At 47.0% G+C, this 72,089-nt stretch overlaps 1 protein-coding gene across 1 annotated transcript; it reads left to right on the forward strand.

The window, feature by feature from the left end:
* The first annotated feature begins 2,094 nt into the window (after positions 1-2,094).
* LOC146035610 (START domain-containing protein 10-like) lies at positions 2,095-30,072 on the forward strand. Its single transcript, XM_083159149.1, has 7 exons — positions 2,095-2,293; positions 2,583-2,838; positions 15,149-15,296; positions 15,456-15,559; positions 15,775-15,892; positions 26,947-26,999; positions 27,204-30,072. Exons 2-7 carry the CDS (start codon positions 2,677-2,679, stop codon positions 27,441-27,443), a joined length of 825 nt encoding a protein of 274 aa, XP_083015275.1. The 5' UTR covers positions 2,095-2,293; positions 2,583-2,676; the 3' UTR covers positions 27,444-30,072.
* The last annotated feature ends 42,017 nt before the right edge of the window (positions 30,073-72,089 follow it).

Raw genomic sequence — 72,089 nt, forward strand, 5'->3', positions numbered from 1 at the left:
TGTACAAACACCCTATTGGGGGATTACTATGTTAAATGCACCCCCATTGTTAACGCCACCCCCACTATCAATGCCATCCCGAAGTGTGGCGAGCGGCGGCGATACGCGTCCTGTGACCTTTTCATACCCCCACTATCCACGTCGGCGTGGAGTTGATTTTAGATAGTGTGGCGAGCCCGAAGCGTGGCGAGCCCCGCGAGGGGACGTGGATTACATGTGAAGTAATCCACATCCCCTCGCGGGGCTTGCTGCGCTTCGGGCTCGTATTTCGCGTCCCCTTGCGGTTGCGGGGCTCGCCACGCTTTGGGCACTGTCTAAATTCAACTCCACGCCGACGTGGATAGTGGGGGTATGAAAAGGTCGGAGGACGCGTACCACCGCCCCTTGCGGGCTCGCTGCACTCGCCATGCTTCGGGTTGCCGTTGATAGAGGGGGTGGCGTTAACAATGGGGGAATTTAACATAGTAATCACCCATCAGGGTGCCTGTACAATTAAAAATCGGGTCACATCGCATAGCATGCCATTGCATAGCATGCGACCAAAACGATGTGGTGCGATATAATACACACCGTGATAATACACAAGTACCAAAGAAAAAAAGGGGGCAGGGGAAAAGAGAAGGAGTGAGATGAAGAGGGAGAAGGGAGGCTGGGGAGAGAAAGAAAAAGAGATGAGAAAGAGAGTTGGGGGGAGACAGAAAGGGAGAGAGGAAAGTACAAAATAATTAGAGAGAGAGAGAGAGAGAGAGTGTCATGGAGAGAAAGGGTGTCAGCGAGTGCGAGAGACAGTGCCAGAGGAGGTATGTTTTTACTAAATGAAAAACGTGCTTTTTGTTGTTAGTATGTGACCCATACTTACCTACTTTAGAAAACTAGTTTCAGGGAGATTATAGTTGCGCACTATTGAAGGGGTGTGTCCTGCTCCTCCCAAAGGGAGTGTCTAGTTCCATATATGGAGAGATAGTGAAAAGAGATTGTGAATGTGGCACCTAGAAGTGTGGTTGTGTAATTTAAAATTACTTATATCCAAATGTAGATGAGCCCCAAAGCAGTTGGTAAGAGTTACTATACTTTCCAAAGTGCTGGGAAATTGTGCTGATGATTCAATGTAAATGTATCTATCTCTCATTCCTTTTTTCCCCAAAAATGTAACAGTGTAATGTGGGCTAGGTGAAATCAGGGAGATTGATAGACTAAGTTTGTCACGACCCTAGTCGGCGATTCCCCAGATACGACAATCTGAGAATCGCGGCCACGTGACACTTCTACTGAGTATCCCAAGCGTGTGCGTATTTCACCACGATTCCGCTTGCCACCAATCAAAATAAGCTCTTTGGACTTAGTCCGCGACAGCTTTGATTCTGCCGACACACCAAATTATGAGTTACAGGGTTTCTTCAAAGGAAAACAAGTAATAAAACACGAGGACATGCACTGAAACTGGAGGGAGGTAGGTTCAGGGGAAATGTTAGAAAGAATTACTTCACAGAAAGGCTAGTGGATAAGTGGAATAGCCTCCCATCAGAGGTGGTAGAGGCTAAGACAGTAGAACAATTTAAACATGCTTGGGATAGGCATATGAATATCCTTACAAAGAAATAAGGATTAAAAAGGGTTGAGTTTACCTGAAGGGTAAAAAAGGGGCAGACTAGATGGGCCAAATGGTTCTCATCTGCCGTCAAATTCTATGTTTCTATGTAATGAGGGAGAGAGTGAGATTGCTGCTATTTCAGGGAGTCTCCTGCAGAATGCAGGAGGGTAGGCAACTCTGATGTGACTGCTATATGACATCCCCGATTCCCCATAGGTAGGGGTGTATCACTCTCCTTACAGATCAAAGTTATCTCATGCCAAGCTTTGTTTCTAGGCTCACATAAACAATGCACCTATCTGCCTACACTGTATACTGTCTGAGTGTAACCACAGACATGAACGGAAAAAAGGTTCGGTAATTTCCTCCCGACACAGCCAGGTAAAGACACGCCCCATACATGATGACACGTATGCGACATACCCCTGACACCTGCTGGTGGTACTCATGGTTATACACCATCTGCAACTTTACAAGCCAGCTGTAGCCGCCAGCAGGGGGCGCCATGTCATCATCATACATTGATCTGATACTGCAGCCAGACATGTTCTAATTTTCTGTATGTAATGTTTGTACATTATGGGGGTGGAAACCTCCATACTGCCCATATGAAAGATGGCTATTTCTGCTGCTGTGCTTTAAGTTCAAGGTCTTCCTTCTCTCCTGACTCACACGGAAGCCAGCACGCAACGAGCAAATCAGGTGAGAGATGACACATTTGCTGGGTGTGGGTTAGGTGTTGTGGGGCTGGATCACTGCCAGCTGCCTGTTACCTGCACCTGCTGCACCTGTGATATGGGACAGACGTGCAGTGTGTACAGTACTGTACTCTACCGTCATAGGAGATTGCTTGTCCATCGGCAACAGCAAACACTCATTATTGACGCAGAATAATGCAGGGACTGTAGAGACCACGGAATAGTAGTGTGTCTCGTGTGTGTCTGGGGCGGCTGCATTTGCTGATCGCTTAATCATCTCTTCTTTTTAAAAGGACGCATTGGGCGCGCTGGCCGCGGTAGTGCCCATAAACTTTCCCTGTGAATAGAACCGCCGGCTGTCATTGTGCCAGGGATCATCATCATTCCATGGCCCGGGAATTGCTGGATGTTCCTGATGATTCTGTCTTCCTGGCTTTCCAAAGGCAGTGCGAGTCTAATGAGGGCTGGACGTGTTCTTACAGCAAGCCGGGCATTGGGGTATGGATGAAGCCCCCAACTGGAAAGACTTGTCTTGTGCACACGGTCAAGGTCAGCTGAATACATTGGGGAATGTGGATCATGATTGGTTTAGTACAGGAAAACAAGGGGAAAGTGAATGATAAGGGCTCAGTATGGAAACCCATTTTGTTTGTACCTGACACTTCCATTGTAATTCAAGCAAATACTACATGAAGGCGGCCTGGTTACCTACTGCCCCTAATGTTATACTAGTTATGGGTAAAAACCGGAACCGGGGAGACGCCGGACAGGACAGGCTACATTAATCAATTTCTGTAATTCCGGAGTTTGTAGTGTTCTGTCCGGGGGGCTACTAGAGTCTGATGTCCGGTCCGGGGTTTGATCCGTTTCCGGTTTTTGCTTAGCCCCTGCTCTACCTCACACTGACCTTTCTCCTTTTTTAAATCTGCCTGCACAATGTCTTTTTGAAACTAATAGATCTAGCTTATTTGGATATAGAGATCTATCTCGGACTAAGTAAAAAAAAAAACTAACCGGATTAAGGGGCGCATTTATCATTGTATAGCGAAGCCGGCGTGATGACACCGCCGGGCATCGCATTGCGGTATCATCTGATACCGCCTGGATGTATCAATTTGAGGGCGCAGGGACAGGGCTCCGAAAGCCCGTCCCTGCGAAGCCCTGACCCGGAAGCCGGGGGGGGTCTGCGCATGCGCGGTTATGCGCTGACCCCTGCCGACCCCTGTGACCGCACTGCCCCGCTCGGCAGTGCGATCCCGCAGCCATAGGCTACAATGGGCTATCCCCATATCAGAATGGCGATAGTCCAGGGGTGCGATGCCGGGCTGCCCGATGTTGATACATCGGGCAGCTTCGCATCCCCAATAGAAACCTATGGGGGATGTGTCCGGCGGCGCTGCAGGGTGGGATCGCAGCAGGGATCGGAGATTCCTGCTGCGGTCCCCTTTAATACATTTCAGTGATACATAATATTTGCGGGGATTTAGCCGCAAATGTTACTTGATAAATGGGCCCCTAAGCCTCAGAATGCCGGAATCCACTTATTGCAATTTCGGAGCCTGTAGTGTCCAGTCAAGGCAGTGCAATTCCAGTATGGTCTGGAGTAGGGGTTCCCAATCTTTTTCTAATCACGGCACCCTAGAGTATCATAATTTTTACACGGCACCCCTAGGCCCCAAAAAATATATATCAAATTAAGTAGATTGTGTTTATATGTGCTTAGGTTCAGGTATGTGTTAAAGGGCAGGATTTGGTTCTGACTGTACACATTTTATGATTGGCAGCCACCAGCACTGGTTTTGTCCAGAAATAATTGATCACAAGTAACTTGAATTGGTCCTGGACGACCAACCCGAGGCACCCCAGGGAGCCCAGGCGCACAGTTTGGGAACCACTGGTCTAGAGCATTTTTACTACATCCCTGGATGATACAGGGATATTGGGGCAGATGTATGAAGCCTGGTGAAGAGATAAACTGGAGATAAAGTGGAAGGAGATAACGCACCAGCCAATCAGATCCCAACTGTCATATTTCAAACACAGCTGATTGGCTGGGGTGTTAACTCTTCGAAGTTATCTCCACTTTATCTCCAGTTTATCTCTTCTCCAGGCTTAATACATCTGCCCCATTGTAACTTCTCCCCCATCTCCCTGGTAACTGGTGTCGCAGGATGGGACAGTACAAGCTTCGGAATGGCATAGTTTGACGACTGGAGCATTGCAGTCAGGTGTTCCGGTTTTTACCCATTCCCACGTTTCCTTTTTACCATAATGCGACACTCCCTCAGGGCCAGATGTATCAAGCTTCAAAAAGTATGAAAGTGGAGATTGATAAACAACCAGCCAATCCTGTAACATGGCAGTTAGTAGCTGATTGGTTGGCTGTTTATCACTCTCAGTTTTATTACTTTTTGAAGCTCGATACATCTGTCCCTCAGACTTCAAATAAACAATTCCACGCCAAAAGATTTCTTAATGCTTCAGTTCAATCTCAACATATCGGTACGTGACCCCCCCCCCCAGGATGCCGCTGAAAGCATATTGAGCACTAGTTTATTGGCTAAATCACCGATTGTTACTGTCTTTAGAGGGGTATTTATCAACAATTAGAGAGAGATAATATTGTGAGAGATAATGTACCAACCAATCAGCTTGTCATTTCAAACACAACCTGTAAAATGAAAGGAAGAAGCTAATTAGTACTTTAACGATTACTTTTTCTCTCTCCCTGGGCCGGATGTACTAAGTCTTAAAAAATGATAACATGGGAGAGAGTGATCCACAGGCTGGGTTTGAAAAATGACATTTGTGAGCTGATTGGTGGTTTATCACTCTCCAGATTATCACTTTTCAAGGCTTAGTACATCTGTCCCCTTGAGCTGTGATACATACCCCCTTATACATGGCATTTTTAACTTTTTAGCTTCTATGAATGTAATTTTATAAATATCCTTTTGGTTAAAATGTTATTGTTGCATGAAGGATTCTGCAGGGTTAACCTGAATTTGTGGTTGCTCTGTCCTGAGCAGTTATCTTTCTTTACAGGGGAAGTAAGTAAACATTAAAGGCAGTTACATGTGTATATAATTCACACTTCTACAACCAGTCACTGTTATCTGTTACACACAGGAAACTTTGCACACGAATAGAGGAACTAAACGTTGATTTTACAGACGTAAAACAAGAAAGGCACTGACCAATTTTATTTGGTGTCAGTATTTATATGAAAGGAAAGCTTTAGTGGTTGTTGCTAAAGGACCTTTCATTCCCAGGGGAGGAGCAAGGCCGAGGGGGGGGCTTGCTCCTTGACTATCCATGCCACCACTGGTTGCCTTTAGTAACCAGATGGCAAGCGGAGCGAAGCGAGCCCTCAAGGGTCTGTTCAGACCTTGCTCCTTCTCTCTTCTCCCGCTCTCCTCCCCTGTCACGTGACAAGGTCCCTTAGCCCACTTGAATTTAGACCTAACCATCTGGAGGTTTCACTTTACAGAATGCTGGACAAATCACCTTGTTATGTCCTTAAGTTTCCTTCCTATGCAACTATATAAAATTTAAATATGTTCATAATTTTTGCTGTGTCACACCCCCTGTTGGGATGTGCACACAGCCTCTGCTGCTGTCTGCTGTAATGTGCAGACAGCAGCGGAGCCGAGGGAGGAGGTGATTGGATGCCTGTGTGCGCCATCCATTCACCTCGGGGGCTAGGGGGGTGCTTACCTTGGTGCTGGGCTTGCTTCCATTGCGGCATCCCCGGGATGGCGTTTAAAGGTCCCGGCACTTAAAGATGACGTAATCTCCAAGCACCGCCCCCGTTTACACTGTGTGACGGCACTACAGTGTAAACAGAGCAAATCCCGTATCCGACCTGGCTTGGAACCGTGTTACAAATACTGTGTCGGATCTGGGATTTTGGTGCAAAAGAGGTATAAGTGTAACCCAGCTGGCAGCAGTTTGGAGAACTTGTGGTAAATGTCAGGTAGTGGTTCAAAATGTTCTTTTGGGGTTTTTTTTTGTTTGTTTCTATTTAGGGTTAAACAGGCATATCTTCTAGTGTTCATTCTAGCACCCTGCATCTTTCAAAACCCATGCAGTTCCTTTTGGGTCTGGTCTGTGCGCCATACAGTTACAGTCCAATAAGCACACTTGCACAGTGACCGAATGTAGGCCAGCAGCCAGTTTGATTATTTATATATATATATATATATATATATATATATATATATATATATATAATGCATAGTATAATTACTTAATTATGCACTATGTATTTAATCTAGGTAATGTTGGTTACATATGTAGTATGTGCAAGGCCGGCTCCAGGCACATTCCGAAGGAGCAGCCGTGCTGGGTGCCACCCTTAAGGGGCACAGCGAATTTTGCTCCACAAAATACCTGGAACCAGCGCCAGTCTGCAACGGGCGCACTGCAAAACCCTTAGTATGGAAGCGTTGTTACAGCCGATAGAGGAGGGCTGCCCATCTGTCTTCAGAGCGGGTTTGCATCTATATGACATTTCGCATCGGGTCGCCAGAACAAATGTCACTGATGCATCTGCGCTCTGCATGCTGGGAAGTGTAGTGTTTCAGCGGCCTTGCTCTGGTTACTTTCTGCAGGCAGGACCGGACTCTGGACCACAACTTCCACAATGCACCTCTTAATCCTACCTGTAGCCTTCTGCTTTTAAATGTCCTGAGACCGTCACAGCAAGTGGAGTTGCCCAGGAAAGGTGTCTGCGAGCACAGGTTGAGGCTGCTGTGGGGACTGTGTACCAGGGGCCCAGCATAGATAGCCCTGTCTGTTTATTGTGTATATTATCTGTATTATTATACTCATATTGTAATTTATTTTACTAGCCGATGTAGGCAACCTGTGATTTGACAAGTGCTATGGAATTACAAGTCCCAGCATGTCTTTGCAGCATATAACAAGTGTGCTGGGAACTTTGAAGTTAGTCCAATTTTATTAGATGTGAGATGCAGAACGCGAGAAATGGGGATTACGGTCTATGGCGGCATGTGTAATGGGCAATATGGTGTGTAGCGTCATGTGCATCGAGCATTACGGTGAGTGGCGTCATGTGCACCGAGCATTACGGTGTGGGCATTGGACATTACGGTATGTGGCATAAAGTGGCCATGCCCCTATTGTCATGAAGCCACTCCTCTAGTTTTGTGTGACCACGCCCCTCGTGGCATGTGGCCACGCCCATTTTTGACGTACATGCTATCAGTACCTCCAATAAAAAAAATCTACTTGCATCACGGTGTGTGGCATATGTATAATGGGCGTCGCAGTGTGTGGCATAATGTGTAACGGGCATCACAGCATATGTATAATGGAGCACTGTGAGCGCATTTTTTGGGGGGGGGCTTCAAAAAATCTTGCTCAGGCTGCTAGAAGGCCTCGAACCGGCCCTGAGTATGTGTTTAAATAAACTTATAAATAATCACTAGAAGCTGATTCCTTGCAATGGGCGGCATCTCCACTGTATCACTCATAAAAGTTTGATACATCCTATATCTGTATCACTGTGTTTGATGTGTATGGGGGGCCCCATACACATCTTCTCAAAGGAAATACTCCCCAAGCCTGTGTCCAATGGAGAGGTTTCTGTTTGGTGTATGTAAGCTGACTGGTGAACAGAAACGGGGTGCTAAGGTGCGTACACACGGGGCAATATGATCGCTGGCAATATATTGCTCAGCAATCATATTGCTCAGTGTCCTGTATTCATCTGCAACCAGAGCTGGTCGCAGATGAAAATGTCACACTGCCGGGGGAAGAGGCAGGGGAAGTCGCTGGTTGGAGGAGCATGCTCCTCCGACCAGCGACCATTCAGTGGCTGAAAACGGGAGTGCGCACCCGGCGATTTATCGCTGGTGCACACTCCAATCACTGGCAATATGGTCGCTCAGCAACCATATTTCCAGCGATTATTTGCTATAATCGCCCCCGTGTGTACGCACAATTAGAGATCGGAAAGTAGATTTTCTTTTCAAAGAACATAGCCATGCACCTATACACATACCTCCCACCATCTGTGTTTCGGTAATCGGGGCGCAAAGAGGTGTGGCCTCGCAGGATGACATGTCCACATATATATATATATATAATCTCCCAACTTGTGAGTTGAAGAAATAGGGACACTCGCGCGGCAAGGGGGCGGGGCGTATGCAAATGAGGGCGCAGCTTATGCTAATTAGCCGCAACCTCGTTTTCATACGAGAATAGACGCTGTGCGCATGCGCACAGCGTCTATTAGATTGCATCAAGCATCGTGTTTTGATTCCAATGCACCCCACCACTCTCAGCAAGCATTGCCATATGCTTGAAGAAAATCTCAAAGGACCGCTCTTGTGAGAAGAGCCTGTTCTTTGTCCCCACATCCAAGCCCTGGAATCTATCACATTTCTGGGCTGGGTGCATATTCAGTGAACAGCCAAACCTCTGAAAAATGGCTTTTTCAGAGATTTGTTTTGGTGCATCCCTCCTCAAAAATGTAGGTTGCAGATAGAGAATTCCTTACAAAAAGTCTGTGGAGAGAGTCTGTATCTTGGAGATAGTAAGGCATGTTATAATGCTAGAAGCCAAAAGCTGTGTGTTAGTGTACAACTGACCGTCTCTTCGGTAACCAGTGTGTATAGTTATGAATTCACACCCATGGACAGGATCAGAGACACCTGAAGGTGAATGACTGCAAACTGATGCCTGCAGCGTGGCAAGCTCAGCAAGCCCGCAAGGGGCTTTTTTGCGCTCGCCATGCTGTCTGACTCCGGGCAGTCGGGATAATGACTGTCGGGATCCCGTACCACACCCAAGGGGTGAACCGCCAAGGGGAACAGGTCATGAGCTGGGCAGGAGGATCAGGGACCTGCAAGGAAGAAAAACCCCAATACAAAGGAATGGGCAGCCAGTGATTGGCTGAGAGAGCTCTCAGCCAATCACTGGCTGCCTATTCCTTTGTATTGGGGTTTTTCATCCTTGCGGCTGCCTGATTCTCCTGCCCAGCTCGTGACCCATTCCCCTCGCCGGTTCACTGGCGTCCCCCCGCCCACTGCCTATGTGTCCGCTGCCCCTGCCAGCCTCTCCCCATGCCCGGCTCACCGGCGTCCCCCGCCTGCTAAATATTTGTCAGCTCACCCCGGCTCTTTTTTGCAGTTCCCCGGCGTCCCTCGCTAGCTGACCCTGCCCGGAGACTGCACATAAGATTTGGGAAATCTTATGTGGAGCCGGTGCGACTGCCCGACTCCGAAACGATGCACACGGACTACGCATCGGGTCGGACAGGGTGTCAAAACATGCAATTTGCTCCGATTTCACGGCTCGATTCATCCGAATCGGGTGAAATCGGGCCCAAATCGCATAATGTATGGGGGCCTTAAGTCTGATCTGACAGCCTTCAATGCTGTCAGTAACGGCAGAATTGAATAGGTGAGTGCCGATATTTTCCCTGTCTGAAAATATTGGCACCGATTTAATGCTCCCAAATGTGTTTGAAATATGTGAGCTTCATAGAGGACCATTTCTTGCCCATGTAGTAAGCCTGTAACAGCTGAGCCCAGAGTGATAGCAAAGGCCTGTATTCTGCCGGTGAACTGAGAAGCCGATTAAACTAGGAGAACCGATTGGCGATATGTTGGCCCCTGTCATTCACCTGGCAGTGAATTTGAATTTGCCTGCACAGCTGTGATGTCATCCCCTGCAGCATGGCATGATGCATCGATATATGAGCCATCGGCTGTGATACAGATGTATCTCTGGTACAAGCCCACCATTATGTATAACCAGTATGTCGGCCAAGGTGTACTCATCAATAAGATTATATTTTATTCTGTATTCTAGCTTTATTCTAGCTTTAAGCCTGTTTTCAGTATTATCGTTGCAACAAGGATAGGGCTGGACAAATGTGCACTGAGAATAAGGAGGACAATGAACCCTGTTGCACAGATAGGAGATATACAGCCACAGAAATGTAAAGGGGCCTATTCAGACCCATTCAGATCCAAATTCAGCCCAATGTCCTACAGTATGTTGGCAAACCCCGGGAGCGAACGGCTGCAGTGTTTTCTCCAGGAGGAGCAGGCCGGGGTGGTAGCAGGGGAACACCAATGTTTTATGGGAGTTCCCATAAAAACGCTGGGCATCATCCTGCACACGCAGGCTTGACGATGCCTGCGCGGGACGGTTGGCTGACCTCACATGACGTCAGCACCCACCTCCTTTTCGGCGATTTACGGCCGGAATAAAAGTCAGTTTAGACTGACTCCCTGCTGGGTGTCTATACCAGGAATGGGCATCTATCAGTGCAATTCAGTCATTTCTCTGATTAGACGCTCATTAGTACAGTAGGTAACATGCCTGACTGCTCTGGTTTAGTCCCAGATTAATTGAATTTTGTACGCAGCCTGATGGGACTGCAAAAAAATCTAGTGTTACTCCTAAGTGCGGCCATGAGTAACCCCATTGACCCCAAAAGTGTTAGTGTCATCTGGTTAAAATTAAGATGCAACAATAGGGTATATTGACTTCATTGACACTGGATTTGCAAAAATAGTACAATGCTCTTTGCAGTCAGACATTTTTACTGGATCCACGAAACCTCTTTTTAAAACCTTATCTATATCCTGGCCTCATGATCCCAGTATCAAACATTCCTATTCTAGAAAAGGTCAGTTGTTGAGAATGTTGTTGCAACTCATCTGTCAACCCATGATATTTAGGATCCATTGCAGTCAGGATTCAGAAGGCACAGCCCCGATATGCGGGGTCAAAAATCTTCTCATGGCATGAGCCTCGTGACCATTCAGTCTTAATTCTTTGGGATATTTAGGAGTAAACTGACCTTCTTCAAAATAGCATTCTATGGGGACTACAGTTCTGTCAGTCCACAGCAGATATCCGAGTTGAATATGAGGATTGCGGTAAATCTTCAAAATGCAACATGTTTGAGGTGTCTCCCGCCCTTTTAGTCCCATTAAGAGAAATGTGCTCAACTAAACCTGTTGTGATGATGTTGCCAGAATGTAAGGAGTCAGAAACAAGCTAAAGCCAGGATGAAGTGGATCATAGTTAACAAGCCAAACTAGATACCTGAGTAACAGTGATAGCGGTAGGAAAGTGAACAAACTGGCAAGGAAAACTGTTGGATTGAAGAGCTATGTGTTTTATCTGATAGGCAACTGATTAAAAACAGAACAGGTAAACATGTGTCTCTTACACATTATGCCACATGGAATGAGCCAAAATTCACACTGACTGAGCCAAAATTCACACTATGGCACATGGATTGAGTCAAAATTCACATTATGCCACATGGATTGAACCAAAATACACACTATACCATGCATGTCCAAACAGTGGCCCTCCAGCTGTTGTGAAACTACACGTCCCAGCATGCCTTGACATAGTTTTAGCATTCCCTAATAGCAAAACTGTGGCAATGCATGATGGGACTTGTAGTTTCACAACAGCTGGAGGGACATAGTTTTGACATGCCTGCACTATACCAAATAGATTGAGCAATAATGCACAATATGCTACATAAATAGGGGTATTGCGCGCCAAAGGGGTTCCATGCTCGTTGCCATGTGGGATTACATGCTCATTGCCAAGGGGGAATACATGTTCGTGGTAACTGGGGTACAGCCACCGCCGGGCAGAAATGACAGCCATTGACAGCCGGGCAGAGAGCAGGGGGCTGCCCGGCTGTATTCAGAGCACTGCATGTCCCAGCTATTTGAAATAATACCCCATTCACACCAGAAAATGCAGGGACTTAACCGGGAATATGGTCCCAGGATGCATTTTCTGGTGTGAGGGGGAGAGAAAACCACCGCCGCCCCCCTTTAAACAAACAGCTATATCTTCGGAACTAACTGACCCATTTACATGTAGGCTTCAAATGATTTTGGTCACATGAAACTGGGCCGTTTGGTTCCAGAGAAATCTGTCCTCAAACAACATGAACAGCCATGAAATTACATATCAGAAATGAAAAAAAAAAAATTGGTTTACCCGCAATATCTCTAGAACCAATGAACCCATATGGGCCAGGTATTAGATTGAAGGTTCGACTGTGATCAACCTCGAGCTTCTGTGATGCCGGAGGGGGAACTGGCAGCCGTTGGAACCAGGTCGGAATTAGCGGGTGGAGGTCGGAATTAGCGGGTCCCATGTTATTATATGGGGACAACATTCCAGGTTTGTCTGGCAGTATCTCTGGTTCCCGGGGGGCTAGCGACACGGGGCTGGGCTCGTTGGAAAGCCCTGGACCTCAGCTAAAAATAGGCCTATTTGGAGAGTGGGCCTGGAGCTGTAGCTCCATCAGGCCCATTGTTAATCCGGCCCTGGGTGCCGTGCTAGGTAAAGAGTACCAAAATGAAATAAACTAAATAAAAATTATATATAATAAATAAAAATACAGTAATATTATAAGTATAAATAGGGCACCTGTTGGAAGAAAAATTAATATTGTATACAGCTCCCATTGGGACAATTTAAGGAGTCCTTGAGTTGAAACAAAGCTGTGCTTTCCCCATCTCTACAATTGTCGGGCGCTTGTAGCGACTCCTGCTGTTTGTGTCTCCACAATGTGTGAAGGGTACACCGTCAGTAGGATACAGCAGGTGGCTGCTCACTTCTGCCGGGAGAATGGAACCTCTAGCGGGGGGCCTGGCAGGTGGAATCTTCAGTGAGGGGCTTCTGCCAGGGGAGTGGTAGCAGGAAGTATTTGAAAGTTTCAGTGGAACTCCTCAGCACATCAACGCACACGAAACTCTTTGATGTCAACCTACACCATGTTGAACTAATAAACCATAACCCCCACATCCATGCCACCCTGTCTTCCCTTATCCATGCTGCTGTTTTCCTTCAATCTGTGCTGCTTTCTTCCACCCCATCCATGATGCTCTGTCCCCCGTTCCACATTGCTCAGTTCCCCCCCCCCCCTCTTCCGTACCATTGTTTTCTAACCATATGTGCTGTTTAGCCTTCCCCACTATCACAACTCATAAGGTGTGTACACACTTGTACGATTTAGACTATCTGCATACAATTTAGACTATATAGTGCAGATCTGCACTATATAGTCTATGCAGCAAAGACTTTCTGCATGAGATCCAGATGAGATTTTGACTATGTAATCAAAATCTCATCTGGATCTCATGCAGATTGTGCAAGTGTGTACACACCATTGCCCCACCGCAAAGCTTTGTCTTCTGCTCAGACCTTCAGTTGCATAGACTGCATGTGTGTATTCCAACGAACACACAACTCTGTGTGAGTAAGCAGCTCGACCATGTGTCTGTAATGGCATACCATATCTGTATTGCGCAAGGAACACTTTAATTAAGGCCTCAGTCATAATGATCTTAATTTCATTGCTTTTTTTTTTTTTTGAGTGGTAGAAATTCAGTAGTTTTGTGACATTTCAGAACATGTCTAATAAGCCTTGATGGGACATGTAGAGGACAATTATCAATACCGTCCTGCAATGAAAGCCTGCCACTTCTTGTAATCGATGGCCGTCCACAAGGTGATTGACAGGAAGTAGGTGTTTGTGATAAACAACTCTAGGCATGCAGAAAAACACACTGGGACTGACGGAAAACGCAGGTGTGCCCAAGTTTTTAAGGGGGGGGGGGTGTGACATCAGCAATGCCAGATATGCCTGTTTTCATCACAGACCCGGAAGTCAGGCAGCGGTGGGGATCAGTACATATGCGATGAGCATTAGCATGATGGCCACTGGTTGGTACATCCCGCCCCTTCGGTCTAGTTTAATTATTAAAAACCTTGTTGTTTTTAACAATTTAAACACCAATGAGCATCACAGTAATATGGAGGCTTAAACCCATTTACTAAAGGCAGATGGCTGTAAGAGGAAGTGTTTGTTGTAATAAGTGTATTCCTTATCACAGAAATCACATCCTAGTAACAAAGCAATTACTGTATATGGATTATAAACTGGAAATTGTACAGTATAGATATGAAATCTGTTTGCTTAACCTACTATTCTGGCAGAAGAGGCCTGTGAATATTTTTCTATGACGTTTCTGTAGTAGAAGTGTCTTATTACATGGTGCTGCCTGGTACAAAACTAAATGACAATGTTATTTTTATATATAATATATGTTTTCATATTATCTTCACACGGAGTATGTGTAAGTGATGCCGTAATATAGCAATTTCACCAACAGTATAACTCCAAGCCATGTGCATCTCTCCAATGAGCTCCCCTCCCCTGGGTATTTCTAGTGGCAGCGCAGGGGAGATGCTCAACCAAAAGGCCTCTCTGATTCTTATCCAAGAAGTGGAATCTTTTATGTTCCGTGGAGTTTTTTTTTACATTTTTGCTCAGTCTACAGTATATCTACTTAAGTTTGATTTTTCCCTTTTAAACATGCACCAGCATTTCATATCTACAATACATTGCAGACGCCATCATTCTTCCGTTTCAAATATACATACCTGGTGGTCTCATACGTGTATTTACATAGCATCCCAAAATTTGCTAAACATCCATATGGTTTCCCATACAGTATAGTACAATATAATCCGTTTAGAGCAGGCATGTCCAACGTTGGCCCTCCAGATGTTGTGAAACTACACATCCCAGCATGCTTTGCCACAGTTTTGCTATTAGAGAATGCTAAAACTATTGCAAAGCATGCTGGGATGTGTAGTTTCAAAACATCTGGAGGGCCAACGTTGGACATGCCTGGTTTAGAGCTTCCAAACCGGTCATTGAGTGGCAAGGACTGTTGATGTATTGTGGCTCTGTCTTTCAATATTTCTCGAGTTGTTTTAAATGTCTTTCACAGAAAATAAGTATAGTCTGTTCTTTACCTTTCCTCCTCAGGGTCACATGACATTCCCAGATGTGACAGCCAGCACTGTGTATGATGTTCTGCATGACACAGAGTATCGCAGGAAGTGGGACGTAACCATGCTAGAGACTAAGGACATTGCTCAGCTCTCTGTGAACGCAGATGTGGGGTATTATTCCTGTAAGTGAAAGACCTAGTTTAAGCAATATGTTCAAAGGTTAGCATACAAGATTGCAGGACAGTGACACTGTACGTATGCATCATTGTCTTGTGATTCATGTGACAGAACGTGGCTCATTCTTTCCTGTTTCATTCATCCTTCAATGCTTATTTTTTCAGGGAAGTGCCCTAAACCACTTAAGAATCGTGATGTAGTCACTCTGCGCTCATGGCTTGTAATGCCAGATTGTTATATGATCATCAATTTCTCTGTGAAGCATAATGTAAGTCTGGGCACATCTGCTTTATACATGCTAAGCTTAGCTTATTTTTCCCTATATGTACCTAATAAATGTAACGTTTGGGATCCTCTATAAAAGGTATTGCTATTTTAGCACGTCTTCTATAGAACAGGTGGTTTTAATGTGCAGAAATTATGGGCAAGGCTAGAATGATATCTATATAAAGTGCGCATTGGTATCTCTTTCCTGCTTTGCAGATGTATCCCCCCCGTAGAGATCTGGTGCGAGCGGTCTCTCTTCTGGCAGGGTACTTAATCAAGATCAATGACCCTAACAGTTGTACACTCGTATACCTGGCACAGGTAGATCCCAGAGGTGAGTGGGGAATCCTTTTGTATAAATTATGTATATCTCTGCTCTCAGCAGTAATTGAGCTTCCTCTTCGCTTGCATATTGCTGCGATGCAGGAGGCAGATATTGCAACTGTGGCTATTATTCCTCCTGACAAGGAGGTTAAATAGTAATTCACACTGTCAGCAATGAGACTCCTGGTTAATAGCACTTTCCCAATGGTATTACAGCACATGTGCAATCTCTATTGTCCAATCACATGCTGATCTTCTGTGATTGGTTGTTTACTCTTTATTCCTGCACTTGATGCATGTGCGAACAGGTTAAAAAGTGCCTGTCACCCCTCCACCAGCCCTCATATATTTTTAAAATTAGGTAATTTTTATTGAATTTTTTTAAAATGTAAACATCCATAGCAGACATAGGATTATACAGACACAATTAACAAATATCACAGATGCTGGAACATAGATGGCTAGGTATATATATATATATATATATATATATATATATATATATATATATAGCCAAATCTAGTGTCTGGTCTAATGGGAAACAAGGAATATAAATGAAAATTAAATCAAACCTCCCCATAACCCCCACCCTGTATAACCTAACCCAACTCTAGGTATACCTGGATCCCCTGTCCCCACCCCCTCTAGCTACTGTACTATCTAATGCTAAACTAACCCACCCAAATACTGAATGATACACAGACTGATAGCTGACGGGCTAAAGAATGAGTGACCCTAGCAAGGGTAGAACTAGCACTCCCACATTACAGGAATATAAATGAGTCACATTCCTCAGAGACCACAGCTAGTTGGGGTAATCCTACCCTCCCATTATTTAGGGGTAATTAAAAAATATTAGGCCAAACATACGAGCTCCAGTGGAAAAGTGTGTGCGGTCCTGATAAATTGAGAGGCCTAAAGCCGGAATAGAAACAACTCTGCCCTCTCACCACAGTATATTATTAATATTATAGAAAAGCACATAGAGCATGTAGACAAAACCTAATAGTAGAAAATAGAATATAGGTAAAGTCTAAAAATGCTAATACAGAATGAAAATAAGAACAATATGAGAAAAATTAATCCCGTCAGTAGCTATAATAGAGGCCCGCTAGTGTACCATTCATTAGTCTGGCCAGTATTTTACATTGTTAAAGCAGAAAGTCTCAGGTATAACATTAAACCTGCATGCACCATAGGAAACAGGAGAGAAATCCACACATATAAAAACTTGAAACAGGCAAAGCAGCCCGTATATAGAAGCAATGTATAGCATGTTCTTCAATCCGACCTGGGGTGAAATTTAATAGGATGAGAGATTCAGAAAGTGAGAGATTTGGGAAGAAATCTCCAGTTTTTTTAAAGCGGCAATCATTTACACTTCAGAATCAAACTGGTATTGCAGTGTAAATGATTGCTGCTTTAAAAAATCTCTCACTTTCTGAATCTCTCATCCTATTAAATCTCACCCCAAGTGTCTAAGCCCCACAATCGGAGCAGCATAACAGTAGTCCTGTTCCAAGATCCAAAAGGACAGAGATGATTCATCAGCCTCATAGTGTTGGTAAATGGACCTGTGATCCACATAATATAGAATAGGAGGAAACTCCAGAAGATCCTTAGTGACACAGTAGCAGCCAAGCCCCTTAAGCAGCACTTCTCCGCAAAGCAGGGCACCTCTGGGGGGGACAAGACCCCAGCACAGCCAGCAACAGGATACATAGAGCTATCAGGAGTGGAAGAAGGTGAGGGGTCCATCTCAGTCCCTTCAACCCATTTAGTAGAGGCCATGAAAGACGACTGAGCAGTGAGGGAGACAGTAGAAAGCAGCTGACACAACCTTCGTGATGAGGCACTGATTGCCAGGATAATGTCAGAAACAAAGACAGCCATTTTATAGATAACGTGTAAAAATGGATATATCCGGGCCAAAGCTGTAAGGGACCAAGGTAAATGAACTGCAACAATGAAAAGGTGGCACGGGTCACAGATTGTTGTTGCGAGAGCATAAGTGGAGGCAGGATATATGGTCCAAGCAGCAATATAGAAGCACCACTCCGTTTTATGCTGCAGCCCGTTGTGCGCTGGTGTAGGAATTCACAAAATTGCCGCTGAAAATATATAAACTCCCATGGAGGGCACAGAGAGCGGTGTGCAGCCACCGGAATTATAGGTAGCAGTCTAGACATCACCAGAGGGCACAGGACGCTTTGAGCCTCAAAGAAGGAGACCGGAGGAGGACCGCTAGGATATCCCTAGTCAGTGCAATTCAGACCGCTCACTGGGTCTCCGCAACTCACCCGGCCACACTGCACTGGGAGCGGGAGGTACGCAATCCGGATGTTCTGCACGTGTGACAGCAGGGGGATGCTAGGCCGCAATTTTCCACTGGGTCGTGCCGGCTCCGTCCTCAACGGTCGGTAAGGAGGAACAGCTCATTAGGTGCAGCGGCAGTTGGAGCAGCCTTGTGGATCAAAGTTTGGGGTCACCCGGGCGTAGGATGGGATGTTCAGGATAATTAGCCGGGGAGCACAGACACTTCACGTCCTACCCGCTTGCCGCCGAAGGTAAGGCCCTTCCAGCCCTCATATATACATGTAAATAAAAATGTGAAAGGGGCGTGGTCTTGTAGAAAAACACTATTTACACCCATGCACAGTTCATAGAGGGAGAATAAATTAGTGTGCCGAGCGTAGCGAGGCACCGGGCTCGCGAGCCCGCATGGGGGGGGGGGTCCATGTCCTTCCCCCCTTGTTGGGATTCCGTCCGCCGGGATTCCATACAAATTCCCTTGTGCGTACTCTTAATTACCAATTCCGGATTATTTTTTAGTTGTTTCAAGGAGCTTGTCTGAGTGACCATTGTCCTTTTTCCAGTGTTTGGGAGCAAATGGTTAATTGTCATTTGCTCAATTACATTGCCAGATTTTTGTTTCCACCAGATAGACTGGACCGATAAATCTTTAGGTGTGTACCCATCATTAGACTCCGTTCTTTCTTTACTAGTTCATGGAACTTTTCAATTTGGCAGCTCTTTGAGTCCAGGAGAAAGAATTTGGTAGTAGATTACAATCCAGATTTTGAAGTCGTCAATAAAGTAGTCTTTCTTGAAGAATTGTCTCTTTAAAGTTAACTAATTTATAAAGATCTGTGAATAGCTCGAAATTATCCATTTCTGAGCTGGAGCCAAGGATAATCCATTACCCAACAGGGAGTAGAAGTATTTTATATTGAATATGCCAGAATATGGGCAACCAATGGAGGGACTAACAGAGCAGATCAGCAGATGATGAACGCCTTGCTAGGAAGATTAGCCTTGCAGCTGAATACAAAATGGATTGTTGTAGTGATGGTCTTTTCTTGGGTAGACTCATAAAAAGACTATTGTAGTAGATAGATAAGTAGGATGCAAACCAAGAAAGGGCTGTATCCTGAAGACATATTCATTGCAGTGAGTGTATGAGAAGAGTGTGGTCAACAGTGACAAAAGCAACAGACAAATCTAGAAGAATCAAAAGTAAATAATGGTCTTTTGATTTGGCAGTGACAGGTCATTCACTACTTTGGTCAGTGTTGGGAAGGAAAGCCTGACTGACTGAAGTGGGTCCAATAAGTTGTGAGTGAGGATACTTAGGGGGTGATTCAGGTTGGCTCACAAAGCACATTTGCTTTGCTAATGGACAAAACCATGTGCACTACAGGTGGGGCAGATATAACATGTGCAGAGAGAGTTAGATTTAAAGTGCTCAGTTCTACAGGAAGGTTATAATAATACATGAGTTTCTAGATTTTCCGCTACATCCCCATACATTGTAGCCTCAATACACCATGCAGTGTGAGCTGCCCGGTCCCATGCAGTCCCTCTGCTAATGGCTGGCTTTTTTTTTTTTTTTTTTTTTTTATATGCCAAAAATGTGACTAGGAAATAAATTGTGGGCACTGCGCCACAGCGCTAAAAACGGAAATTTCAGCAGCTCAGTAAAGAATATAGCAAATGAATAGAGAGAATGAGCACTAATTGGGGAAAAGGATAGGGTAAAGGAAAATTAAAGTTTAAAAGCGTGGAAAAACACCTGAAAAATAAAATCAATGTATACAGCTCTATTGAGTAAAATGGAACTGTCCGTGGGGCTGCTGTGCTGACCCTACCTCTAAGTATAAGGAAGCGGGATGCTGAGGACAGAGATTGGCGTCTTGCGGTTGTTAGCAGAAGCCGCTCTTCTCCGTTTGTCGGGTGGTGTCACGAGGTGCCGTGATGACCGGCGGGTGCCGCTTCAGCTCAGATGACAAAAGAGCTTTCCTATGGAGGTGGGAGAGCATGCAGGGGGGATCCACGGACGGGCCTTCAAAGCGTTTGGTGCTCTTGCAGCACTTTTTCAAGAATGGCTTGTTTGCGTTTATTTCGTTTTTTTTATTTGAAAAAACTGTATTGAAAAAAACGGAAGGGTTCATAAAAACGGTGGGAACCGCATGGCAACCTATTTGGTCATCCAATTGACATACCTATAATACAATGTCATAAAAAAAGATTTGAGGTGTTAAATAAAAAAAAAAAAAAAAGGGAGAAAAAGAGATATAATTGATGGTGTTGTAAAAATAATAAATAATATTTGAATAAGTTAAAATAAGTGATTATTAACCCCTTCCCGACATTTGACGTACATTTACGTCATGGTCGGGAAGTACTTCCCGACACATGGCATAAATGTACGTCATGCCATTTAACTGTCACCGCGTCTATAGACGCGGTGACAGTTTAAACATGTCTGCTGTCCCTGACAGCAGACATGTCCCTGCATGCCCAGGGGGGCTGCGATGCCGCCCCCCCGTCGGCGATCGCTGTGATTGGCTGTTCAGTGTGAACAGCCAATTACAGCGTTTTCTGTGTCACCGGCGAATAACGTTCGCCGGTGACACAGGGATCGGTGGTGATTGGTGCTGTAAAGTACAGCACCAATCACCACGGGGTGTAAGGGTGACACTGGTGTCACCCCACCTCACCCAACCCGCCCCCAAAGGCCATGATTGGTTCGTCGGACCGACGGACCAATCACAGCCATGGAGGGGGATTTAAACTAACGGTGACTGCACTGCAGACGCCATTCCGGTCTGGAATTGCATGCAGTGCGGTCACCGTGCCAATCTGCCGTTTTACTGACCTGATCCTTGCAAAATACTTACCTGATCACAGCTTGTAGCGTTCCTGGAGCTTGTGACTTCCTGTGTTGTGCTGTGCTGTGTTGTGCTGCTGTGCTGCTGCAGTGTGTTCCAGTTATAGATAGAGAGAGATAGAGAGAGATAGAGAGGGCTAGTGACAGAGAGTGCTACATTTTGTGCTGCTGCAGTGTGATAGAGTTATAGATAGAGAGAGATAGAGAGATAGTGACAGATTGTGCTATATATTTTTTATATATATACAGCTGTACTGCGTGTGCAACTGACTGCTGCCCCCCCCCCTTTTGTGCTGATCAGTATAAATTAACTGATCAGCAACTTTTTGGGGGCACAGGTTTTTTTTTTATATATATACCAGTGCTGCTGCAGTGTCATAGAGTGGTAGATAGTGAGAGATAGAGAGAGATAGTGATAGAAAGTGCTATATTTTGTGTCTGCTGCCCCCTTTTTGTGCACCCCCAGCAACTTTTTGGGGGTGCAGGGGTTATTTTTTATATATATAACTGTCAGTGCTGCTGCTGCAGTGTCATAGAGAGAGATAGAGAGAGATAGTGACAGAGAGTGATAGAGAGTGCTATATTTTGTGTCTGCTGCCCCCCCCCTTTTGTGCTGATCACTATATCTGAGGTGATCAGCAACTTTTTGGGGGTGCAGAGGTTTTTTTTTTATATATACCTGCCAGTTGCACTGTCAGTTGCACCAAAGGTTGTGCACCTGCTGCCCCTCACTGGTAATCAGTGTCGCATCACTGATCACCTTTTTTTTTTTTTTTTTGAGGGTGCTGTGGGGTCTTTTTTAATCAAATTTTTTTGATCAAATTCCTGTTGCCTTTGAGCGCTGTTCAGTGACGGACGTTACTGACCAACATCTGTGCTCAATTTTTGGCGCAGGACCTTTTTTTTTTTTTTTTTTTTCTGCACTACATACACACTACACACTACATACTACATTGAAATAAAGTTTGTACCCCCCCTACACTATACACGTGTTGAAACATTTCACTACCAGAAACATAAAAATGGCATCCCAAATGTCATCCCAAATGTCATCCCAGTCATCCAGAAGAATGTATTCAGCGGAGGAGGCATATGCCATGCTTGCCTCTGACTCTGACACAGCCAGTGAGGCAAGCGGGGAATTTGAAGGATTCATCTTAAGCTCCTCTTCCTCCTCTAGTGATGAGGGACCCCCTCAAAGACGCCCCCGTAGAGCAGCTGAGACCCCCCCCCCCCAATAATTGATCTCGTATGGACCCCACCACCAGACAATTTTGAGCCCCAGGTTCCTGAGTTTTTGGCCATCCCAGGAATCCAATTTGATTCCACAGGTCTCAGAGAAATTGACTTTTTCAAATTATTTTTCTCTGATGATTTTATAAATTTAATGGTGGACCAAACTAATTTATATGCCCAGCAGTTTATTGCTCAAAACCCCACGTCATCATTTGCTAGGTGGACCCCTGTAGATGCAGTAGAGATGATGACGTTTTGGGGTCTGGTGTTTCATATGGGCATAGTAAAAAAGCCAGAAATTAGGCAATATTGGAGTACAGATGTTCTGTACAGCACCCCACTTTACCGTATGGCCATGACCCGGAATCGTTTTGAGTTAATCCTTAAATTTTTGCATTACAACGATAATGCACAGTGCCCACCCAGAGATGATCCCACCTTTGACCGGCTATTCAAAGTCAGGCCGGTCATTGATCACTTCAGTGCCAAATTTGAAGAGATGTACATCCCAGATAAATTTATTAGCATAGACGAGTCCCTTATACATTTTAAAGGAAGGGTTAAATTCCGCCAGTACCTTCCCAGTAAGAGGGCAAGGTATGGCATAAAAATGTATAAGCTGTGTGAAAGCACCTCAGGGTACACCCACAGGTTTAGGGTATATGAAGGGAAGGATTCAAGAATTGAACCGCCAGAATGCCCCCCCTCCCTCGTAGGTGTTAGTGGAAAAATTGTCTGGGATTTAGTGCACCCCTTCCTGGATAAAGGTGATCACCTCTATGTGGATAACTTTTACACCAGCATCCCCCTGTTTAAGGCCCTTGGTTCAAGAGGTACAGCAGCTTGCGGTACTGTGCGCAAGAACCAAAGAGGCCTCCCAAAAACGCACATTGCCCAAGAAATGAGAAGGGGTGAAAGCAGGGGAATATGCACCGAAAATATGTTGTTGGTCAAATATAAGGACAAGAGGGATGTCCTTATACTGACAACAATTCACGGAGACAGTACCACCTCCGTCCCTGTACGAGGTACCAGTACCCACACCTCAAAACCTATTTGTATCCTGGATTACAATAGGTACATGGGCGGAGTGGATCTTTCAGATCAGGTACTGAAGCCGTACAGTGCCCTGCGGAAAACAAAAATCTGGTACAAGAAGCTGGCCGTGTATATCATCCAGATGGCACTGTATAACGCTTACGTGCTATTCCGTTCTACCAGCCAGAGGGGGACATTTATGCACTTTCAAGAGGAAGTCATAAAGGGCCTAATATTTGGGAACCAGCAGGCAGAGGGCCCCAGTACTTCTAGTACTGGCCCCCCGTATTGTACCAGGGCAGCATTTTCCTGATGAAATCCCCTCCACTGGAAAAAAGGGTAGGACACAAAAAAGGTGCAAAGTTTGCTATAAAAAGGGAATAAGAAAGCAAACTATTTTCCAGTGTGACACTTGCCCCGACAAACCCGGCCTATGTATAAAGGAGTGTTTTAAAATATACCACACATCTATGGATTATTAGGTTCATCATTTCACAGTGCTTCGGGGGTCTTGCTAATGCCACATAGCACCCACCATTCATTCCACCAGAATCTGAGCCGCAAAATCCAAAAATCACTCCTTCCCTTCTGAGTCCTGCCATGCACCCAACTGGTATTTTTTGGTCACATGTGAGGCATTGCCGTACTCGGGAGAAATTGGGGCACAGATTTTGGGGTGCTTTTTCTCCTTCATACCTTATGAAAATGAAAAATTTTGAGCCAGAACTGCATTTTTGTGTAAAAAAATGTAACTTTTCATTTTCACTGCCCAGTTGTATCAAAATTGGTGAAACCCCTGGGGGTTTGAAATGTACACTATACCCCTAGATGAATTCCCTGAGGGGTGTAGTTTGCAAAATGGGGTCACTTGTGGGGGGGTTCCACTGTATTGGTGCTTCGGGGGTCTTGCTAATGCGACATAGCACCCACCAAAATTCCACCAGAATCTGAGCTGCAAAATCCAAAAATCACTCCTTCCCTTCTGAGTCCTGCCATGCACCCAACTGGTATTTTTTGGTCACATGTGAGGCATTGCCGTACTCGGGAGAAATCGGGGCACAGATTTTGGGGTGCTTTGTCTCCTTCATTCCTTGTGAAAATGAAAAATTTTGAGCCAGAACTGCATTTTTGTGTAAAAAATGTAATTTTTCAGTTGCACAGCCCAGTTGTATCAAAATTGGTGAAACCCCTGGGGGTTTGAAATGTACACTATACCCCTAGATGAATTCCCTGAGGGGTGTAGTTTGCAAAATGGGGTCACTTGTGGGGGGGTTCCACTGTATTGGTGCTTTGGGGGTCTTGCTAATGCGACATAGCACCCACCAAAATTCCACCAGAATCTGAGCTGCAAAATCCAAAAATCACTCCTTCCCTTCTGAGTCCTGCCATGCACCCAACTGGTATTTTTTGGTCACATGTGAGGCATTGCCGTACTCGGGAGAAATTGTACCACAATTGGTGAAACCCCTGGGGGTTTGAAATGTACACTATACCCCTAGATGAATTCCCTGAGGGGTGTAGTTTGCAAAATGGGGTCACTTGTGGGGGGGTTCCTAACTTTTAGCATCTTATGGTGCCTAGAAACCTACATGGTGCCTAAAAAATAATCTCATAAAAAGGAGGCTCCAAAATCAAGTAGGTGCTCCTTCTATTTTGAAGCCTGTGGTTTGGTCAACGTGCACACTAGGGCCACATATAGGATATTTATGAAAACAAAAGAATTGGGGGAATCAATTTTTAGTCACATTTCTCTAGTAAAATGTACTGTGTTCCTTAGAAAAATGTATTAAAATTGCAAATCTGCAAAAGAAAATGAAATTTTGAAATTTCACCTACACCTAATTCCTGTGAAACACCTAAAGGGTTAACAAACTTCCAAAATGCTGTTTTGAATACTGTGAGGGGTGCAGTTTTTGAAATGGCATCATTTATGGGGGTGTCTCACATACAAGTCCCTCAAAGTCACATCAGAACTGAACTGGTCCCTAAAAAAATCAGTGTTTGAAATTTTCTTGAAAATTTGAAAATTTGCTATTCATATTGTAAGCCTCCTAGTGTCCAAAAAAATTAAAAGGAAGTTGAAATAATGATGGAAACATAAAGTAGACATATGGTCTATGTTAGTTATTAACTATTTTGAGTGGTATGATTATTTGTCTCACAAGCAGAAAATTTAACATTTTGCAAATTGCTAAATTTTCCATTTTTTTCCGACATTTTGGTATTTTTCACAAAAAAACACAGACTGTATCGACGAAAATTTACCACTAACTTGAAGTACAATGTGTCACGAAAAAACAATCTCAAAATCACTGGGATAAGTAAAAGCAAAAAAAAGTTATCCCCACTTAAGTGATACATGTCAGATTTGAAAAAAAGGGCTCTGTCAGGAAGGCAAAAACATGCTGTGTCAGGAAGGGGTTAAAAGGCATTAAGCTCGAAGTCGATGTTGAGTCCTTTTGGCATAAGGGTTTGCATAGTATAAATCCACTTTATTTCAGTCTGTTTAAGTGATTTAATGCAGTCACCACCTCTCCAGTGCTGGCTGACTTTTTATTCCAATGCAGCAAAGACCTGATGGATTCTTGTTATGCACTTGTAGAAAGTGGTTGGACCATCACCACCCATAGCTTGTCCAACCACTTTCTAAAAGTGCATAACAAGAATCCATCAGGTCTTTGCTGCAATGGAATAAAAAGTCAACCAGCACTGGAGAGGTGGCGACTTCATTAAATCACTTCAACAGACTGAAACAAAGTGGATTTATACTATGCACCGATCTCCGATCTCTGTCCTCAGCAGCCCCACGGACTGTTACAATATACTCAATAGAGCTGTATACATTGATATTATTCAATGCAACTAGGACTCACGAGGAGACTGTGCTGCTTAATTTATATATAACACATTTATATTGTGTTTGACTGAAGGTGCCCATACGATTTTGCCCAATTTCAGCCAATTCTAACAGATCAGGCTGAGAAATCGGCGAAAATCGCATGTGTTTGACATCCTATCCGATCCGCAGTCCAATGCGCAAATGATCGGGAGATTGAACATGCTGCACATAAGAATAATGATTTGTGCAGTCATCAGGTGCACAGTGAGGGTGATCTATCTCATCTGATTTCCCTTGAACTCCCCCGGCTGCTCCCTGGGAGTGCTTTTACATGCGATTCATCACATGGGATAAATCATATGTAAAAATGGCACATCATTTGCCAAATCGTATGCCAGCACTCCCGGGGATCTGCCGAAGGCAGTTCAAGGGAAATTTGGTCAGACGTGTGCCTCAGACAAGAGAGACCAATGTATGGGGGCCCTAAGTCTGTATATTGAGCCGAACAGAACATAAATGCTGCAGTTTGTACATTGTAGCACTTAGTGTTCAGATTCAGAAACTCAGTTGTGATCTGGTGTGACTGCAGCAAAGATAAGGGCATATCTGTAGTCCTCTTTAAAAAAAAAATATATATATATATATATATATATATATATATATATATATCTCCTGTATTATAATGAAATAAAATAGCCGTCAATTACTGGAATCTGTACATTAGGGTTGACGCTTTGCATGCCTCTGACCTTTGATCTAAATATGTTTTTTATCTTATAAGGTTCTTTACCAAAATGGGTGGTGAATAAATCTTCACAGTATTTGGCACCAAAGGTACGAAGGCTTTGTTTTTCAAATCTATAAAATCTGTTTACAATATCTTATCTTGTTCGTGTTTCAGAGTAGGTCAGATGCCAAATTAATGGCACTCCATTATTTACTTTCCTGGCTTACGTCAACTCTGTTCTACTGTTTTAGCATTTGCCTATCCACTGAGTCATTTCTTTGCTCACCTTCTGTTGATTGCTTCTAATTCAGATGCTGCGGAAACTGCACAAAGCGTGCCTACAATATCCAGCCTGGAAAAAGAAGAACAAACCTGAGTTTAAGCCATGGCTAAATCCAGAACAGAACACACTACCTCGCATATCCCTTAATGAGCTCTCACTGCAGAGAGCAGAGTCCCTTGAGCACGTGGATGAAAGTCAGCTGTGCGAGGTGGCAGAGAACAGAGGAGACAACAGTGACGAGGAAGAGAAGAAGGTGTCCAAGAGATGAATCCAATAAGACTGCATTTCAGCAGGAACTGTAGTTAAATTATCAGTTGTGAAGTTTATAAACTGTAATCAACATATTGAATTAGGAAAAATGTCCGTATGACTTGTTGTTATAATGCCACTGGTCTTCCATAAGGAAGTGCTGCCATAAGGTTTATGAAGCATACCTCCAAGCAGCTGTTGTCTTTACACCATTGTTTCCCCGGTATACAGTCACTAGGTCTACAGCATGATGGTCGAAAACCATTAGGTGGACATGCAGGTTATCGACGGGGTCATTAGGTCGACACCAGCATCAGGTCGATAGTCAAAAGGTCAACATGGGTTTTTTTCCCCAAAAAAATTGAGCCAACATGTGCCAACAGGCGGTATTTCATGCCCTACCATTAACTAGATTGTGATGGGAGAATAAAATAGTGTGCCAAGCGCAGCGACCCATGCAAGAGGACGAGGTACTGCGTTTCAGTGTCCATGTCGACTGGCCCCATTTTGACCTCATGCTTGTGTTGACCTAATGACCCTGTCAACCTACAACCATGTCAACCTTAATGCATGTTGACCTAAATGCATGTCGACCATCCTGCTGTCAACCCAATGATCCATACCAGTTTCCCCAACAAGGTATACTAACAGCCCATGTTTTAAGGATAGTCATACTTGAGTAGGGGTGTCTCTCTCTCTCTTCTCACAAAAGTGAGATGTGCGCCTCCTAGTGCAGTATATCTATAAGAACGGTTACCTCCACCACATAGAGGGAGACAACAGCACCCCTAAAAATCAAGCCGTACCGTTTCTGGTGGTATTCCACCACTGTTTGATACGTGATTCACAATTATAGGTATCCACCGTCTATCCGGGCCACTTCCTTTAAACCGATCGTATTCCTGTGGTAAAAGATCTTAAACTTTGCTTCGTAACCAATGAAGAGACAACGTATGCTTCCTAGGCTATCCCGCAAGCCTTCAACAGTGATGTGCCGCCCACGGTGTTACCAAGCAGTGGTGGAATACCACCAGAAACGGTACTCCTTGATTTTTAGGGGTGCTGTTGTCTCCTGGTGGAGGGAACCGTGGTGGAGGGAACCGTTTTTATATATATAATGCACAAGGAAGCGCACATCTCACTTTTGTTTTCTAGATTATTGAAAAGGGTATTCCACAAACAGAAACCCATTGGAGAGGTGCTGCCGCCCTGGAACGAAGGGAGAGTGCTTAAACGCTTAAAACTTCAGAGCACAAACTTGTCTCAGGACTTACAATTAAGTGACATTAGGAGGGATATTCTTTAGATTGCGCTGGTTACCACTATTTATACATATATACATAACAATCTGTGCTCAAGCATGAATATCACTAAAACTTGGACTTTTCGTGTGCTTTGAGGACCAGAATTGGGAAACGATACTTTAGGGATTTCGGGAAGGTGCTACTTCTCATTCAGTAAAAAATGTATTTATCTGTAAACAGTGCATGTACCCAGAAACCTGAAATCTATTGTTCTTGCTACCATAGCCTCAAGGGGTCAAGGGGAGATGTTTAAGCGCTTTGAGTGATGCTAGATCGCTCGGAGTGCTCCAGCAATATCTCGATGTTTCTGCGATCTGTCAGGGCCAGTGTTCTCCAGTGAGAACACTGGACCTGACACCGGCGATAATAGATTTATCCAGCATGCTGGATATTAATTGCTGGGCGATAGTGACACGTGGGGCCGCGCATCGATATTGCTATGGCCCCTCCACACGGAACGTTGTTGGTGCATTTACTAAGCGTTTAAAATGCTTCTATATCGCTAGGTGTGTGAGCCCCATTACTGTATATCCTACAATTACAAGGGATCTTTCACTTTGACTAAACAGTAATTTGTATCTCAAATGTTTGTAACGTTTAACCAAGTTAGCTGCTAATTGATGCACCAAATAATGGGCAAATATAAATAAAGTCCAGTTGTTTTACCAGAGACTGGACCTGTCTGAAGTGGTCACCGTTTATGAGTAATAGAAACAGACAGATCTGGCCTCTCAGCACTCCAGCAGGATCCATCAGATCTGCCGTGGAATGTGTAGGTAATATTTAAGTCTTCCACTGTATTTCACCAAACAGATTTTTCAGTAATTTGGTAACTAGATATAGTTACGGTTCATGGGTTAATGTTTGTAACCATGGAAAATGCTGTGTATATTGTGGGCCTTTTTTAAGTTCTGACCAGATATGTGCCTTGTAATCCATTTCGGTTCTTGATTTGTTTTAAGGTGATTAAAAAGTCACAAGTTTCTCCCTAGCAACAGGTTAATTATTAAGTGACTATTGTCCGTGGGGCCTGTTCTGCTTGGTGACGCTTTCTGCTGGTTATGTTATGGACATACATTTTCTATAGTTCTCCTCTGAATGTTTCCTAACAGGATATTGGTATTTGCTTTATTCAGATAAACTACCATTTGCTCTCTCTAAGAGCAACTGACGTTTATAATAATTTCTGACATACCTTAAAAATGTTTTTAATGTAAAGTCAAAATTGATATTGAATATTTTTTATGTTTACATTTGTTTTGTAATTGTTATTTTTAATTAAAATTCAGTGTTCTGTGGTGTAATGGAGTAATTGCAAAACCTATGAAGAAAATCTTAGTAAATATATTCCAGAAAAGCAGTGTAATGTGTATTATCCTAATTTGCTCTATTCAGTTATAATTATTGGTTAGTAAATGTAAATGAACTTCAGCAATAGTCACTGCCTCTGAGGCACTTGACGTTTTTCCTCTGCACTGAATAATGCTACTGGGCGTTCACACTTCCCGTTTTGATGATCCAAATATCTGGCCTGATAATTCCAGGATAAATGGGCTAAGTGTAATACAGAAGTTCAACATTTAATCATGTGCACACTGCTGCACAGGGCCGGTGCAAGGCACCGGAGCGCCCCAGGCGAGTCGGGGTGGTGGCGCCCCGGTGCCGGGGGGAGGGGGGGTGATACCTGTGAAAAAAACTTGCGGCCCCGGCGTCCCTGCAGTGCTGGGGCGGTCAGGGGTGTCCGTGCCGTAGGGGTACCTGCGGCGCCGTCATGTGTATAAAGCTGGCTGCGGCCGGCGGGGTCCCTGCAGTGAATAGAAAATAACTAGCGCTTCCCGCTCCGCCGCGCACATAGCGCTAGTTATTTTCTATTCACTACAGGGACCCCGTCGGCCGCAGCCAGCTTTACACACATAAAGGCGCCGCAGGTACCCCTACGGCACGGACACCCCTGACCGCCCCAGCACTGCAGGGACGCCGGGGCCGCAAGTTTTTTATACAGTTCGCTGGGGGTGAGGGGCGAACTGCCGCCCTCCAGGTGGTGGCCGCCCTAGTGGTGGCGCCGGCCCTGCTGCTGCAATGTCATTATAAAATGTTGTCAGATCATCCTTGGTGGTCTAGCGGTGATTTACCTGCTCTCTGCTGCTGCGGCATTCCTAGTGGCTGCTTCTGGGCTTGGCAGCCAAGTGTGCATCAGTATTTGGAACAAATACTGATCTGGCAGTGGCTTTCTGGTGAGTATCCTCCTATACCTAACCCTTCTGTCCCGCAAGTCTGACCAGAATGTAGACATTCTGAGAATTTCAAGATTTCACAAGTTTTTTTATTCTAAGCATGTCAACCTATTCAACCAAAAGAGAGGGAAAATGTGACTTTTTGCTGGGGCACAGCTTAGATACTGTATATTGATTGGTTAAAAAGTTTTCTTTTATTTTGATCGTTAAAATATGTGTACACATCTCCTTGGTATGGCGACCACATATGCACAAAACACAGGGAATCTTAGGAAATTTCCCTGTGGTTTATGTATATGTGGTCCCCATACCAAGGAGATGTGTACACATATTTTTAACAATTGAAATAAAATAATGTTTTTAACAAATCAATATATTTAAGTTGCCCTAGCAAAAAGTGTTTTCTTTTGGTTGTACAGTAACTCTATGGTCCATGCACACTGGGCGACTATGCCCAGCAATGATGACAATCACCGCTGCGGGGAAAGCCGCTCAATGCATACACACTGAGCGGCTTTCCCCTTTCCCGGCGCCAACGGAGGGGTGCCTTGCATAGTGGAGCGCTATGCAAAACCTTCCTGAAAGCCGCTCATCTGCTGGTATAACCAGCAGATGAACGGCTTTCCCGGCAATGTTACGGGAGCGCGCAGCAGCGCTCACTGCTCATCGCCGGGCAACTTTAAGCTGAAAGACGCTCAAACCTGCTGTTTCGAGCGACTTTCAGCTCAAAGTCGCCCAGTGTGTATGGGCCTTAAGACTCTTGGAAGCACCGCCAACACACATATACTAAAGGTAAGGACTACCCATAAATACATGGGGCAGCTCTTTGCGGAGTCAAAGAAACCCCTTTTACGGATGTCAACATGTTGAATATTGACATTTCAACAATGCCGACCATAACCATCAACATGGAGGTGTTGAAGTTATGATTGTCTACCTTATAATTGCGTCCAAATTGGCTGTGGGAGCCGGACGCGTTCCCGACAGTTGGGATCCCGACAGTCATTTACCCGACTGTCAAAACGCTGACAGGTGCCCGATGGCCACCCGCTATTTTCCCTTGTGGGGGTCCATGACCCCCATAGAGGGAGAATAGAATAGGTGGCGAGCGTAGCGAGCCTGGAAGGGGCTTTCTTGCGCTCACCATGCTGTCTGAGTCCGGGCAGTCGGGCTAATGACTGTCGGGATCCCGACTGATGGAACCCTGTACCACACCCATTGGATGTATGTATTACCATTTCAGCTCTACAGTCTCAATCTGCACTGCTTTATGTCGATCGGGTTAAATGTTGGAGGTTGCTGTAAGTTAGACCTGTAGGGTTCAGAGAGCAGATGCAAAAGGAGATTTACCAACGGTGTGGTGAACTAGGCGCTGGTATGGGGAGCTTGTTTTCTTTTAAATAAAGTATGGAGCTGCTGCTTGAATGTGGTTATGGTGAACCACTAAGAACAAGTACAATAAAAACAAAAGAGAAGCAATGCAAATGTAATTTACAACAACACAAATATGGGATTGCCTGTGCAAATTAACAAATATATTAAAAAGTTCACGGTACTTGTGGAGTATCACGATGGCCATCGCACACGAAAAAATCGCATCGCGTGCGATCTTTAACAGAAAAGCATCCAAATGCATTGAAATTAGTATGAAACATGTTCAATGGCCCCCAAACGGCATTTTTGAGGCTGTACCACCCCCACTATCAACTCAAACCCGAAGCGTGGCGAGCGCAGTGGTACGCGTCCTACGACCTTTTCATACCCCACTATCCACGTCGGCGTGGAGTTGAGAATAGAAAGTGGCGAGCCACCGAGCCCGAAGCGTGGCTCGCTGCGCTCGCCACACTTTCTATTCTCAACTCCACGCCGACGTGGATAGTGGGGGTGTGAAAAGGTCGTAGGACGCCCCTCGCTGCGCTTGCCACGCTTCGGGTTCGTGTTGATAGTGCCACCCCGTACAGCCTCAAAAATGCCATTTGGGGGCCATTGAACATGTTTCATACTAATTTCAATGCATTTGGATGCTTTTCTGTTAAAAATCGCATGCGATTTTTATTTATTTTTTAAACGGCAAAAATCGCATCCCATCGCATGCCACTATATTTGGCATGCGATGGGAGCCGTGATAATCCACAAGTACCAAGTTCACAATTAAAATTGAATAGATAAATTATGACACTTTAAAAACAACCCCCTTCTGTTTTGTGGCTGGCTCTGCTGACTCTAAGATGTCCTCTTTTAAGTTTGGCTGGAATTTAATGGCAAGCAACTGGTACAGTTTATGACACCTCACCACTGTGGTTAAATGGGTTTTCCGGCTTGGGTCCGATGGTCCTCACTAGGATGCGGTTGTGCAACAATGGTAAAGGGCCGCTGGAGGATTTCAAGGACCTTGTGGAGCTTCCAAAAAAAGGGATTTTTTGTAAGAACTTACCGTTCGAATCCCTTTCTCTGATATGGTCCTGGTGACACAGCTTAACATTGGGATGTAGGAGGGTCCGCAGGAGCCAGGCACCTATCCTAAAGCTTTTGGAGGGTAGGCTCCTCCCCTACTGCATCCCAGACTCTTCAGTTCGTGTTAGGTGCCCACTGGAGTTGCCGCCAAAAGCCACAGACCCCACAGCAGCAGGGACTTGGTCTCTTCCCTCACCCTGTTTTGGCGCCATTCAGAACGCTTGCAGCGGAGCTGAGCTGGCTTACAGATCCTGACAGAGTGATTGGATTTCCTGGGCATCGCTTTCCCCATTCTGAAGACTACAGACAGCTAAGTGATATATAGGGGGACATTTACCAATATGAAAAACCTAGTTTTTCGTATTGGTATTTCCCCTACGGCTGCATACGACTGTTTTAGTCGTATGCAAAGTCGTGTTCCGGAGGAGAAATTACAAAGCAGTCAGATACGACTGCTTTGTAACCCTCCGATGGTGTAACAATTCGTATTAGCGGCACATATATACGGCCGCTAATACGAATTCGTACAGGCAGTCTGCACGGATCAGTGAGATCCATGAAGGCTGCAAGGTGTAAAAAAATAGAAAAAATAAATAAATAAAAAAAACGGCGTGGGGTCCCCCCCACAGCCGAAACCAGCACCAGGCTGAAGGAGCCGGGGCCGGTAATTAAAAATCAGGGAACCCGACAAATAGGGGTTCCCCGATTTTTAACAACCATCCCCAGGCTCCAGGTCCGGGGCTGGTTCCCAAAATACGGGGGACAAAATGACTTGGGGGACCCCCGTATTTTAAGAACCAGCCCCAGGCACAACCAGCCAGCAGGGTAATGCCACAGCCGGGGGACACTTATGATATAAGGTCCCGCGGCCAAAACATTAACCCTACTGACCAGTCAGCCTGGCCAGGGGCCCTGGGGGAGTGGGGACCCCACGCCGTTTTTTTTTAAAAAATTTATTTAATTTTCGATTTTTTTACACTGAAGCCTGCACGAATCTGACTGATCCGTGCAGGCTTAAAGCAAATACGACAGGAAAATGGTCGTATTTGCGTGGGTGTTTCACACCACTTAGCAGCCGTATTATCAGTACGGCTGCTTAGTACTGTGCATCAAGAACCACCTTTCTTTTGAATGGTGATTTATGTTGTATCCTATCGATGGTGTAGACATTCGTATTTGTAAATACAAATACGAATGTTCCATCTTTAGGACTACGAATTGTTGTATTTTTGGGATTGTAAATCCCGAAAATACAAATTCGTAAAAAAAAGGTGTATTTCTCCCTACGAATACACCTTTTTTTCTACGAATCCATTTTGGTAAATGTCCCCCATAATGCCAGACAGCTAAGTGATATATAATGCCTGTACATTTAATGCGCTGTGACTGTGTTATTTGAGAACATCATGTCTGAGCAACAGTCTGTGGTTTTGGGGGAGGAGCCTTAAATGCATTGAGCGCTTGCAGTGGTTGTACACTGAAATTTGTAACTGAGCAGATGGCCAAGGGGGGCTTATGTATTTCTTGCGCTGCTCTGAAACCCATGGGGAGTGAACTCCAGAGGGTAGTGCTATCGGAGCCTGCGTGGGCCAAGTCCCTGGGCAGGTCTGTTAATGCTTTGGTGCATTGCTGGACAGGCAGAGTGATGGGCTCTTCAGTTCAATCTTTCAAAGCCACTGGAATACAGTAACTCAGTACAAACGCCTGCACATATTATATGCACAATTTTAAAATAACTTCTCAACCATATATAACATGAAACCTCATGAACTTGGCATACTTACTGAGCGTAAGGGAGGGATCGCTGTGTCACCAGGACCATATCAGAGAAAGGGATTCGAACGGTAAGTTCTTACAAAAATCCCTTTTTCTCTTTCAATGGTCCTGGTGACACAGCTTAACATTGGGACGTTCCAGAGCCGATTCTTTGGGTGGGTACACTCAGGTCTGCAGTTCTCATCACTGCTCGCCTGAATGATGCGTCCTCCGACACAAACTCATGGAACCTATAGAATTTGGCAAAAGTATGAACAGATGACCAAGTGGCAGCCCTGCAAACCTGCTCAGCTGTTGCCCCATGTCGAACCACCCAAGAGGTGGTGACTGACCTGGTGGTATGCGCATTAATCCTGGCCGGCACAGGCCTACCAACTTTAGTATATGCAAAAGCAATTACAGAACGCAACCACCTAGCAATGGTCTGCTTAGAAGCAGGCCAACCAATTTTGTGTACATCATACAAAACTAACAAAGTATCAGTCTTCCTGACACTCTTTACTCTGTCCACATAAATGCGCAAGGCGCGCACAACATCCAAATTCCTCAATTTGTCCCTTTTCCTTGAACCCTCAGGGGGTTGAAACACAGGCAGAACTATCTCCTGATTTAGATGAAAAGCAGAGACTACTTTTGGTAAAAATTGGGGTACTGTCCGAAGGACAGCCCTATCATCATGAATTATAAGGAAGGGAGACTTGCAGGACAATGCTCCCAACTCCGATACTCTTTTTACTGACGCCACTACCAACAAAAATACCAGTTTCCATGTAAGGAATTTAAGGTCAGCCGGCTTAACGGCTCAAAAGGAGCCTTTTGAAGGCACTCCAGAACCAGAGATAAATCCCATGGTGCTACTGGTTGCTTGTAGGGAGGTTTCAATCGAGAAACCCCCTGTAGGAAGGTCTGTACTTCCGGTAACAATGCTATCCTTTTTGGAAATAAATTGACAAGGCCGAGATCTGCACTTTGAGTGACTGAAGGCTTAACCCCTAGGAAAAACCATCCTGCAATAATTCTAGCAATTTAGTCAATCTAAATCGTGATGTGTGTGACTTCTGCCTCTCACACCACCGAATATAGGTCTTCCAGACCCTATAATAATTTGCAGAAGACACTGACTTTCTAGCCTTAATCATAGTATTAACCACAGCCTCTGAGAACCCTTTGCTCTTCAAGATGGCGGTTTCAACAGCCAAGCCGTCAAATTTAACCGAGCTGAATCCAGATGGTTGAACGGTCCTTGGTTTAGAAGGTCTGACCTCAGAGGTAGACGCCACGAGTCCACAGACAATCTCTGAAGCCTCGAGAACCAGGACCTCCTCTGCCAATCTGGGGCCCTAAAATCACCGGGATTGCCTGGGCCTGTATCTTTTTCAAAACTCTTGCCAGCATTGGCACTGGCGGAAAAGCATAAAGAAGATTCCCCTCCCAGGGGATCGTCATAGCATCCACTGCTTCTGCCAGTGGATCCCTCGTCCTGGCATAGAACCTGGGAACCTGATGATTGAACCTGGATTTTGAAATACTTGTAGGTTCAGGCTCCATTCTCCTTCCATCAGCTCCTCCCTGCTCAGGAAGTCGGCCTCTATATTTTTCACTCCTGGTATGAATATCGCTGATAACGCTGGAACATTCTGTTCCGCCCAGCAGAAGATCCGGGACACCTCCCACATAGCCAGTTTGCTGCGTGTGCCTCCCTGGTGATTCAGATATGCCACAGCTGTGGCGTTGTCGGTCTGAATCCTTAAAGGGAGCCCTTGCAGTCTTTCTCCCGCCAGAGAAATAACCTTCCACACCGCTCTCAGTTTCCAGATGTTGATCGGTAAGACAGACTCCTCCGAAGTCCACCAGCACTGCAGACGCAGTTCCAGGACTACTGCCCCCCAGCCCCTGAGGCTGGCGTCGGTAGTGACTACCAGCCAGTTCCAGGACTGTAGGGACCGACCCCACACCATTTCAGGGAGGATCGAGTTTCTGGGGACAACAACACTATTTGTTCTGACTTCATGGTCTGAGTATTTCCTGACCAGGCTGTCAGAATGTTCCACTGGAACACTCGAGAGTGGAACCTGGCGAATTGTAACATCTTGAAAGATGCCACCATCTTCCCCAGCAGTTTGAGGCACCTCTATACTGATGTGCTCCGAGACCCGAGGATCTCTTGGACCAAGGCAGCCAGATTTCTGTCCTTTGCCTCTGGTAGAAATACCCAATGTAGGTGGGTATCCAGAACAACTCCCAGGAATTAGAGTCTCTGTGACGGCACCAACTGAGACTTTTGTAAATTTAAAAGCCAGCCGTGAGCCTGCAAAAACCCGATGGCTTCTGCCAAGTGACTCTTTAGCTTTTCTGCTGACTCCGCTTTGAACAGCAGGTCGTCCAAGTCTGGAATCACAGTGATTCCCCTCAGCCGAAGCACCGCCGCCATTACTGACAATATTTTGGTGAATACCCCTGGCGCTGTAGCCAGACCGAAGGGCAACGCCTGGAATCGCAAATGCAGGTCTCCTATCGCAAACCCCAATAGAACCTGATGTTCTGGGTGGATGGGAACATGAAGGTATGCGTCCTGGACATCCATGGATGCCAAAAATTCTCCCTGGTCCAGGATTAGCAGCACTGACCGTAGAGACTCCATTTTTAAATGGTCTACCCACAAATGAATATTCAATGACTTTAAGATTAATATCGGTCTGAAAGATCCATCTGGTTTGGGCACCAAAAACAGAGTGGCATAAAAGCCTTTTTTCCACTCCGCTCTGGGGACCGGGACTACCACGCCCTTCTCTAAAAGAGAGTGAGCCGCTCCCAAAAGAGCCGTACGGAGCCGAGCCTCCTTTGGTAGTGGTGTGGGAATGAATCTTCTCGGCGAAAGACCTTTGAAGGGAATACTGTAACCCTGGGATATAATTTCTAACACCCAAGAATCCCGGTCTAACAGTGCCCATGCATCTCTGAACAGTGTCAGACGTCCCCCCACCTAGACCACCGCCGGGCAAAACCCCTGGCAGTCATGCGGAGGGTTTGTCCTCTCCTTTGGTGTTTGGTTTCTTATGAAAGGAACCAAATTTAGACTTTGGGGCCTTGCCCCTGGAGGACTGAAATCTTCCCCTAAAAGACTGCCCTCGAAAGGACGCACCTCCTCTAGGGGAGGGCCGAAAGGACGGCCTGAAAGCAGAAAACCTTGATGTCTGCTTGGTTGCAGGGGCTGGCAGGAAGGTACTTTCGCCACCTGTGGCCTGCTTAATAATCTCTTCCAGTTCAGAACCAAATAACAGCTTTCCTTTAAAAGCTAATGCCTCTAAGGCCTTCTTAGACTCGTTATATGCCTCCCAAGCCTTAAGCCAGAGCACTCTCCTGGCATTGACAGACACTATGGAAACTCTGGCAGCCATTTTGAGAGCTTCCTCCTCAGCTTCCAGTACATACTCTGCAGCTGCTTTAAGCTTCTCCGCAAGTAATAACCGACAAGGGTCAGCGTGTAGAGACCCAGGCTGAAGCAATCAGAGGACGTAGGGTGTATCCCACCCCTTCAAATATTGCCTTGAGGTTACCCTCCAGCTTTTTGTCTACGGGGGCTTTTGACAAACGTGCCACAGAAGCATCTACCACTGGAACTTTCTCCCAGAGGTCTGCATGAGCCTCAGGCATGGGATTACAGGCTTAAATATCCTTTAGGCATCTGAAGCCTTTTATCAGGGGTTTTTCAGGCCCCTTCCAATAAACTTGTAAACCCTCGTCTGCAGGGAAAGTATCAGTTTCTTTACGCTGTCTCTTAAAAACACCCTTTGCAGGAGTTTTATCCTCCACAGACAAATTCAATGCCTGTTTAACAGCAGTAATCAAATCCTCCACCCCTGAGGTTGAGGACTCTTCAGAATCATCACCCTGATCCCAGGGTACTGTATGTCTGTGTACTCTCCTTCCTCATCAGCAGCTAACAATGGTACTGAATAAGACCCTTTAGGGGTCCCCACAGAATCCCATCAAACTTGTCCAACAAGTAATTAAACCTGCTGATTCCCTTAGCAGTATCCTGCATGACCTGTATAAGTCAGGATCTGTCTGGGTCAGAGGCAAGGAGCCAGAGGACTGCTGAGAGAATGGCAATGGTCTAGGGGAAGTTACCAGCCCATCACTCTGCCTGTCCAGCAATGCACCAAAGCATTAACAGACCTGCCCAGGGACTTGGCCCACGCAGGCTCCGATAGCACTACCCTCTGGAGTTCACTCCCCATGGGTTTCACAGCAGCGCAAGAAATACATAAGCCCCCCCTTGGCCATCTGCTCAGTTACAAATTTCAGTGTACAACCACTGCAAGCGCTCAATGCATTTAAGGCTCCTCCCCCAAAACCACAGACTGTTGCTCAGACATGATGTTCTCAAATAACACAGTCACAGCGCATTAAATGTACAGGCATTATATATCACTTAGCTGTCTGTAGTCTTCAGAATGGGGAAAGCGATGCCCAGGAAATCCAATCACTCTGTCAGGATCTGTAAGCCAGCTCAGCTCCGCTGCAAGCGTTCCGAATGGCGCCAAAACAGAGTGAGGGAAGAGACCAAGTCCCTGCTGCTGTGGGGTCTGTGGCTTTTGGCGCCAACTGCCCCCAGACAGCCGCTCCCATTGTAGGATCTCCTAGTTCCAGTATCTCCCCCTCAGCTGGGGACCACTCGGAACGTGCCTGTAACACACTGCTGTCCTCTCATATAGGAGCTCAGTGTGTAAGCTCCGCAGAAAATGGCCGCCGCCATCACGGAGCGCCTGTCCCCCATGATCCCCACCTAGCGTGAAGCCGGTTTCAGAGCGCTCCGGAGCCCAGGCAGCTTCTTAAAAGAAGCTGTAAGCGCTGCACAGGGAGGCCAGACAGCGTCTCCCCTTTGCACAGCGAGCTGACAGGACGCGCTTCTGTCAGCTCCTGCTGCGCTAGCAGTGTGAGGATTCACTAATGAGAATCCTCACACTGTGCCTACCTAGCTAGGGTAAAAGTTAATAAAATAATAAAAACCCTAACTACTCTAATTCTTCGGCTGCTCCAGCAGCCCTTTAGAATAGCACCCACTCCAGTGGGCACCTAACACAAACTGAAGAGTCTGGGATGCAGTAGGGGAGGAGCCTACCCTCCAAAAGCTTTAGGATAGGTGCCTGGCTCCTGCGGACCCTCCTACATCCCAATGTTAAGCTGTGTCACCAGGACCATTGAAAGAGAAAAGGCTGGTGGTGTCCTTTTATGGAGTGGAGCCAAAGCTGATCAGCCTGGTTGCCAAATAGATGATGGTAGCCATCTCTGAGGTATTTTTAAAAAGCAGTTGGTGCCAGGATAGGATATACCAGGTAGAGGGTTTTGGAGGAGTCAACACCGATGGGTTTCGTTGAATTACATCAGCTTTTTCAAGGTGTCTCTGATCTGCGAGCGCCCTGTGGCCGATTGCCATGGGAACGCCCAGTGTTTTCATGTGAAAACCAGCTGCGCTACTAGGTGCAAGCGGGACAGGGTACATGTCGTTTGCTGTGCCTAGTCGCACCCTGCGCCTGTACATGCGCAGAAATGCGCATGTGCAGACACAAAACAATGGTCCCCCGTGCGAAATAAGGTCCTTAGGGTGAGATTCTCTAAGCTTCAAAAGTGATAAAAAGGAGAGTGATAAACAGCCAGCCAATCAGCTCCTGCCTGACATTTCTCAAACACAGTCTGTGACATGGCAGGTAGGAGCTGATTGGCTGGCTGTTTATCACTCTCTATTTTATCACTTTTGAAGTTTAGAGAATCTGGCCCACAGTGTGAGGACCAGGTTTTTTTTAGGTGAACTGTTCTAACATGCTGGGTGGTCTTTCCAAGAACTGATACAAGGAGGGATTTACTTAGCGACCCAGCGTGCAGGTCGCGGCCCTCTGTGAGTACTGTAGTTGCCAGAGGCGTAGGGAGGGCGGAGCCACCGGAGCACACGCTCCGGGCGCAGGGCGCCGCCCCCCCCCCCCCCTCCGTAAATGAGAGTCCTGCTGCCCTACACACGCAGGGCAGCCTGCGCCAGCGTGGGCAGAGTGAACATTGCAGCCGGCCACCGCGCTGGCCGAGCTGCTGTGCGGCGCTGAGAGGAAGTCACTCTGTGTGGAGGAGCAGAGACCAGAGCTGGCAGCTCTCTCTGCTTCCCGGAGGCTGGCCCCGCCCACCACACACAGAGCAGCAGGCTCAGTCTGTGTGCATCAGGCCAGCTCTCCGTGTTCCTCTGCCTGCGGTCAGCTGCCCCCTCCACCGCACTGCCAGGTGTCTGCCTCCCTGGAAGGAGCATCAACACTGCCAGGTGAGGATTTAATGGGGGAAAGGGGCTGTGTATAATGTAATACAGTGAAGTGTGTGTACTGTCTGTAATAAGGGAAGGGGGGGGGGGAGGGGGGAGCTAATGTGCACATAATGTAATATAATGGTGTTTGTACTGGATGTAATATGGGGTGGGGGACTGTAATGTAATCATGCATGCACTGGCTGTATTATGGGGTGGATGTAGGTTTTGGTCTAAAACCAAGTGGGCTAAAAGACCTGTATTGTGACAGGGGAGGAGAGGGGGAGGAGTAAGGTACAGAGAAGGGACCCAAATGGACCTTTGCAGCAGATTCTATTACAGTGTCTTATATAGCACAGCAGATTCCGTTACAGTGTCTTATATAGCGCAGCAGATTCTGTTACAGTGTCTTATACAGCGCAGCAGATTCCGTTACAGTGTCTTATATAGCGCAGCAGATTCCGTTACAGTGTGTTATATAGCGCAGCAGATTCCGTTACAGTGTCTTATATAGCGCAGCAGATTCCGTTACAGTGTCTTATATAGCGCAGCAGATTCTGTTACAGTGTCTTATACAGCGCAGCAGATTCCGTTACAGTGTCTTATATAGCGCAGCAGATTCCGTTACAGTGTGTTATATAGCGCAGCAGATTCCGTTACAGTGTGTTATATAGCACAGCAGATTCCGTTACAGTGTCTTATATAGCGCAGCAGATTCTGTTACAGTGTCTTATACAGCGCAGCAGATTCCGTTACAGTGTCTTATATAGCGCAGCAGATTCCGTTACAGTGTGTTATATAGCGCAGCAGATTCCGTTACAGTGTCTTATATAGCGCAGCAGATTCCGTTACAGTGTCTTATATAGCGCAGCAGATTCTGTTACAGTGTCTTATATAGCGCAGCAGATTCTGTTACAGTGTCTTATACAGCGCAGCAGATTCCGTTACAGTGTCTTATATAGCGCAGCAGATTCCGTTACAGTGTGTTATATAGCGCAGCAGATTCCGTTACAGCGTCTTATATAGCACAGCAGATTCCGTCACAGCGTCTTATATATCGCAGCAGATTCCGTTACAGTGTCTTATACAGCGCAGCAGATTCCGTTACAGTGTCTTATATAGCGCAGCAGATTCCGTTACAGTGTCTTATACAGCACAGCAGATTCCGTTACAGTGTCTTATATAGCGCAGCAGATTCCGTTACAGTGTCTTATATAGCGCAGCAGATTCCGTTACAGTGTCTTATATAGCGCAGCAGATTCCGTTACAGTGTGTTATATAGCGCAGCAGATTCCGTTACAGTGTGTTATATAGAGCAGCAGATTCCGTTACAGTGTCTTATATAGCGCAGCAGATTCCGTTACAGTGTCTTATATAACGCAGCAGATTCCGTTACAGTGTGTTATATAGAGCAGCAGATTCCGTTACAGTGTCTTATACAGCGCAGCAGATTCCGTTACAGTGTGTTATATAGAGCAGCAGATTCCGTTACAGTGTCTTATATAGCGCAGCAGATTCCGTTACAGTGTGTTATATAGAGCAGCAGATTCCGTTACAGTGTCTTATACAGCGCAGCAGATTCCGTTACAGTGTCATATATAGCGCAGCAGATTCCGTTACAGTCTCTTATATAGCGCAGCACATTCCGTTACAGTGTCTTATATAGCGCAGCAGATTCTGTTACAGTGTCTTATACAGCGCATCAGATTCCGTTACAGTCTCTTATATAGCGCAGCAGATTCCGTTACAGGGTCTTATATAGCGCAGCACATTCCGTTACAGTGTCTTATATAGCGCAGCAGATTATGTTACAGGGTCTTATATATCGCAGCACATTCCGTTACAGTGTCTTATATAGCGCAGCAGATTCCATTACAGCGTCTTATATAGTGCAGCAGATTCCGTTACAGCGTCTTACATAGCGCAGCAGATTCCATTACAGCGTCTTACATAGCGCAGCAGATTCCGTAACAGCGTCTTATATAGCGCAGCAGATTCCGTTACAGCATCTTATATAGCGCAGCAGATTCTGCCACAGCGTCTTATATAGCGCAGCAGATTCTGCCACAGCCTCATATATTTCAAATGTAACATGCCAACACATGTTAGCCACGCCCCCAATTCATTACCGGGGGGGGGGGGCGCGAAATATGACCTTGCTCCGGGCACGGTGGCACCTAGCTACACCGCTGGTAGTTGCTGTATTTAGAAACTGAAGGTTATAACTGAGACTAAAGCTGTGTACATACGGCAGCGATATGTGCTGAAATCGCTGGCAATATGGTCGTTGGCGACAATATTGCCAGTGATGGGAGTGTGCTCCTGCGATAAATCGCCGGGTGCATGCTCCCGTTTTCAGCCCCGTTATAATCGCAGCCAGCTGATTACCTCTGCGGCTCTGCCGGCAGAGGTTTCTTTCATCAGCGACCATCTCTGGTCGTCGAAGAAAAGGAGACATTGCGCGATATATCATTCGGCAATATATCGACCCGTGTGTACGCACCTTAAGGGAACTGAGGGACTGGACCGATGCTGAAGACGTACTGGACCCATATAATTTTTAGCAGGCTCTGAGCAAAAGATAAGAAAAAGATATACTGGTTCAGGGTAATTCACCAAGCTGAAGACAAGGAGAAGATATGTCGGTTCTGGAATTCACCAGGTTAACTGGACTGGAGCCGATGACTAAAAGAAGATATACTGGATCCGGGTGATTCACCAGGCCTGCCTAGACCGGAGCTGAAGACAAGAAGAAGATATGTAGGTTCCCGGGAATTCACTAGGCTGAGTGGAGTGGGCAATGGAGGCGCTCAGGACACGACTTGTACAGGGACTGCACTGTGTTGTATTGTCACTGGCTGCTTTCTGCCCAAGGAACTTGGAACCTGTCAAGATGGCAGCATCCCGGAGACCCACACATGCTGATCATTGTCTGGAAAAGGAGAAAGAGCTGTAACCCGCCCCACCCGCTGCACATTGGAGGATGCCAGGAGCAGGGAGCACTACACCATCCAGACTGGAAGGTAGGAAACCAGACGGACCGTGACAGTTACACCTCTTTTACAACAAAATCCCTGGTCGGACCTGGTCTTCGAACACAGGAGTATCCAGGGTAGGACCAAGCTTCATACCCCTTTACATAGCACTTTTCGCCCTTGGTTGGACCGGGGTCTGCACTGTTTACACTGAACCTGGATCAGCCCTGCTGTTCCCTATAAATGCCAGGGATTCCATGCTCATTGCCAGGGGGGATTACATGTTAGTTGCCCAGCCGAGAGTGTCTCCAGCTGATGCAGTTCTGCCTATGCCACATATATACAAAGTGCAGCCACAGGGGCTCCCCCCTCCCACACATCAACAGCGGTGAACGGGCAGCTCAGTACACAGCAATTGCAATCCCCGACACCAGCTCCAGATCCCCAGGGGCATCCATGGCAGCATTTGCGGTGATCAACAGGCAAATTAGCTGCAGCACGTATTTTGTGTACCTGATCCCACCTGTTGCCGGGCCTGTCTGGAGTAATGGGGCCAGGGGCGTGGGAGCCTTTGCCGCTGCCTCTCTCACTGGCAGGATTCAGCAGTCCCACCGCCCAGCCACATGCCCATCATGACCAGTACCTCCCCCAGCCCTCTGATTTCTCTGCTCACCAGGCATGACTCATTTACAGATAGCTTCTTTATTACAGTGTAGATTTCAACAGGTTGGGATCATTAGGTCGACATGGTTCTAGGTCGAAAGGTCATTATTTCGACAGTGTCTAGGTCAACAGTCAAAAGGTCGACATGGGGTTTTTCACCCGAATGTCAGCACAGACATGGGCACAGTTTTTAAAGTGCACCGCATCCCCTCACATCGCTCGCAATGTAGGATTGCCATCAACTGTGGTGAAACACCTTTCTTATTAATTATCTAGATCAGTGGTAGCCAACCCTAGCCTACGAGAGCTACCAACAGTTCACATTTTCCAGACAACCTAGCTGCTGCACAGCTGCACTCATTAATCACTGACACATTTTAAAAGCTACACAGATAGAGCTAATTAGCTCACTTGTGATTCTGTGAGGATACCTGCAAAACATGCACTGTTATTAGCTCTCGAGGACTAGGGTTGGCTACCCCAGATCTAGATCATCACAGGTGATGGTAATCATTAGAGACAGGATTATATGCATTTGCATATTTGCATATTCATTTGCATATTTTGCCCATTCTCACTGGTTATTGCATATTTTACCTAAAATCTAGTGATGGTGCATATTTTAGGCCCCGCCCTCTTCCCACCCGCGAGTCACAGCACTACTTTGCCCTGTTTCTGCTGGCCAGGTAGTGGTAGAGTGTGCAGGCTGGGGCAATATGTGCGCAGTGTGGGGATCCTTGGATGTACGCTATGTCTGACACGGCTGTAGGCTGCCAATCCATGTTGATAAAAGTCAGTCGGGCGGATGCCATTACGAAGCTCCTGAACAGTTGCCTGCCCCTGGCCTGGGACTTTACACCAAGAGACAGACTTATGCAGCAGAGGAGGCGGGCGGAAGGGTTGTGATATCACGCGGCGCAGAGGAAATCCTGTGTCACAGTGAGTATGCGGCGCAGGGAGGAAGCCTTCCACTGCGCCGCCCTCACACGCTATGCTGACATTTGATCCATCAGCTCTGGAGATGAGGGTCCGTGTAGTTGATGCAAGAAGAGCTCTGGACGCTGCAGTATGCTGTAGCAGCCAGGAAGAAAAAAAATCCTGTGTACAGCACTTAACATCTGCAGATGCTGTGGGCCTATTTTTGAAGTTTATTTGCAACTAATTGTATGCTGATTTTTAAATAAATAAGTTAAAAATTACTTTTTTTTAAATAATATAATGTAGCGTATTTTAATACTTTTCATGCATATTTTAAGTATTTTTCATGCATATTTGCATGCATATTTCAAGCTTTTTATGTTGCATATAATCCTGTCTCTAGTAATCATACATTACCAGGGAAGTCCAGGAACAGAGCATTTTCTCCGTGAAGGAGAGGGTCAGCTAGGCGACCATGGTTTATATAAAATACACATGCCTTACCTCCCAACATGACCCATGCCAGGAGGGACACAATGCTCTGCTGCTGGACCTTCCTGTTAATGTATGATTGCCATGACCTGTTTTTTAACAGGTTAAGTATTAAGAACAGGGTTACCACCTAGGACCTTTAATTCCGGACACATGTTAATTACACAGGTTCTGTGGCAGTTTAAAATCAGGTGAAGTGGAGTCTTGAAGTCAGCCAGCCACAGAACCTGTGTAATTAATATGTGTCCGGAATTAAAGGGACTAGGTGGTAACCCTAATTAAGGGCCTTATTTTGGTTCACTCTTTCTGACAAAATCCTTCTTAGATGGACAAAACCATGTGCACTGCAGGGGGGCAGATGTAAAATGTGCAGAGAGGATTCGATTTGGGTGAGTTATTTTGTTTCTGTGCAGGGAAAATACTGACTGCTTTATTTTTACACTGCAATATAGATCTCACTTTGAAGTAAAGCCCCACCCAAATCTAATTATATCTGCACAAGTTACATCTGCCCCACCTGCAGTGCACATGGTTTTGCCCATCTAAGAAGGATTTTGTCAGAAAGAGTGAACTAAAATAAGACCCTAAGAAAGGTGTTTTACCACAGACAGGTGCAATCATAAATAAAGAGTGAAGTCCAGGAGCAGAGCATTGTGTCCCTCCTGGAGAGAGATGGGAGGTATGCAGGGGCGAATTTAGGGGTCAGGCCGCCCCTAGGCACAACATTTTTGGCCGCCCCCCCCCCCCCCCCCTCCATATACATATCTCTTATATATTTAGCCAGATCTGTCACTCAACCCCTGTGGAGAACGTTCCTGTGTAGAACAGTTTCACTTTCATGTGTCTAACGTTCCACCCCCTTGACATCACCTCCCCCCGCCCAGCCAGGGCTACAGTACACGCCCACCATCCACCATTACTCCACAGCCACCATTCACCATTACTCCTGCACATCCCTACCCTCTGCCAGGACCCCCGCGACCCCCCTCCCAAGATTCGCGGGACCCCCCGCGCCCCCCCCCCGCGACCCCCCTCCCGCGATTCGCGGGACCCCCCGCGACCCCCCCTCCCGCGATTCGCGGGACCCCCGCTTTCCCCCCTCCCGCGAATCGTGGAACCCCCGTGACCCCCCTCCCGCGATTCGCGGGACCCCCGCGACCCCCCCTCCCGCGATTCGCGGGACCCCCGCGACCCCCCTCCCGTGATTTGCGGAACCCCCGTGACCCCCCCTCCCGCCATTCGCGGGACCCCCGCAACCCCCCCTCCCGCCATTCGCGGGACCCCCGCGACCCCCCCCTCCCGCGATTTGCGGAACCCCCGCTTTCCCCTCTCCCGCGAATCGCGGGACCCCCGCACCCCCCCTCCCGCGATTCGCGGGACCCCCGCGACCCCCCCTCCCGCGATTCGCGGGACCCCCGCGACCCCCCCTCCCGCGATTTGCAGAACCCCCGTGACCCCCCCTCCCGCGATTCGCGGGACCCCCGCTTTCCACCCTCCCGCGAGTCGTGGGACCCCCGCGACCCCCCCTCCCGTGATTCGCGGGACCCCCGCGACCCCCCCTCCCGCGATTCGCGGGACACCCGCGACCCCCCCTCCCGCGATTTGCGGAACCCCCGCACCCCCCCTCCCGCGATTCGCGGGACCCCCGCTTTCCACCCTCCCGCGAGTCGTGGGACCCCCACGACCCCCCCTCCCGTGATTCGCGGGACCCCCGCGAACCCCCCCTCCCGCGATTCGCGGGACCCCCGCGACCCCCCTCCCGCGATTCGCGGGACCCCCGCTTTCCACCCTCCCGCGAGTCGTGGGACCCCCGCGACCCCCCCTCCCGTGATTCGCGGGACCCCCGCGAACCCCCCCTCCCGCGATTCGCGGGACCCCCGCGACCCCCCTCCCGCGATTCGCGGGACCCCCGGGACCACCCCGGTATCCGGACTATTGTTAGACAGCACTTACATCGACAGCCATTACATCGACACCATTAGTTCGACAGCTCAATAGGTCGACATGGTTTTAGGTCGACATACCATTAGGTCGACATGTCATTATGTCGACAGCTCATTAGGTCGACAGCTCATTAGGTCGACGTGTTTTTAGGTCGACACTGCCATTAGGTCGACAGTGTCTATGTCGACAGTCAAAAGGTCGACATGGGTTTTTTCACTGTTTATTGAGCCGACATGTGCCGACAGGCGGTATTTCATGCCCTACTATCCACACTATGGCGTGGTGGGAGAATAAAATAGTGTGCCGAGCGCAGCGAGGCACCGTGCCCGAAGCATAGCGAGCGGCTGCGGTACACTTCAAACTGTGTCCATGTCGACTGTGTCGACATTTCGGCCAAAAAACAGTGACAAAACCCATGTCGACCTTTTGACTGTCGACATAGACTCTGTCGACCTAATGGCAGTGTCGACCTAAAAACATGTCGACCTAATGAGCTGTCGACCTAATGAGCTGTCGACCTAATGAGCTGTCGACCTAATGGTATGTCGACCTAAAACCATGTCGACCTATTGAGCTGTCGAACTAATGGTGTCGATGTAATGGCTGTCGATGTAAGTGCTGTCTAATATCCATCCCAGACCCGACCACCCCCTCCCGCGATTCGCTGGACCTCCGCGACCACCCCCTCCCGCGAAACGCGGGATCCCCGCGACCCTCCCGCAAATCGCGGGACCCCAGCGACCCCTCCCTCCCGCGAGCCCCCTCCCGCGATTCGCAGGACCCCTGCATCCTCCCCTCCCGCGATTCACGGGACCCCCCCTCCCGGCATTAAAAGGGCCCCCCACGACCCCCCCCCCGCGATTCACGGCACCCCCCCTACTGTGATTTGCGACCCCCCTCCCGCAATTCGCGCCGCCCCCTCCCGCGATTCACGGAACCCCCCGTAGCGCCCCCCTCCCGCGATTTGCGGGCCCCCTCGGCACTTCTCGCGATTTGCGACCGCCCCCTAATTCACACATTCGGGGACCCCACCTCCCGCGATTCATGCCCCCCTCACGCAATTCACGGCACCCCCCACACCCCCCTTCCTGCGATTCGCAACCCCCCATGACCCCCCCTCCCGCGATTCACGAAACCCCCCGTAGCGCCCCCCTCCCGCGATTTGCGGGCCCCCTCGGCACCTCTCGCGATTTGCGACCGCCCCGTAATTCACACATTCGGGGAACCCCCCTCCCACGATTCATGCCCCCCTCACGCAATTCACGGCACCCCCCATACCCCCTTTCCTGCGATTCGGAACCACCCACGACCCCCCCTCCCGCGATTCATGCCCCCTCCCGCGATTCACGGACCCCCGCACCACCCCCCTGCGCCCACCCTCCCTTGATTTACGCCCCCCTCATGCAATTCACGGCAACCCCCCACACCCCCCCTCCTGCGATTCGCAGCCCCCCCACGACCCCCGCCTCCTGCGATTCATGACCCCTCCCGTGATTCACGGACCCCCGCACCACCCCCCCTTGACTCACGGCACCCCACGCGCCCCTCCCGCAATTCACGGACCTCCGCAACCCCCCCTCCCGCAATTCACTAACCCCGACAACCCCCCTCCCGCAATTTGCGGACCCCCCTTCCCACGATTCAAGCCCCCCCGCGCCCCCGCCCACGATTTGCGGACCCCCGCCCCCTCCCGCTAACCGCGGATCCCCACACACCACCCCCCCTCCCGCAATTTGCAGACCCCCCAGACCCCCTTCCGGCAATTCCACCCCCCAGCGGACCACCGCGGCCCCCGCTCCCGCATTTTACGTACCCCCGTGACAATGGGGGATCCTGTACCACCACAAGCAGGTACCGCCCCTAGGTGGGAAATCCGGCCCTGGCTGCCGCACTGCAGGTTTCCCCACTGCCCTCTGCACCAGCGCCACAACTTTTATCAATGTCTTGCCCACATACCACTATTATACAGCCTCCTGCTCTCATGCACGCTCACTCCCTCCCAGTGGGAGGAGACGCTCACCCACTGCCGGGAGCTGCATACTGTCCCCCACCCTCCTCCAGTTCTAGGGATGCCCATCGACCATCAATGATTTTCAAATAATCGATGGTTTATGGCCGATGTTGAATACTTTTGCCATCAATGTGGGAGGACACTGCCCTGCCTCCTGTTCTCCTGCCCCGTAACTTCCGCCAGTGGAGACCCGCTCACCCTGTGTTGCCCACATTCCCCTATCATGCTTTACCGCCCAGCCTCCTGCTCTCATGCACCCTAACTCCCACCCAGTCGGAGGAGACACTGACTCCTGTATTTCTGTGCTGCCACGCTGGACCCTCACCCACTGGCAGAAGCTGCACAGTGTCCACCACCCTCTTTAGTCCCCCGTATGCCCACACACCCCTATCACTACCCAGCTTCCTGCTCTCCTGAACCGTAACTTCCACCACTGGGTAATCGCTGACGCTGTGTTGCCCACATACCCCTATCATGCCTCATATCCCAGCCTCCTGCTCTCATGCACCCTAACTCCCACCCAGTAGGAGGAGACACTGACTCAGGGCCACCGTCCGGTACTCCTGTGCTGCCACGCTGGACCCTCACCCACTGCCAGAAGCTGCAATACAGGGCATCTTTCATACAATTCTAACCATATTTCTCACAATACAAATGTTCACAAATTAAGGGGCGTAGCCCCTTACGCCAGTGTGAAGAGCGCCCGTAGGGCGCAATGAATCACCTAGTATATATATATATATATATATATATATATATATGTATATATATATACACATACATACATATATATATATATATATATATATATATATTTGCATAATTAAAAAAAACACCAGTACTCACTAACAACATATGTAGCACCCAGTGTACACACTTGAAGGAATACACTTTTATCATGACACTTTATTAGCACTTACTGTTATAGCCAGGATGCAAACAGTTAAAAGTGCTCCAGAAACATTCTGCTTGTACAGCATGAAGAGAGGAGAGGAGGGACTGCTCCTAACCTGAGTCCTGAGAGCAGGGAGACAGACTCCAGAGTTTCAGGTTGTCAGCGTGTGAGCAGGGCAGAGGGCAGGCATACTGCCTGTATGCACTGCTCGGAAGGAGAGAGGGATGAGTCTCTGTAGCTTCAGGCTGCAGTGCCGGCGCTGCTACCCAGAGTCTGACAGGTTGGTACAGCGGCAGCCAGAGCCGGCCCTAGCCTAAATGATGCCCTAGGCAAGATTTTGGCTGGTGCCCCCTAGCACCGCCATTAGTTCCATCTCTGGCCCTGCTCCCCTTTCCCAGCACCCTCAACCCTCATCATAGCAGTCATCATTTTGGTGCTCCTACCCGCAATATTTGCAATATAGAAACAGTGCACACATTTGGTGCGCAGCCCAAACAGGGGTGTATTCTTGCTGGGAAGGGGCATGGCCACACAATAGTACCCCCAATTCACATTGTGCCACACAGTAGTGCAACTTTATTCCCATTATATCATGCGATGGTGTCCCTTATTCACGTTACATCACACAGTAGTTCCACTTTACCATATGTACATTACTTCTCACATTATTCACATTATACCCTTAGAAAAAAATCCTGAGAAAATATTGTATTTTAAGCACCTCCATGGCCACACTGCAACCCAGTACAAAGCAGTGTGTGCTGGGCAGAGGAGAAGAGCTGCAGCTGCTGCTGTCACCCCGGGTAATTTGTACCCCCTACCCCTTTCTCTTTGCACCGCTGATAATACCACACAGTAATGCCCCTTACACATGACACACATTATTAATGTCCTTATAAACATAATGCCCCTTACACATTATGCCAACCTTTATTAATGCCCTTCATACACATAATGACACACATAATGCCTGTTACACATGTCGCACATTATTAATGCATTTATACATGACACACATAATGCCCCTTACACATATGCCGAACACTATTGCACAACCAACCCACCCGCAGACAGCACTCACACAGCCGCTAACACTGTGACCTCTGCCTCTGCTTGGATACAGATGTTTCCTCATACATCTTGACTCAATAAGCCATGCAGCTCCTGGCCAGTTCTGCTAACGTTGGGTGCATTTTTTGCTAAAAATTTGTCTTATTTGCATAGTTATGACCAGCACACACAAGGAGCTTCCAATGATTAAAATGATATGTGGCATGAATATATTCCATGTGCGATAGTGGCTGTACCTGCATACGGAATGCTATGTTACAGTGATTTCCATGAATACACTATTTCATATGCAGACACAGCCTCACTCACACACAGAATATAGGCATGCTGCATATCATTTTAATCAGCAGAAGCTGCTGATGCCCCTGGGCATTCCAAATGCCCTAGGCAATTGCCTAGTTTGCCTATGCCTAAGGCCGGCTCTGGCGGCAGCCAAAGGACAGCAGCAGCGCTGCTGAGCTGAACACACTGGCATAGCTGTGGGGATGCAGGGAGGCTAGAGAGCTCCTCCCTGCACTGAGGAGCGGCAGCAAGCTGCCGCTCTGTAAAAGAGAGTGTCATACTGACAGAGTGACAGCAGATGCCTGCCAGCTGCCGCCCATACTAGGTGCCGCCCCTAGGCCCGTGCCTCACGGGCCTAGTGACAAATCTGGCCCTGGAGGTATGCACATGCTATAATACTCCATGCATATGATGCTCTCCTCTACACATGGCATCACTGCGTTCAAATGTTTCCATTGACACTGCATATGGTGACGTGAGGTTTACAGTTAATTATTGTAGAATTAATATTATTATACAACATACCTCCCAACATGACCCTTACCAGGAGGGACACAATGCTCTGTTCCAGGTAGGCAAGTATGCTTGAAGACCATCGCCAACAATGTATATATTACTGGCACCACTGGTCACCAATGCACATTTATTTATAAGCCAGTAATTTATACATTGCTGGCACAGGCCAGCAATGTATATGTTGATGGCACCACTGCCCACCAATGCACATTTATTTACAGGGCTGCCAAGAGAAATCCTGGGCCCTGGTACAACAGTGTCACGGGGCCCCCCTGGAGTGGCGAGCTACAGAAAAGGGTGTTGGCATTAAAAGGATATAGGGGTGTGTACCACACCATATACCCTTTATGCAACACAATAGTAGACTCCTTATACTTGCCCCTTTGATTATGCTACACAGAATGAGACAAAATTCACATGGAACGTCGTAAAATTCACATTATACCACATGGAATGACACAAGATTCTAATTATTCCACATGGATTGTGCCAAAATTCACATTATGCCACACAGATTGTGGCAAAATTCAGGGACAGTAAGAGGAATGGTGGGGATGCAGGGAGAGAGATGGGGGAACAAAGGTGCATAGAGCGGGATGGCGGGATGCAGGGACAGAGACGGTGGTGACGAAGGGCCAGAGGGTGGAGACAGAGATGGTGGGGACACAGGGACAGAGACAAATTAGGTCTAGAAGGTCATTTCTATGTAAGGGATGGCAACAGAAATCTTGGGGCTGGTACACCAATATCGCTGGGATTGAAAAATGCTCAATCCCGGGATTGTCATCCCTAAAAGAAAATTGCCCCCTGTGCCCCCACACTGACTTACTTTTTCTGAGCTGCGGAGGGGGGCAGGCGACCGCAGTGCAGAGGCAGGCATTGGGTAGACATGTGCGACGTGGGAGGCCCGGCGGCGAGCAGGTTCCGGCGTAGGGTATGATGTGGGAGGATGTGGGAGGCCCGGTGACGAGCAGGTTCCGGCGGCGGGTATGATGTGGGAGGATGTGGAAGGCCCGGCGGCAAGCAGGTTCAGGCGCTGGTGGTCAGCGCTGCAGCCTGCGCAGCGTGACCTATGATCGAGACACGCAGCGCAGGCCGCACGCCGGGTCGGGAACAGCCGGGCAGTGTCTGAGTGAGCGATACATTATGCCACACACCGCCATTTCTCTGAAACCTGATGCAGCTCACCACAATGCCTATGATACTATGCTGCACATTGTAATGCCCCTGACACATTATGCCACACATTGCAATGCCCCTCCCAACTAATGCATACCTCCCAACTTTGGCAGTGGAGAAAGGAATATATTTGCGTGCCAGAGGCAAAAATTTTGGGCGCCGTTTTGTCGCTGTGAGGGCATGGCCAGTGCTGTGTGAACTGTTGGGCATGCCCTCAGCCCCCCTGCCTGTCTGCCTCATTAGACGCATGCAGTGTCTAATTCCCGCAGGACCGTCCCAAAAAAATGGGATGTCACACAAAAGTCGATACACACTGACTATGCCACACCACATTGCCCCCCACAGTAAGGCTTCAAATAAATTATAAATTACCTGCTTGTTGCCAAGGGGGTTAATGTCTGTTGCCATGGGGGTTAATGTCCGTATTGTCCATTGCCAAGGTGGTTAATGTCCGGTGCCAAGGGGGTTAATGTCCGTTGCCAGGGGTTCTTGCTCGTTGCCAAGGGGGGGTTAATGTGCGTTGCCAGGGGTTCTTGCTCGTTGCCAAGGGGGGGTTAATGTGCGTTGCCAGGGGTTCTTGCTCGTTGCCAAGGGGGGGTTAATGTGCATTGCCAGGGGTTCTTGCTCGTTGCCAAGGGATTAATATGCATTGCCAGGGGTTATTGCTTGTTGCCAATGGGTTTATATTTGTTCCCAGGGGTTAATGCTCATTGCCAAGGGGGGGTTAATGTGCGTTGCCAGGGGTTCTTGCTCGTTGCCAAGGGGGGGTTAATGTGCATTGCCAGGGGTTCTTGCTCGTTGCCAAGGGATTAATATGCATTGCCAGGGGTTATTGCTTGTTGCCAATGGGTTTATATTTGTTCCCAGGGGTTAATGCTCATTGCCAAGGGGGGTTAATGTCCGTTTCCAGGGGTTCTTGCTCGTTGCCAAGGGATTAATATGCATTGTCAGAGGTTATTGCTTGTTGCCAATGGGTTTATATTTGTTCCCAGGGGTTAATGCTCATTGCCAAGGGGGGTTAATGTCCATTTCCAGGGGTTCTTGCTCGTTGCCAAGGGCGGTTTATTGTCCATTGCCAGGGGTTCTTGCTCATTGCCAAGGGGTTAATATGCGTTGCAAGGGGTTATTGGATGTTGCCAAGGGGTTAATATTTTTTGCCAGGGGTTAATGCTCGTTGCCAAGGGGGATTTCCGTTGCCAGGGGTTCTAGCTCGTTGCCAAGGGGTTAATATGTGCCCATGTGTCCAGCCACCCACCCATCAGCTGCAGCTGCCCCTGCTTTACCCTGCCTTCCCCTGCGCACAGAGAGACAGACGCTAGAAGTCATTTTTTACTTCCAGCATCTCTGACAGGCAGCGTTACCAGGAAGTGCAGAGCTGTGCTACCTGTCAGACGCTAGAGGTGAACTATGACTTCTAGCGTCTGTCTCTTCGTGTGCAGGGGAAGAACAGACAGGGGAAGCTGCAGCTGACGGCCGGGTGGCCGGACACATGGGCGGGCGGGTGGCCGGACACATGGGCGTGCGGGTCCATGTCATCCCAGCGCACCCGCAGCCCAATAAATATATTTTTTAAAGTGTGTGTCCGCCGGACCCGGGCCCCCCTGGCAGGCCCGGGCCCAGGTAAAATGTACCCGCCCCCCCTGCCTCTCGGCGGCCCTGTTTATTTATAAGCCGGCAACAGGGAATGCCGTCTACTGCGGGGCGCAGAGTCTCTGACAGAAATACAGAGACCCTGCACCCCAGCAGCCGCTACAGAGAAGACATGTTAGAGGTACTCCTGCACTGACAGTTGCTAGAGGTGCAGGAGGACCTCTAGCATCTCCTTTGCGGCGGCGGCCATCTTTGGAGGAGCGCAGGGTCTCTGTGATGCTGTCAGAGACTCTGTTCCTATGTGGCACTGACGGGTGGGCAATGAACTAGCAAGAGATTTAATATATAATAGAAACTCTGTTTATTTACTCTCGACATAGATACAGATACCTTGTTGGAATCTACACTGTAATAAAGAAGCTATCTGTGACTGAGTCATGCCTGGTGAGCAGAGAGACTGATACATATATATCAGTTTTGATCTTAGAAATCACTCCTGAATGAAACTGCTGATTTGTGTGTCAAACATTCACATAGTGAGAAGATAAGTACTGCAGTAGGGAATATATGAATCCATATATGGTTTATATTAAAGGCCCATACACACTAGAAGATATTGTATGGTGCAGCACAGAAAATCCACTGGGTGTCAGACTGACGCTTTTCTCTGCTTAATTGCAGGTTTTTTTTTGTTTATTTTAAAAGCTGCATCATCTAACAGCCCCTCACCAGGACTGCACCATCCTCTTGCCATCATCACCTTTTTGCTATGTTGACCAATAGTGCCATTGACAGTGTCTGTTGACCTAGACACTGTCTACCTAATGATCCATACCCAAGCTACTAATGGGATGGATGCCATCATAGTGTCATTGGCCATTGCACGTGCTTTTCACTTTGTGGAGGGAACCTATTTATGGGAGGTTTTATCCAAATTTAGTATAGATTCAATATGTATTGCTTTGCTTAAATTGTTGTACTCAAGGCCTGCTGCGAGGGTAACCATTAAAGGGTTCACTTCTGACTCTTTCTCTCTGGGAAAGGGGGCTAGGCAAGGTTGCCCCATGTCCCCTTTACTTTTTGCCCTTGCCATAGAACCACCGGCATGTCAGATACTGTACGTTCGTCACCTGCTGTAAAGGGTTTTCTGTTGGGGGACAAGGAGGAAAGTATAGGACTGTATGCAGATGACATACTGTATTATACTAGTAAGCCCACTCGAAGCAAATGCTTCGAAAGCTAGTAAAGTAGCTAATCTGAGAGAAAGAGATGTAGTTTTACTTGCTGCCAACAGATGGCAGTGTTTCAGTGAGACCCCGACTCTAGATTCTAGTCTGGAAACACTTCCCAGGTTCCAGTCCCACCAAGTCCTTGTTGCCTCCAACTGCCAATGCATTTTGAAACAAGATGTTTCTTTGTCAAGGCCTTGACAAAGAAACATCTGTTTCGGAACGCGTTGGTGGTTGGACTTGGTGGGACTGGAACCTGGGAGACATCAGGGATGCCTGGGACCTCTTAATAACATCTGCGCAAATGTCTGCAAGTTTCTTTGTAGACCACGCCATTTGGTGAGAGTCCCACTCTGTTACACTTGTTCTTATCATTGTTATATATTTTACCATTAAAAAACTGTACTGCACCATATTCAGTTTTTTTCTTCTATATGGTAATGCACGAATTGGATCAACATTTGACCAAACGGTGACGTCACCGCCCCCTGCAAAGCACATTTGTCTACGGTAGTAGTAGTAGTCATATTTAAAGGGTACGGGTCACTTATACCTAAATAGATGGTCTAATTATACCATAGGAATTGAAACTGTATTACACTATTGTGTTCTTTTTTCTTTTCTTTTGGGTAACACATATGAGAAATAAGAGAAACACAGTCAGCGCTAAAGGGATACATTGGTAAACTTTTTCTTTGTTGTCCTTTATCTCTGTATGGAAAGGTGATCCATACTTTCCTGTGTATTCCACCAGCGATGACCAGCGCAAAGGTCAATCTATGCCTAAAATCTTTTGTTTACTGCTCCGGGGAAGATGGAATAGGGGAGGGCTGTCGCGTCTCTCACCTGCGATGCCGCTCCTACCTCAGGATGGCATTTGGAAGTCTCCGATCAGGACGATGTGCGTGCAGTGGAGGCGTCTCTCACTTGCACCACTGCTTGTTCTCACTCCCAGTAATGTAGGCAGGTGTGTCTAAGTTCCCTTTTGGGATCATCCACTGGATTGGGTGTAAAACTGGAAATCTGGATTATTCAATAGCAGCAAACTTTGGACCAACAGGTAAAAGATGGTTAGTGGTGCCAGTAAGTAAAATTTACAGTGCTGGGTAGATCCTCTAACACACAGGTCTTCAACCTGTGGCCCTCCAGATGTTGTGGAACTACATGTCCCAGCATGCCCTGAGGTTTTTTGGCATGCTCCTATAGGAAAAAATGTGGCAATGCATGTTGGAACATGTAGTTTCACAACATCTGGAGGGCCACAGGTTGAAGACCCATGCTCTAACACATTTCACTCATCTACTGAGCTTTTTCAACTCTTTGGAGGCATCCCAAGGCACAAAAATAACGGTCGTGCCCCGCCTAGTTGTATTATTTGTATTGATTACTTATAAGCGCTCATTTGATAATAGACAATAATAACCTAATGGATTAATTAAAAAAGTCACTAACGGTGACAGTTTGTATTTTTTAAGATGTATACATATTTCAGGGTTGCCGACTTTGTAATTCTCCTCTCCGGGAGAAGCCCGGAGAGGAGAGTTGCAGCAGCAGCTCAGGGGGCGGGGCTTAAGCGTGACATCACTAAGCCCCGCCCCCATGATGGTAAACCAGTAAATTTACGGATCTCCATGGAGGGGGCGGGGCTAAAATGACGTGATTGTGTCATTTTAGCTCCGCCCCCTCCTCTGAGACCCGAGGATTGCGGCATTTTAATGCCGCGATCCGGGGGACAGCGTGGGGTGCCCCCTGAATCCGGGAGGGTTGCCCACCCTTACGGGGGCCGGGAGGGGGGACCCGATTTTCGGGAGACTCCCGGAAATTCCGGGAGGGTCGGCAACTATGACATATTTACTGAGTAGGACAGCTTACAGGGGCAGTTTCTGCATGTCCTATCCATTTAAGCTGTGTACACACGGGCAAAAATCACTGGCAATATGGTTGCTGAGCAGGGACGTGCAGTAGGCAGTGCTTCCCCTGTCATTTTGTTTCAAAATACTACAAAGAATATACCTATGACACATATTCTGTGTCATAAGTATTTTCTTTAGATTATTTTACTAGATTGAATTATTTAACCTAGTTTGGGAGGCACCGATAAGCGTGCCTCCCACAAAGAACGGCAAGGGGATTGCGGACGATTTTGCGTTATTTTCTTCTGATTTCCATGCTATTCCATCCTTGCACACCCCCACTATCCAAGTTAGCCTGGAGCGTGGCGAGCGGACGCGGTACGCATCCTCCCGACCTGTTCATACCCCCACGTCGGTGTGGAGTTGGTTTTATAAAGCGCGGCGAGCACAGCAAGCCACCGAGGCCGGAGCGTGGCGAGCGGACACGGAAAACGATCCCGAAGCGTGCCTCGCAGAGCGAGCCCCGCGAGGGGACACGGATTACTTGACGTGCATTCCGCGTGCACTCGCCACGCTTTATAAAATCAACTCCAGGGATTAGTGGGGGTATAAACGTGGATAGTGGGGGTATGAACAGGTCGGGAGGACGCATACCGCGTCCGCCCGCCACGCTTTGGGCTGACTTGGATGGTGGGGGTGTGAAAGGATAGAATAGCATGCAAATCGCGGAAAAACTGCCACGAAATCGTATCGCGGATCGAATCGCCCACTTAATCATATGAGATATCATATGCGATATCGTATGCAATTTAGATAAAATCGGGCGCCATGATAATACACAAGTACCCATAAGCATCCAAGTGCCGCCCCCCAACATGTGCCACCCCCAGTGCCTAATGGGAAGTTTGGCACTGAGCACGGCCTTTCTTTCTTGCCATTCGTTTTTGTTGACTTGTGCCTTCACATCGTTTCTTGCTCCCATTCTAAAGCAAGCCTACAGAATTTGGGTGGTGGTTGGTAATGTTATGGGTGTATTGTACCCAATCCCAGTCCTGGCTGCGGGATCTAACTCCTTGGTGCAGCAGATCTTATCTCTGGCTCCAATCCGATGCCAACGGGACTACACAGTCGGAGTCAAAACACATCCAATTTGACACTTTTCATCCGATTTCTATGTCCAATCCCTCTAAATTAGATGAAAAGGGTCCAAATCAGACTAGTGGATGGGCACCACTATGGTGAAACACCTTTATTATAAATTATCTAGTTCAAGACATCTGCTATCAATCATACATTAATACCCCTTTCACACAGAAAATTACATACCCGGGTGAAGCAGTTCCACCCGGGAATTTCATTAAATACACGGGTTCTTTTTCTGTGTGAAAGGGCACACCCCAGAGCCAGATTAAGGTCTAAATGGGCCTGGAGCTGAAAATGATCAAGGGCCTATTATGCGCAATAATAGGGGTTGCGGCCAGCATCTAATAATGTGGGGGATGTGACCAGTGTTCTGTTTGGGTGGTCAGCTCATGGGTGTGTCTCTATTTGTGTAAATACTTTCAACTAATTATATATACCTGGAAAATGCAGGGGGCTGGCATAAGAAAAATGCAGGGAGATATATTGGTGGGTGCACTCCAAAGGTGCACCCGCAGGATGCCAATGTCCTAAGATACTTGCGGGGTGAGACGGCACTCCAGTTATAAAAAAATACTGAAAACCGAAACTTGGTAGACAGTATGTCAGCACCTTTTATGTGGTAACCTAAGTTTACCACACCATATACCCCTTATACAAATCATGCAACACAATAGTAACCCCCTTATACTGTACTTGCCTCTTACACATTATGCCACATAGAATGAGACAAAATTCACACCGATTCACACTATGGCACACAGATGGAGTCAAAATTCACGTTGTGCCACACAGATTTAGGCAACAGTCACATTTTGCCACATGGATTGAGCCAAAATACACACTATACCAGGCATGTCCAAACAGTGGCCCTCCAGCTGTTGTGAAACTACACGTCCCAGCATGCCTTGACATAGTTTTAGCATTCCCTAATTCCCTGTGGCAATGCATGATGGGACTTGTAGTTTCACAGCTGGAGGGCCATAGTTTGGACATGCCTGCACTATACCAAACAGATTGAGCAATAATGCACAATATGCTTCATAAATAAGGGCATTGCGCGCCAAAGGCGCATATTAAAAATTTACACCATAATGTTCATTACATGTTAACCTTCACACCATAATCTCCATTACGTATTATGCCAAACACCATAATGCCTATTAAAAATGATGCTACATAAGTGTTGCTTACCTACATGTTCATTGCCAGGGGTTCCATGTTCATTGCCAGGGGTTCCATGCTCATTGCCATGTGGGATTACATGATTATTGCCAAGGGGAAATTCATGCTCGCGGAAACTGGGGGACAGTCTCCGCCGGGCAGAAATGACAGCCATTAACAGCCGGGCAGAGAGCAGGGGGCTGCCCGGCTGTATTCAGAGCACTGCAGGTCCCGGCTATTTGAAATAATACCCCTTTCATACCAGAAAATGCAGCGAATATGGTCCCAGGATCATGCAGGGACATTCTCGGACTGGCCCCTTTTACACAAGCCTAGTCCCTGCATTTTCTGGTGTGAGGGGGAGAGAAAACCACCCCGCCCTCTTTAAACAACCAGCTATATCTTCGAAACCAACTGACCCATTTACATGTAGCCTTCGAATGATTTTGATCCTGTGAAACTGGGCCGTTTGGTTCCAAAGAAATCTGCCGTCAAACAACATGAACAGCCATGAAATTACATTTCAGAAATGAAAAAAACAAATAGTTTTACCTGCAATATCTCTAGAACCAATGAACCCATATGGACCAGGTATCAGATTGAAGGCCCAGCGATTTGGGTTCGACTGAGATCAACCTCAAGTTTCTGTGATGCTGTAGGGGGAACTGGCAGCCATTGGAACCGGGTGGAGGTCAGAATTAGCGGGTCCCATGTTATTTTATGGGGAAAATGTTCCAGGTTTTCCTGGCGGTATCTCCGGTTCCCAGGGGGCTAGCGACGCGGGGCTGGTCTCGTTGGAAAGCCCTGACCCTCAGCTATTTGGAGAGTGGGCCTGGAGCTATAGCTCCATCAGGCCCATTGTTAATCCGGCTCTGCCTACGGGTACAAAACAATAATATAGCCAACCTAACTGAAAGGGTACATGGGCAAACACAAGCTATATCAGCACAGACCAATGCCTTGATTGCCATGCAGGCACAATTAAATTCAAGAATTAAATGCACTAGGTACAGCTACATCCACTATTAGTAGTGTGTCAAGTACACCACTGAGCGGCTCACCCACTTCACCACCACGTAGGAGTGTGCGAACCAGGGGTGAGCTGGGGTCAGGGGCAAAAGGGGGATGTGCGCGTACACAGGTACCTAAAAAGTGATTGTACAAGTTGCACGTATCTATTTTTGTTCTTTACAGTTTTATCATGAAGAATATTTTTGTGAAAATGTATGGTCCAGTAATAGGACCTAAAATTATTTTTTTGCATTAGTAAAGACGTTCATTTACTGTAAAATGTGTCTGTGGTTTTTTCAATCCTAATGTTTTTATAATAAAAGTGAAATGGTGTAACCTACTATGGTAATGTGCAGTGAGGTTGTTGAACTAATTTGGTATGTAATTTTTATAATTGCTATGCAGCATCGTAAAAATATACCAAAATAGCCAGCCCTCCGGCATTGGGGTGGTCCTGGAATCGGTCCCAGAGGGCTGAGTGACACAGAATATAGGCATCATGGCAGTTCCCTGGGTAGCCTGCAACCACACTGAGTATTTTTAGGTTGGCATCACATACCACCTGCACGTCCAGAGAGTGACACTCATGCCGATTGATGTAGATGTGTCCCCTCACGTGCGGTGGCCGAAGCCCAATGTGGCTTCAATCTATGGCTCCCACCACATTTGGGAATGCTGAGAGCCTATAGAAAGCCACCTTAAGGTCCTGCCACTCGGACTCACAATGTGGGAATCTGATATATGTGCACCACAACTTCTTGAAAGCAAGTAACACTTGAGTGAAATGCTTAGAGAAAGTGGCTTGTGAGACCCCCAATGACCATGAGGTCACAGACTGAGTGGAGACTGTGGCCAAGAAGTAGAGGGCACACATTCATTTCTGCAGCCCAGACACTGCATAGTTGGCACTCCATAAGGGTCCAAATCATCTCTCACCTGCTCATATAAGTTCAAAAGGTTATTGCGGTTCAGCCGAAACATCCCCACAACCTGTTGATCAGAGAGGGAGTTCAGGAACAGCCTAGCACGATACCTATGTGAAGCACGCAGTATTCGGGGTACCTGGATCTGGCGCGCAGCTTGCTCCCTCCTTCTGCACAGCTTCTCCAAATGATGAAAGTCACAAACAGCCAGCTCCACACCACTCTGCACAATCTCCATCTCTCAAACCCTCACAGGTGTCCTTAATGATGTTGGGGTATATGTAGGGGAGTTTATGATTAAAAATGAGGACACCTGTGAGAAAATTAACCATTTCTGCACTTGACCAAAGTTGCTTTTTGGTCAATTCGCCCATCAGCACCTGGTCTGCACCAGTGGGGATTTTTAGACACTTTTATGAAAATCCATTTATTTATATATGCAAAGTATACCTAATTTATTCATGTCACACGCGATCAATAAGCGAATGTCCAGAATTATAATCAATGAATATTATTTATGAATGTAAGCAGATGAAACTGTAGTACGGATTGTACAATATAACAATACAGATATTATAATTAATACGATTATTACACCAGCATCCTTAAATACAGTTAACCTCAGTGTTATATATGTGTATGTGAATACAGTGCGGGAGGCGTGGCTATACAGCAGCATGAAAGAACCTGATTGTCGGCCATCTTGTGGCCAGATCACATGTTGGTAGGCAGCATGGCGTCGGCCATCTTATGCTAAGCCTTATGTACCACAAAGGTAACACAAAACACTGGGCCTCAAGATGCCGCATGGCATTCTGCCATTTTATGGTAGACAATGATGAACACCAACCTGCATCAAGCAACACTCACAATCCGGAATATAACTTGCACATTCAGCAAACACACTAAACCTGCAGCATACACAATTTGAATATTATTAAGCAACCATATACTCGCTAAATAGTGCACCCAAATGGCACTATACAATCCAAGGCCTTGCTATACCATAATCACATCACATGGCATTACACTCGCCATCCTAACACATGCAAGCGACACTTATTACATTCATATAGGTTTTATCCGCCAGTTTATCTAGATATTCTCACTGGATATTACACAAAGCTTTCACACACTTAGGTAGAAACAGTTCAGAGCTAATCCATTCTAGGACATGAACACACACTCGATTAAACACAAATGCTGGAATCCGTTCATACTCACGCATAGCCTAACACAGGTTTTCAACTACATGCGTCTCTTGTAGCAGCACACACACTTGGGTACAAAGAATTCAGACAATAGTCGACTACACTCACAGCACAATTATCAATGTTCAAACACACAAAGCCGTAACTACGGATGTTAACTTATTGCAATGCACACTGTTCCTGTGCTTATCAGGAGCAGTTGCTGGAATCGTCTATCTACACAAAGGTTATACTGTAGGCCGAAGCATGAGCACATGTTTACAATTGATATTCCAGGCCTCATTCAGCCTAACCCTCTGGTATGATACAGGATAGTATCTCAATCTAACAAGCCAAACATATCCCTCTCTTAACAGATCAAAACACCACACTTCCAACACAGTAAACCTCCATATATCCAGGGTCAACACATCACACCAAGATCCTGCTGATCCACATATACTCCACTCACGATTCATAATTACAGGCTAATAACACAGCACGTTTCAACCATCAGATCTATGTATGATATTTTATTACAATGCCTTATCTCAATGATCCTAGCTAAACATTATTCACACAGGTCAATCTCAAACACAGACACAAGCTTTCTTTGTGTAACTGTATGTAAATATACTCTGGGCCTAAGCACATATTAATATCCGAAGATAACAAAGATTGGAAGTTAACTGCTCCTAAACTTTCTAACATAATCCATGTTCCATAACCGTGGGTCCTAGTACACAATTCAGTCAGTCCTACAAGTATACATTACTTAACGCCATGTGTCCAATCTTATCCATCTTCTCCAGGAGTTTGAGTTTGAAGAAACTCAGGGAGCCCGAGGTGTGCTCCCACCACCACCAGTGCTGTGCCTAAACACGTGCAAAGGGGGCAGCCGTACGAACGTGTGGACCCTCTCCCAAAGGAGAAAGGCCCCATGGTTCCCCTAACCCCCCTCAACCATAAGGCCGAGGAAGGGAAAAAAGGGATCGGTGGGTCCTCTTCGCCGAAGCTCAGAGAGACCCACGTTTCCTCCACCCCCGGGAGGGTTTTGGACAGTGGGTCCTCCGCACCCGAAGGTTTGGAGAGACCCGCATAGGCTTCCCTCCGCCTTGCGGCTCGGGGTTGCCCTCGAGGGGACCGGGACTCTCCCCAAAAGGTGAAGAGTCCCAGTCACGTTTGGGGAACGAAAGGCCCGTTAGGGACAGCCGCACTACCCAAATCAAAAAAACGTGACAAACTAACGAAAAACGTGAAGTGCTCAAAAGTGCAAATCAAAGAAAGAAATAAAAAGAGGCCCTAGCCAGAAGGCCGGGGTGGGGGTGTAAAAAATTGTCCTACCCCATCCAAAAGGACGAGGTAAGGACGTGTAGCCTAACCTAGAGGGAAGTGCGCGGTGCAAGTGCCATTCAGTGCATGGTGCTGGACATCACCAGTGCAAATCAGGCACCCCCGAGTTACCCCGGGGGCACAGTGCAACCTCGGGCTCCAGGCAGCCGCCCATTCAGCGTCCGACCAAGTGTTTCTCCGTCTCACCAGCAGGTACTTTCCAGCCCCTGGCATGGGAATGGGTACTCCACTGGGCTTTTCGAAAGACTCCCTTAGGGGCTGCACCCCCCTCGGAAGAGCAATCTACTCAGTCCCAGTGTTTCTCCGCCATCTTCTCCAGGAGTGTTGCACTGCATCTTATCTGGGCCAGGTTCCAATAGCAAGTAAGTGTATCTATATATTTTACTTCCCAAGAAAACTCTCTAGGGGGACTCCATTCATCACTGGCACACCCCTTTGTTTACGGTATCCTGTGAATGGTTCAGGTGGGCCCTTTTGTCTTTCCAGGGACCATTCATCACATTCTATCAATAGCCTGCAGACACGCCCCTTGTTACTGTATCTTGAATCTATAGTGTAAATTTATAACTTGTAAAAAAAATGTGAGTGCAACATGATATGGAATTCTAATAACTGTCATCTGATAGCTAAAATGATTCCAATCATTTTAAGACTAAACATGGCATATGAGCTAGAATACGTAACTTGATATGCAATATTCTCCTGGCTTATGAGATAAAATAATATCTATCTCAGACTATATTAATGTTGTGGGCATGGTTAAAATCTTAATTATGGAAATCATATGCTGGGGAAAATTAGGCATTGACACTTTTGAAATGCGAATTCCGTTTGCGCATTCCATAAAATAAGCAATATGTATACTTTTGTATGGGAAAACATCTGGATGCGATAAAAATGTGAATTGAAACCGGCAAGTGAGAAAGTGCGAGTTATCACACAAAATGTGCGAATTACGGGATTTAGCACACCCGATTAAGTACGCGATTTCGGCAAAAAGTGCAATAACCCCATTTTGTTGCCTAAAAATCGCAAAAAAAACCCCAAAAAGCGCATCTTATTAAATGTCACCCTCCATGTCTGGAAATAGGATTTCCCCACTTGGGGTATGAATATAGGAAGTAGGTCCGCCTCTCCACATGCCTTGAATAAGAAACCTTTTTGGTTTTGAAACGCTTTGGCCGTGGAGAGAAGGGTGGACAACACTGGACTTCACTGGGACAAAGGCTCCAAGGACGCCTGTGATATAAAACCAAGTGCCTGATTTGTCTACAAATGCTTTGTGGACAATTTTACTCGGTAAGAGTCTGCTGTGATACACTCTTGTTTTTATGTTAAATTGTTTGTTGTGAATAAAAAAGCGGTATTACACTATACCAGCTTCATTTTCTTTCATATACTACAATTGGAATTGGAAGCATTGGTGACTTGATGGTGACGTTACTGCTCCCTAACAAGTGAATTGTGTCTACCTTAAACAGTAGACCACCTTATAGGGTATGAGTCTCATCTACTTCAAAATTCCTCCAAATGAAAATATATGCATAACTGCAAAAACTGTGGACCTTATTCTGATCGGTGCGTAAATTCCCGAATTCTTACGGAGCGGGCCGCACGCAACGCTATGCGGACATCGTCCGTAGAAACGCCCACCGAGCCTCCGCATTCGGACGGACTCACTCTTTAAGAACAGGGCGTGTGTACGGACGACATACAAACCTTGCATGTGCGGTGGACACGTACAGATTCTGCACGGTCTTACAGCGTAAGCACGGTCTTACTGCGTCAGAATGTACGGGAACCTGGCCGTACGCACCGATGCGGTGTATTTACGCTAAATTCAACACTATTTATCTGAGCACAGAAATCGATCACATGACCCACTTATGCAATTAGGCAACCTCATTAAAAAGGGATTGTTTTCTATTGGAATCAATTAAATCCTAATACATACTGAAACACATTACTACTACATTCATTACACACATTAACCCTTACATCGTGAACATAACATACATCTATATACAGTATGTACATTTTACTAATTAAAAATATTCTAAACAATTTACACATATACTGTTTAATGTAAAAAAAAACACACAGACAACTTCTAACTATTTCCAACTATTTATTAATAATTTTATAAACTTTTTTAAATTAAAATTATAAACAAAAATTCACATAAGCAGGTCCGTGAGGTCTTGGATAGCCGCAAGCGCCAGCTGCATGTGGGCCTTTACTCTCATAAGGGCCCCACGGATACCCTCATCTGCTTAGGGTGGCTCATCTGTGGGCATGTTAAAAAGGGTAAAATTAGTAATGATAATCATGCATACATTTAACATAGTCATACATCAATTAAATAATCTCAGGAATGCACAGTACATTTGTGCAATCAAGCATGGCTTGCCTGCTGATGGTCTGCTCCATAAATCATTGTCATAATGCCAGGTAGGTGAAGCTGCAGCACTAACCCACTCCCATGCACAAAATCATTACTAAGACCAAATCAACACAAAATTATGGTGCCAAAAATACATGCAGACCACAGGGGGTGGATAGCTAGAGGAGGGCCCAGGGGCACTGACCACTTGTTACTCCATTCTAAGCCACGCCTGTCCATACTCCATTTATGCCATACTTAATCTAGTTTAGAAAGATCAATCACCTGTAAACTCTACTCACCTATATGAGGCTACAGATTGTACGCTTGCAGCAGGGACATGTAACCCTTACATGAGCACGTCATCCCTTTCTTCCAGGATACAGATTAACTACACTGGTTCAGTGGAACTTAAAATCGACCTGAAAGCCATCCCCACAACCTGTGTCATTAATATGTGTCCAGGATGAAAGGGATGGTTTGGCCACCCTATCTAACCCCTAAGTGTGTCTGTTGCTACCCAGTTTGTTTTATGACTTTATAGTATTTTAAAACACAATTGAATCACCAGTGCTACATAGCAAATAGTAGATGACAAAAGGAATAATAATTCTTTATGTATACATACCAATTTCGGGCGCCTGCACCACCTCACAGGCCTCCTCATCCTCCTCTTCTTCTGGGGCCTCCTCAGCTGGCACCTCCTCCTCCACTGGCACCACCTCCGCCTCCACTGCCCACACCTCCTCCTCCACTTCCTCCCTTTCCTCTGCCACCTCCTCCTCCTCCACTTCCTCCCTTTCCTCTGCCACCTCCTCCGCCTCCACTTCCTCCGCCACCCCTTCTTCAAACACCACCTCCTCGTCCATAGCTGCTGCGGCCTCCTCCTGGGCCTGGGACGCCTCTGCCTCCTCTCGGGCCTGTCTTGCTCGTTCCCGTGCTGTGTTTGAGAAAAAAACAAAAAAGTGCCAATTAGGGTTCATTTGTATTAAGCCTTAACAAGCTATAAATCCAAAGGTTATTAGTAGAGATAAATGTACAGCCAATCAGCTCCTTAGTGGCTTTTAGAAAACACAGGCTGTAACATGGCAGTTATGATGTGACATTTAAGCCATTGTAAGCATCACAAACATTAATCCTACACAATTACATATTTTATCACCATTACAGGGTGTCAAACAGGAAGTACCACACATATAGTGTATGCCATGTTTAACTCATGGATCAGGCAGGTTACCTTATTTGTTTAAAAAAGGTCATGTAAGCAATATTGTACAATTGGGCATTTAATGGGTAAACACTTACATCGAGCAATGCTGGCCCGTATTTGCTGGAGCTTTTCAGGCTGGCGCCGCCTCAGATCCGACCATCGCCGCTCCAGCTGTGCGATGGTCCTGCGCACCTGGGTGCGTGCGAATATGCGCCTGTGGACTGCGGCATACGCCCGGCGCTTTTGCCTATTTGTGATGAAGGGCCCCGCACGCCCCAGCCTGGTCTCCATAACGGAGACCAGTGTCCTAAGCTCCGCGGGTGAGAAGGGTGCTGCTCTCCCATAGGCCGCCATCTTAGCAATGGCACAATTCAAGCAATCATGTCCTGTCATTGGTTGATCAGAGTGATATTTGGTATTAACTTTATTGTTCATTTTGTCATTAACAGCGTGTATGCGCCACAACAGACGGCTAACCCATTGCATCGCAAACCCACACTTGCTGTACCTTTGCATAGTTGAGCAGACCATGTCATTACTTACTATCTTCTAAACAGACAGTGTGAAATAAGTTGCCAACCCATCATATATAATCTATTACATTCACCAAACATGGGTAAAAGCAACAGGTGAAATAGTCTGCATCACTAGCCAGTTACACCTAACTGTACAAGGTACTAAACTGCTTTATTAAAGTGAAAGCTATACAGCACAAACATAGCAAATAGTGCCAGACCTTTTCCTAATATTAGGCCATGGTGCCATGTGTACACTTAACTTCTACTGGGCCACACTAGAGATGTTGAATGAAATGTAGCTAGCATCAAGCCAGAATTTGGAGACCTTTCACATGTGATTTGGATGCTAGCACTGATTACTATTGCCTAAGTGGTGGACTGGATTTACATATGGAATGGGTAGTGTCATTTGTACTACATACCAAACAAGTGCACAGTACAGATGTACATTCACATATACATTTCATGTCTGACCTCAGTTTTATTTGGTCATTGGAGTACAAATCTGCAATTACCTACTAAATCAGACTTACTATGTTTGCCAGGTTTTTTTTTTCCCGCAGCTAGGGGCGTGGCCTATGCGCCGCGCGGTCGATGCTGCCGTACGGCACGCTGCCGTACGGAACGCAGGGTGTCGCTGATGTACGCCATTACAGAAATAGGATATAAAGGTGTGTTAGAAAAATGCAATGTTGTTGCAAACATGGCTGGCTCAGAATCTGAGGAAGACCAGGTGTTGCAGGACCTGTTTGGCCACATGGACTCCAGCACCAGCTATGTCCCCCTCAACCCAGACCAGCCATTGGGAGAACAGCAGCCAGATAGGCCATCTACATCAGGCCAATCGGCAGCTGGCCCATCTTCAGCCTCAGCAGAATCATTGGGAACACAACAGGTGGCTTCCCAACAGAGTAGCCTGGCCAGCACTTCGAGTACAGCGACAGGTGGCCGTGGCAGTGGCCATGGCGGTGCCAGTGGCCGTGACCATGGCCGAAATAGGGCAACAGAGGAACCAACCAGCAGAAACATGGCATTCGAAGCGCAGGAGCTTGCCATCCTGGTACCCCGCGCACGGGATTGGATCGAGTGTCCACAGGACAGGTTGACACACACAAGGAGATGGAAGATCTGGGAGGACATAACGGCGGAGATTAATGCGGTGGCTCCACAAGTTCGTGAGGCGGAGCACGTTAAGAAGAGGCAAGTTAATGTGTGTTACATTTGAGCAGTACAAGACCAGTAATGTTTACATTAGATGTTAGATAGAGTTGGTCAATGGCCGGTCACGTTGCTTGGAGGCACAGACATGTTTGCCATGTCATTTAATTGATAGTTATTGTAGGGTGAGTGTGAGTGTATCTTCTAAGGGTTGGTTTTCGAATTTAATATAATGTAAGTTTGGTGTAATGAAGCACATGTTGTAATCTGTTGCAGATTGCAATGGGTGCTACAGCAAACATGAGGAGTGACATGTATTAATATGTAAACTTTGATTGCAGGTGGCACGACTTCAAAACCAACCTCAAGAAGAAATTGACCTAGCGGTGGGAACACAGCCACACCTCTGGGGCTGGCCCCATGCCATCAAAGCTGAAGCTCACCCCCCTGGAGGAGATGGCAGAGTGCTGCATTGCAGTCGAGGAGGTCCGGGGGGTGAGCAGCATGGACAGCGAGTCCCCAGCTTGAAGGTAATTATTTGCCATGCTATAAGTAGCTGGTCCTAATTTTGCATGGAATGTGTTGTAATTGTAATGTTCTCTTTCACCAGCATCCCCACCGCTTGGGCCAGAATCTCTTGAGGTTGAGGAGTCTGTGCCACCTGCCACCAGTACCAGGCCCGTGCAGCAGCCACCGGCCGAGGCTGAATTTGACAGGTGGGTGCAGGTGCTTTCCCATATTCAGCAGCAGGGAGAGTCGGCATCAGAGCGGGTGCGTAGGACCGAGGAGGTCTTGCAGGGTTTGGTCACCAGCCAGCAGACTATCGCTGGGAGCCTGCAGGCTATGGCTGCCACCCAGCAATCAATTGCTGCTAGCCTGCAGGTGCTGGCTGATCAAGCCCTGCGGCAAAATGACCTCCTCCTCCACCATAATGAGCTTATGG

This window comes from Crinia signifera, chromosome 9, assembly GCF_055691185.1.
Source record: "Crinia signifera chromosome 9, ASM5569118v1, whole genome shotgun sequence".
Classification (NCBI taxonomy): Eukaryota; Metazoa; Chordata; class Amphibia; order Anura; family Myobatrachidae; genus Crinia; species Crinia signifera.

Bases quoted from the DNA above. Each gene is read 5' to 3' on its own strand.
- LOC146035610 (XM_083159149.1), top strand. From the start codon at position 2,677: ATGGCCCGGGAATTGCTGGATGTTCCTGATGATTCTGTCTTCCTGGCT. The intron at 2,839-15,148 runs GTCAGCTGAATA...TTTCCTCCTCAG, and splicing joins GTCTTGTGCACACGGTCAAG to GGTCACATGACATTCCCAGA. The intron at 27,000-27,203 runs GTACGAAGGCTT...CTTCTAATTCAG, and splicing joins CACAGTATTTGGCACCAAAG to ATGCTGCGGAAACTGCACAA.